We start from the raw sequence: 72,089 nt of genomic DNA, 5'->3' as shown, positions 1-72,089 counted from the left end.
GGAAATGCATGCAGTCCTGCCAGTCCTAGCCCTGGGAGACACAACGAGAAAGGGGATTGTAGACACAGGAGCTGGGATTAGTGTGCTTAACCACGCAGTGTTACAGAAGTGGGGAAACCCACCTGTCGAAGCTGCTCGGTTTAACGTCATGCTAGCAAATGGTATGCGAGTGAAACCATTCGGGGTCTTGAAGAATTGGCCAGTGAAGATTGCAGGAGTCCAGTTCTCCGTTGACTTTATCGTCATGAAGGGAGTGGACTATGATATCTTATTGGGTCGACCCTGGATGCGCAATGCTAGAGTTATCGAAGACTGGGGTAACAGCCTGATCTTCCTGGGCAACCGAACTAACGCTGTGAGAATAGAGATGGACACTTGGAAGACCTCGCCAGTCGACCTGGACGCCATCTCTACTCTACTCAAGGGAACCACCCAGAACAAGGAACCCTATGGGTCCTTAACGAAGTATATCCCTTGCCCGGAGGACGAGCGAGATTGGATGCACGTTCTCGCTACACTCGACCTGCTGTTCTCAGATCATGAGGTGTACGAGCAGGCTGTCAAAACAGTTGGCAAGCCAAGAGAAACACAGCCTACACCTGTCTACATGATGGCAGCAAGCCTCCATGACGGGCCTAAGCCTGTCGCTTCCCAAGTGCCAACCAACAGGAGAGAACTCCAGGGAATACTGGGGCACGTAACGGACCGGCTGGCACGCAATGCAGCCGCCAATCTCAAGCCGCTCCAAGACCTCTTGGAAGAACCGAAATGGAAGTGGACCAGAGTGCACGAACTGAATCTCAGATACAACTGGGCGTTGGTCCCCGACTGACAAGACGAGGCAGAATAGGCCTTGGGGGACGATGAGCAGTCTAGCGAGGCAGATTCCGGTGACGAATACGAAGATTGCCAACCCTTCGATGAAGGAAGTGAGGGTGAGATGGACACCGTAGAATATGACACCGAAGGGCGAGAGATTGAGCAAATCTGAGCAGATGCTAAACCGCAGCCTAGACTGGCCCTTGGAATGGACCAAGGAGTCATGTGTGCGAAATGCGATCGTGCTTGGTTGGAACAGATGGGAGCTATGGATTTTAAGCAAGCCGGCCCAACCAGAAACGGTAGCAATGCTTAGAATCGAGTCGCCATCCGAACTACGGCCGCCAGGGGAGACCACCTCCTCTAGTGAAAATGTGGAATTCGACTCTAAATCTGAAGTTACTTCAGAGGATGACCCAGAAATCCCTAGGCCACCCATGACCAGACGCACCAAGGGAGACTTACCCATCCACCTGAGGCGCAGTCGGTTACGGCAGAATGAAGCTAAGCATCCCAATGATGCACGATCAGAGGAACAAAGGAAGCCACAAGACCTCCCTAAGTGCTTTTTGAAGTTCAAAAGAGGGGACAGGGTGGTGGTTTTGCTAAGTGCCAAGCGCCAAGGGCAAACCCGCGAACCAATCGAAGGGCCAACCAAGGTCAAAGAGGTGAACCTAGCCCTGGAACGGGAAGCATCCCGACCAGTGTTCATTGCCGAGGACTTGACTACGGATGAAGAATCCAGCCTTGTCACTCTTTTGCGGGAGTACTGGGACGTATTTGCTTGGTCTTTAGATGAGCTACGAGGGGTAGATCCGAGTGTTGTGACTCACAACATACCCATGACAACGGATGCAACGCCGGTCAAGCAGCGACCATACCCCATGAATCCAAAGCACGCCCATGCTGTCAAGGAGGAAATTGACAAGTTGATGAGAGCCGGATTCATTTACGAGATTGAGCACACGGACTGGGTGTCACCCATAGTCATTGTGATGAAGAAAAACGGCAAGATTTGAGTGTGCGTCAATTACAAGAAAGTAAACGCCACGACAAAGAGAGACAACTACCCCTTACCGTACACCGAGCACATGCTTGAGAGGGTGGCAGGTAAGGAAGCCTACAGTTTTCTAGATGGCTTCTCGGGGTACAATCAGGTGCAGGTGCACCCTGCGGATAGGCACAAGACCGCCTTCGCCACTGAGTGGGGCGTCTTTGCATACGTAGTCATGCCATTCGGGCTAACCAATGCCCCCGCCACCTTTCAACGCCTCATGTGCACCATATTCAAGGACATGCTTCGCAAGGAGTTAGAGGTCTTCGTCGATGACCTGTGTGTCCATTCGACCTGGAACCAACATCTCGAAAAACTCCGCGCGGTCTTTGAATGGTGTCGTTTATACCGTCTCTCCCTCAACCCCCTGAAATGTCAGTTTTGGGTAAAGCATGGATGCATCTTGGGACACGTGGTGTCCAAGAACGGCATTGCCACGGACTTCTCAAAGGTCAAGGTTATCGTGGACCTTCCACCCCCAAGTAATTACAGGGGAGTTCAATGCTTCTTAGGTCACACAGGATACTATCGGCGGTTTGTACTGAACTACGCGCTGATCGCTAGGCCATTGTACAAATTGCTAATTGTCTTCGAGTGGACTGAAGCCTGCCAACGAGCCTATGAGGAACTGAAAAAAGCCCTAACAATGGCACCTATCCTACAACCCCCAGATTGGACTATGACATTTTACGTACACATCGACGCCTCTAAGTTTGCCGTGGGGGCAGTGTTGTGCCAACCTGGTGAGCATAACTTAGATTACCCAGTGAGTTTTGCGAGCAGGCAGCTCATTGAGACAGAGATGAATTATTCGACAACGGAAAGGGAGGGATTAGCCATGGTATTCGCCGTGAAGAAGTTCCGGCATTACCTACTAGCCACCCCCTTCACCTTCTTTGTAGACCATCAAGCCCTGCTCTATCTTGTCAACAAACCTTGCGCTACAGGACGTATAGCCCGATGGCTTCTCCTGCTCCTGGAATTCGACTTCTCAGTGGTGGTACCGAAGGGAAAACAACACTACATGGCTGACCATCTGTCCTGTATACGCACAGGAGAAGCTGCTGGACAAGGCATCGTGGACGAGTTACCAAACAGCCACTTATTCCACATATCCAGCGAAAAAGACCTATTCAGGGCCGACCTGACACCATACTAGGCAGACGACATAGTCCAAGTGCTCGAGCATGGGCTGCCCAAACGACCAATAGAACGGGCACGGCTTAGGCGCTTAATCCTGAAAATCCAGCCCTATCAGTTGATTGCAAGCCAGCTCTATAGGCTGGGGCAAGACGGTCTGCTACGTAGATGCATATGTGAGCATGAGATGCACGATGTGCTCTCAGAGGCGCACAATGGTATTGCAGGAGGACACTTTAGCCGGGACACTACAGCACGAAAGGTGTTGCAGTCCCAGCTATGGTGGCCCACACTCTTCCGCAATGCCTCGCAATTTGTCAAACATTGCGATGAGTGCCAACGGACAAGGGTCCCGGTCCGTAAAGATCAGATGGAGTTAACCCCGGTTATCGCTCGCCAACCTTTCGAAAAATGGAGAATTGACTTCATAGGACCCATCAGCCCCGCGGCACAATATTCACAGGCTAGATACATCGTAGTGGCCACGGATTACCTCACCAAATGGGCAGAGGCGAGGGCCACGCGGAGAAATGATGCTAGGACAACTGCCAAGTTTTTATGGGAGCAAGTAATCTCGCGTTTTGGTTGCCCCATCGAATTGGTTAGTGACCAGGGAACGCACTTCATCAACGAAGTGATAGCCCATCTCCTATCCACCTTCCTCATCATCCATCGCAAATACTCACATACTACCCTCAGGCTAATGGCCAGGCTGAATCAACCAACAAAATTCTCATCACTGTCCTAACCAAAGTAGTCTCAGCCTCACGAAGTGACTGGGATAACAAGTTGATGGCAGCCCTGTGGGCCTACCAAACAGCTTATAAGACGGCCGTCGGACAAACGCCTTTTAGGCTAACCTATAGGACTGAAGCTATTCTTCCATTAGAATTCTTCGTCCCTAGCCTGCGGATAGCACTCCAAGAACGATGGGAAGGGAGGGAGGCATGGACACAACGCTTGGTCGAGTTAGAGCGCCTGTCAGAGGTGCGTCTCCTAGCCACCCATGAGCTTATCTGTGAGAAAGCCAGACGCAAAAGCTGGTTTGACAAACACATCAAGCAACGAGAGTTTGAGCCGGGAGACCATGCTGTTTTATGTCCTACCCGATGCCAGGAATGCAAGCACAGAGTCATTGCTCGGGCGAACTTTTAAAAAGCAGACCCGTTGCAATGTTGATTATGAGTCGCAACGCATCCACCTAACAATCGGGAGTGTGCCTATTGTCACGACTTTCAGCAAGCGCCTCGTAACACCAGCACCGCTCACGGGGCCACCGATAGAAATAACCGCACCTAGGACTAAGGAAGAGGGCCGTGCATATCTACTACACCTAGATCCCTACGCACCGCGGCCCGCCAAACCCAAGGCAGAACCCCAACAGACTCGCTTGCAATGGGTGCCGAAGAAGCCTCGAGACCAGCCTAGAACTAGACGCACGGGTCCACGGAGCACCTGCAAACCTAACCCTAGGAGACCAAAACTCCATCATCACAAGCACCGCGTGATTAAACAAATATGGGTCCCTAAAATCCTCCTGCGTGCATAAGGTTACTATGAGGGGAATGCCTCGCTGTGGATCCCCAAAATCCCAATTGACACAGGCCCTGCTTCTATGTCAACCGCAAGGCCTTGTCCTCTGATACCTCAAGACCACGAATCGCAGGGTCCACCCCAGTCATCCAACTCCTTTGCGAGTCAACCCACGGGCGTCACACACGCCCAACGACCCAAGCAACGGCCACCATCACAGGAGGCATCACCCAACCAACCCAACCCGCAACTCAGCAACCCTACTAACTGCAGTAGCATAGCCCCTAAGATCAAACCCAACCCATCCGTCCAACCAACGCCCGGGTTGCTGACTCAAACAAGCCCCCAGCTGCAGCTCTGTACCGACAGAACCTCCAGCTCCAGCAAACCCCAACCACCCGCCGACCTTAAGCCTTCCTATGAACGGAAGTCATTCCTAACGCTGGCCGCTGACCTCGCCGAGGACACGGGGGATGATGTCATGGACTGCATCAAATAGCTCGATGCCACCTTTGTTGCACTGGCCCTCAGCTATGACCGCCTGGACTTGGGACTGTTAGCGGAACCCCTTGCAATTGACGTGCACACTATGCCTTGCTCTTGGGAGACTTTTGAATTCGCCTTTGCACAAGCTTCACGCTCTGCCGCTGAGCTGCTCGCTCGCGAGGTCTCCAAAGAGCAAGCCATTAAGCAACGCCTCATCCCATCATTTGACCCGCGCACGACGTCTGGCCTCACTAGCCAAGAAACAACAAGGTTGTCCCACCTGGCGGACACGGAATCACCCTTCTTGAAGCAGTGGTACGCTCTTCGATTGAAATGGGCAGTTGAGGGATGCCGCATAATGACCAACGTCGAACAATGCCGAGCCATCAAGATGGCCGAGTATGATCCCACATACGTCGCGCCCACCTCGTATCGAGTGTTAACCACTCTTCGAGGTCGAACCATGGGCGATCATATCTTAGGGCACCCCTATCTTGACCGCATCTTGACAGAAGAAGAGCTCCACATCGCAAGTCGGGTCAACTCCGGTGATTTCCTCACCGATGTCCTCACATACATCACCCACGTAGGCATCCGACCCTGTGACCTGGACTACTCTGCACACTTAGAATATAACCCCAACTTCTACGATTGGCTCCTCCACAAATCAACATGAATGCCTTGGACCCACAACCTCCAATCCTGGGACGGATTTTTCTTTTCCACAAGGGGGATGGGGCAGTAAACGGAGCTAAAACTAAAAAGAAAACCAAGCATGAGAGTTAAAACTAAAAAGTAAACCAAGCATGAAAAGGCTCCAAATTAAAATGCCATGTAGAAATAGGTGATAGAAGTTTGAAAGGAAAAAATCATAGTTATGAACGATAAAATCTGCTATGGTTGTCCAACGAATTGGTTGCCAAAAATACTAAAAAGTGAATTGACTGAATGTACAAGTGGCGACCATGGCAGGTCAAGACAAAGCTGGCAAACTCCCTTTCTCGGAGGAAGAACATGTGCGGTACGGCCTCACGGTGGAAACCAGAGCATTTAATCAGCTGAAGTTCTGCCACATATTCAACTTGGAAGACGTGGTTATTGAGGAACCAGCGGTACGACGGATCATAGAGCAATGCCACTTACAAAGGTATCTGGACGCAGTGGGCCAGAGGATAAACTACACCCTGTGCGCCGAGTTCCTGCGCACCTTCAACAAAAACAGGGGCACCGTCACGGTGCGGGACACGGAAGCCACCAGACAGGTGCAGGTTGAATTGACCCCTGAACTGATAGAAATGGCACTGGGGCTTCCGAACAAGGTGGAGAAGAAACCAAAAAGGGACGTCTACGCCATGTTGGGAATGGACAAAGTGAAAGTCCACACCAACGACGGAGTCAACCTGGCAGACATCCCTGATCCAGAGATTCAACTGCAGGCAAAAATGATGCATACCCTATTTTCGAGTCAACGGTACAATAGCATCATGTCCAGGATCAATGTGCCTTTACTCGAAAGCATCGCGGCTCAGGCACTGGATGAGGTGAACCTCAACGGGTTTGTGAGAAGGACGATTGAGGCCTCAGCAAAGGCCCTGGCAACAGGAGGAAGGGCTGTAGTAGCAGGAGAATCCCCTTCACCTCGATCAACCCGCAAGGCCTCATCCTCCAAGGCCTCCACCATAGGTTTTGGAGGTGCCCTCATTGCGATCCTCCACGAGGCAATAGGGCAGGGATGAGCGGGAGAGGACAAACATGGAGATGGCGGAAAAGGTGGCGAATCGCCGTCGCAGTCCCAGCCCCAGGCGGAAGAGCAGTCGGATGAAACAGAAACGGACACCGACGAGGAGGGAGAACGCCAGGCTGCACCAGAAAGGAAAGCGGAGCAATGGACCAAAGCCCTGCACGGAAAGAGAGAGGAGGAGCGAAGGAGAAAAGAGAAGGAAGAGCTCGAATGGGCCCGAAGAGAGTCGGTAAGAGAAGAGGAGGAAAGAAGAAAGAGCGCTGAGGAGGAGCTGAGGAGGAGGGAAGAAGAAGAATTGGAGCTGGCGACCCGTCGCTCCATCGAGGAACAGTGGAGGAAAGACGTGGAAGGAGCGGGCAGTCCATACCAACCTGAAGCACCCGGCCCCAGCACTGGTATGCCGGAACCTGTGTAGCTGCCTCCTGCAGAAGGGAAAGGAAAAGACCCAGTCAGACCCATCTCCCCTCTCCTCGTACCACCCATGCAAGCCACTCCCCTCAAGGTGACACCCCCTACCACAGCCGCCCTAGGGCACACCCCAAAGATCGATGAAAGCAACGTGGTCACCTGGTTGCAATTCTTGGTGGAAAGAGAGTTGGCAAGGGAAGCAGCCGGGGCCACCCCAGTTTCAGGTGCCAAAAGGGCAGCGACGGCCGAGCTGGAGCCAGGGCCAGAAGTGAAAAGACAAAAAGTGGAGGAGATTGCCACCACTACGATCATGTCCCACTCCCCACCTCCAACAGGCCACTACAATGACTATGTGAAGGAGCTGCTCGCACAATTGCAAACGGCCAGGTAAGAAAGGAGGTTGGCGGTGGAGGAGCTGGCAGCGAAACACGAATCACAAGCCGCCCTCCAACTGGACAGAGTGAGGCAAATAACAGAATATCAAAAGGAAATCGCTGTGCTTAGGGAGGAGGCCAGCACCAAGGAGGCGGAGGAGCTGAAAGCCCTGAAGGAGCGCGACGCTACCTGGGAGGGAAGAAGGAAAATCCTAATGGAGCGTCTCACCAGGGAGAGGGAGACAACTGCCCACCTTCAGCGCAAGAATGACCAGTTATCTGCAGCCAACTTGGAGGAGCAAAGTCAGCTTGAGAAAATTAGATAAGAGGTTGCAGAGCTTGATCAGTTAAGGGCAGAATAGGTGGGCAGGTTGCAGGCAACGCGGGACCAACTCAACGAGCAGATCGCAGAGGAGCACCGAGAGCAGTCCCGCTTGCGCCATGAGCTTGAAGCCCAGCAACAACAATTTATGGCGATGACTCTCCAACAGGGGAAAGCCTGGAAGACATGGAGAGGCGGGCAAAGGAATGGTCCAATCATAACGAGCAGAGAGTGCGAGACTTAGCACGCCGGCTGGCCAAGGCTGAGGGAGACAGAGTGATGGCTGAAAACTAGGCAGAGGTAGCCCAGCTCGCTATGATAGCTCAGCAGCGCACTTTTATCAACACGCTGCTCCACATCACCCACTCAGAAACAAATGAGGCCAATGATTAGCTGCAGAGAAAGCTAACCATTGCGCGCAGGGCCCTCATAGTAGGCCTGCACGTACCACTGCAGCTAGGAGGCCCGCCGTAGAGCCTAGAAGAACAAAGAAAATATCTGGCACAAGTAGGACTGATAACACAGGAGATGGACGACCTTGGGTTCACTGAGGAGAAAATACAGGAGGAGGAGCAAGCGGAAGGGGGTGAGCCAGAGCTTGACCTAGGGCCTCAAGGAGAGGAATATGTCCCGCCACCCCCTCAACCCCAACAAACCGAAGTGCCACCCCATGACACATCTGCCGAGTGAAGAGTGGCCCACACCACCCGAAGGAAGGAAATGGTGGAGAAGGCGAGAAGAAAACTGAAGGCTAGACCTGCCCCGAAACAGCCTGCCCCTTTCCCCCTGCACACCCAAGACTCCCCCACTGAATACCGCGCTGAAATGATTATCTGGGAGCACCAGGAGTATAGCCGAGACCCCTTCGACCTACGCTTCGAGTTTCCCACCGCCTTGAATAGGGTGCTACCCATTCAGTTGGTGGAGGATGTCATCGCCATGGGGGCCCGGCTCAAGGCTAAATGGTTAGAAGAGCGTGAGGCCCACCCAACTGCTTGGGGGGCCGAGGACCGCGAGTTTTGGCAAGACAAAGTCCTCCAGGTACCTCGCACAGTGGAAGGCTATAATTGCCAACCCACCTCAAAGCGGCGCATTTTTGACGTCAACCTGGAGGCGTGGATGGCGTTTTGCAACACCCTCCCTTCGGAAAGGAACGACCCCACCTTTATGCCATATCCTCGAAGGGTAGGAGTGGATTTTAACCCGTCCATCCACGGCAGGTTCGACTTCCCCATCATTTATAATGCCAATACCACTTCCCATAGGAACGCTCTTCTCTTCACCCTTCCCGACTTGTACAGCTCTATAGATAAATTCCTTAACGAATTCACCTCTTGCCCTGACCCAACATTCATCACCACCTGTAACTACCTTAGGTTAATTAGAATCCTAGTACACCAGGAACCCGCACCCCAAGAATGCCACCTTCCACCCCTCTATTTTGACCCCAATGCCATAGACATCACCACCATGACCCGTCTCATGATGCGTGCTGCTCTTTTGCCATCCTTCTGTGGTGCATTGCTGGAAGACATGAATGACAGCAAATTCACACAGTGCAACCACCCCTTTCTCTCCACCACCACCCTCAAAACCTGCCTCCATATTAAGGGCTACTTGCTAAGCCAAAAATTCCTTAACAAGGCCCCCCGCCCTCCGCCCACCCTTACCCACCATTCGGATGATGAGGAGTAGAACTCCCGTTATCCCTTGTACCGCTGCCTCCATGTACCCACCTCAAAAAAAAAAAAGAAAAGAAAAGAAAAGAAAGAATGAAGAAAGAAAGAAAGAAAGCTTTGACAATAATGGCACACCCCTAACGACGTCTCCAAGCAGGCGTCAAAGGTGTACTTCATCTCCTCATTACCACATTTCTGCTCTACACGGCCCCACGCCGCCCAGTCTTCTAGCTAAGTAATATCTAAGTATGCACAAGCACCGCACTCACATAATACCTACACCGAACTAATTCACAGTTTGGGTCCTCAAGTGCAGGACAATACTCTCAGCTTGCTTACAGTTCGACCTGCCTTCCAAACTACAAAAAAAAAAAAAAGTCTTGTGCACAATACAAAGACTAGCACTACCCCTAGGGAGAGACCACCTGACAGGTTTTCAATTGCAGGTGTTGACGACCACAGCACAAGTGGCATTCGTTCTTCATCAACGTCCAATGCTAATTGCCCACCCAGCATCCGACAAGTCGGAAAAATCGTCCTACGCAGCATCCCCAACCAACCCCCATGCGAACCGGTAACCAGTGCATGCCCCAGGAGCCCCTGTCCCCCGAAGTCTTCAGTGCATGCTACCACTTGCTCCCTACGCCAATGAGTGCCATGGTACTGGCACTCGTCTAGGAGGGGGGTAATGTTAACCCCAACACGAAGAGAGCGAAAGAAAGTGGAAAAGACGCAGGGCAAAGGCGGAAAAAAGGTAGCCCGACGGAAGGAAAAAAGGAGAAAAGGCCAAAAGTGCAAGGACAACCTTAAAAGGCCAAGGCAAACACGAAAAGGGAAAGGCGCATAAAAAGCTTGCCGGGCTCTCACCCGTGCGATTTGTAAATATAGAAGGGTAGTGAAAAGGAAACAAGGAAGATAAAAGGACAATGGAAAACATGGCCTAGTCTATGACCGGCCATGTAAAAAAGGGAAAAAGGGGATGACTGCCCAAAAGGGAAGTAGGGTTTTGTAGTGAGGAATCAAGAGGGTGAAGCTCTTCACCATCTCCTCTCCCCTACTTCTCTTCTCTTCTCTTCTCTTCTCTTCTCTTGCGCGCGCGGCTATGGAGGATGGAGCTTGGAGATGGAGGAGGCTTGAGGATGCTTGAGCTAGCATCGAGAATCGTGGAGCTACCGGAGTGTGAGAGAGAGGAGGGTACTCGATCGAACATCAAGGTAAGTTCACTACATTTGTAGGATCGACGGCGCGTCGACTAGGTGAGAGATAGCCATGAGAGCTCGCTTGGAACACTTGAAACAATAAGCGGTCCGTGGGTCTTGGCGGTTGAGTGAAAGCTCCCACAACCTACTACCAGTGCAGGTAAGTTTTCCAGCTTTCGATCCAATGAAGAACCATAACCAGGAGTAGTAGGAGGTAAACTTTGCATTTGCATCCCCTACCGACATTTTTTTAGTAGACTCTCCTCTCGCTTCTTTTTTCGAATCTCAACCAAATTATATTCTCTTTTCCTACAGGCTTCATCATTATCAATAGCCAGTTTGTACCCATTCTTCCGTTCTTCAACTTGAGAGCTAGGGTGAAGAGACATGGCTGTTCTCGCACATCATCACATGGTGAGCTGAGAAGTTGAACAAATATAGGCACTGCTCCATGCTCAATCACCACCCTTGTGTGATCAGAAGTACCAGCAGATGCAATGTTGGTCAAGGCCCATTTAGTGGCTAACTTCACACCCATTTTCAAGCTTTCTTTGGTACGCATCAGAATCTCCATTCTCTTGCTGCATTGAAGAATCGCTGGATATGGTCGAGCTTGAATCATGTCCTAAATCATGGTCCCAATTTTGTCTTTCAATCTCAGCACAGAGGAGTTAGGTGAGGATTTTCTTGGCTAACAACAAAATGATTCTCATTAAATAGCTCTGTAAGCTAGAACCATGGGCAAATCTCTTTCCAAACTGCCATCTCTCCAATGCCGAACACCAACACGCTGATCTTCTGATCCTACCTGTACTGGTGAGTGGTATGGTACCATCTGACCATGTTTGTCCTTTGTCATCAGCTCTTGGGCCTCATAAAGACCAGGAAAAGCACATGATGCAGTCACAACACTCCATATAACAACATGAGGTGACGTCAAGTAATTTAGACATCGAGGAGGCTCATGTTTTCTTGGGGAAGATACTGAAATGCCAAGAACCCTACCAGTTGTGTCAAAAGCTTCTTGAAATGTCATATTGTGGGTAAGATCCCTCAACATGTGCTGCATTGAAGAATCACTAGCAGTGCTCCATTAGTAAAAAGTCTACTAACAATGTTGAAGATGCCTCCGAGCTGATCAAACAAAGCCCCTCCTCCACTCAATAGAAGTGCAGTTCTTCCAAAGGCATGTCTTGTCTCCTTGATAAAAGCCAATTTGTCTTCTATTTGCAAATCTTCATAGTCAGAATCACAAATGGCTTTGAGGTGACAGCGAACTTCATCAATGTAATCTTGAATAACTTCAGTAACCTTCCTTGCATTTTACCCGAAGCTCTTGAAGCTTCGTCCTAACCAAAACTTCATCGTACAAAGCTGCATCCTTCTCAATGATAGGAGCGAAACCATTCTTGAAATTTTGTATTTTCATGCAATGTGCCCTAGGAGAAATATGATTTTGGAAAGGAACTTCGTGCACAACCATACATGATTTGATAAAGCATGCAACTAATCGAATCCATGACATGCTACCATTCAAACAATGCTCACACAAAAAATATGGATGCACTGAAGATATTTGTGCCTAGCCTATCTAGAGGTGATTGTACGTCATGTAAGATGTAAACAAAATTCCTTGTTCATTTAAAATTCCTTATCCTCACCTCTCAACTCTCATAAAAAAGATATGATATACTCTCACAATCTCTCAAGAAGATGGTGGTCCTCAAGATGTTGACCAAATATGAACAACCCTTCTCACAATTGATGGCGTCCTTCATGACCCTCTAACTCACCCAGCCACCTCACACTCTCAACCAGAGGTTCCTAACTTTGTGATGAACATCCCAAATGGTGCGTGCAAGAAATGTGTGTGTTCAATGATAGGTGCTCTCTCATGTGCGCGTGCATCTAAAATTTACTGCATATAGCTGCAGCAGACCTCATGCCGTGCTAGTGCTCAATGATGGTGCAAAATGTGCATAATCCCAACCCGTGGCATGGAAGTATTTGATAAGAACAGGAGACGGCCCCCGAGTGCAGTGCATCAACAAGTGCAATGTGAAGTGCTCCTGAACCCATTATCCCCTGTGATGTGCAAGAGTCTTGACAAGAAAACATACCTTGTTTCTCAATGTTCGGTAGCTATTGGCAAACACAAGCTTCATCTTGTCCAAAAAAATACCAAGCTCGACCAAGGCTATCAAATTTTAGACTCAACAAATAAAAAAAATGATAGAAGCAAGTCCTAGGCTAAACAAATACAAGAAATCCAACTACGAAATAACAAAACAAATAATCACACAAATAAGTAAGCTAGCAAAAATCAAACCTAACTACAATGTGACTAGGGCTTTTCAGTTTTTAGAAAAACGCTTGACAGCGCATCTTAGGCATGGCGCCAATATTTTGACGTGCTTATTTATTGAAGCGCTTGATATTTATTTATTGTTTTTGTGTGCGCATGGGCGCACGATTTAAATATTTGTATTGGACATTGTATTTGGGTATTGCCTGACTCCTTGGGGGCGCCCAATAGCTTTAATTCTTTAGTGGGACAAAAGCAAACACAAAAGATAAAGCATGCTAATTGTAAATTGGGCTATTTTTTGAGCTTGGAGATGAATAATATATCAAATACATGCTTTGTGGAGCACTCACACAAGGCATGGGGGGAAATTGTACCCAATTAGTCTCGTGCTTCATGTCGTGCAAACTTTCTTCCTTGTTCTTGGGGACCTTCCGGCGCTCACTATACATGCCAGCGTCCGATCTGTGCACCAAAAAAGGTTAAAAAAGTTTTAAGATGATCTACAATTTTCAAAAGGCTCCAAAACAAATACAAATGCCAAAAGGCAAGGCAAAAGTACATGTTGAGCTTCCACCTCTTGGGCACAAAGTTGTGAATTCTTAGTCATTTTAAGTCAATGAAGTGCACACTTCAATCCATTCAAATTATCCTCTACTTCATTTAGCTCTTCGGCTTCAAGCAGCCCTTGCTAGTGTAGGTCCTCTAGGGATTGCTCAAACATGGCAATGCCATCCTTCATTCTCATTTCAAGCTCTCAATCCTTGATAACCTTTTTTTTTTTGTTGTTGTGGACAGATGCCCTTAGCTCATCTAACTTGCTCAACTTTTGCGTCAACTTTTTAGAACCCTTTAGCAATGCCCCTAAAATCGAAGATGTAATCTAGTTTAGAAGGTCCTAACTTGAAAACGTTATCTTCTTCAATAAACATGTTGCTTGCGTTCTGTGTGTAGTCGGTCTTTCTGCTACATGCTGGCCACCCTAAAATATGTTGTTTGCTCTCTTGACTTGAAAACATTATCCTCTTCAGTACACCTGTTGCTTGCATCTTGCATGCAGTTGGTCTTTTAATTCAACCCATGCTAGGGACCCATGTTGGCCACCTTGAAAAATGCTATTTGCCCTTCTCCAATTGTCCAACTTCTTTTCTAGCCCTCTAGGATTTCTTTTGCACATTTCTAGCACGGATACCTCGAAAATTTCCCATGTAATCTTATGCGTAGAAGGGTCTTCTTTTGCAGCACTACACCCTGAGATACACTATTTCCCTCCTCCAATTGTCCAACTTCTTTTCTAGCACTCTAGGCTTGCTTTTGCACATTTCTAGCATGGACACCTCGAACTTTACCAGTGTATTCTATGCTTGGAAGGGTCTTCTTTTGTAGCACTACACCTCTCAAATGCATGGCACCTAGCAAACTTTGTCATGATCTTGGCATTCTTTCGATGATGTAGCTTGAACACTAAGAGACATTGTTTGTCGAGGAGATCAACATCAGTCAACTTGAGCAACCTTCCCCTCAAGGCTCAGGACATACTCCTTGTGTAGTAGTTCCCATACTATAAAGCAAAATTTGCTAAGTACTGGGTACTCATTCCTTTTTTTTTCCCTGCAATGTACAATTGTCTAATTAGTTGTTGCATGGCACCCGAAATTCATCCTATAACTAACTATATGTGATCACACAAGTGACAATGTGACTGCTTATCCCTCATCCTTATTGCCGACCTATTTCACTACTAAGATGATGTGTTTTCCATGGTCTCACCAAAGAGTTTGTATATCCTCTTTGGTGTTGGCTATGGGGCTCACCCTTGATGCACGATTGTGTGCAAGTGGCTGGGGACAATTGAACTCTAAAAGCACAAAGCTTCGCACCTTTAGCTGACACAAACAATGCTAGGAGGTAGAACCTTCTGTGCAACATACCTCACTGAGCAAGAAGAACAAACCACTAACTAGGAAGAAAAGACCCGAAAGAATAAGAACTGCAAGAAGCCCAATCATCACATGGACATTCAATAGTCTAATTGCATGGTTAGCCATGTTTGACTTGTGTGAGTCTTGAAGCCCTATCATCGCATGGACCTTCAAGAATCTAATTGCATGGGTAGTTGTGTCTTTGTGCGAGCTTCGATTCTTTCAATTTATTATATTCCATTTTAATTCCAACTCTATGTTACATGGGTTTCTTTGAAGGCATAAAAAGAGATATGAAACCCCCTCCAAGTTTATGGAAAAGAACCAAAAGGCAAAACTAAAAATAGGTACAATCCTTATGAAGTAAACTTAAATATTAGATCTGATAGAGTTTTGTGATGTCTTGAAAAGATCGAGCCTGAAGAGACCAAAGCATTTCTATCCAACCAAATATTCCAGAGGTATACTCCCCTATTGCACATCTTTTGTAGAGCTGGGAGGTTGTCTACGGAGAAGTACATGGAGTAGATCCTTTTGCATGCCCCTTGGGAGACCTTGAGTTTGCTTACACCATCACTATGCCATAGCTGAGAAAATGTCCTCCCCCGACTTTGTTTTTTTGGTGACCTTGCAACGGTGCCATGATTCCTTTCTCTACTTCTTTGCCCGCGGCCCTTTATAGCATGGCATTGGTGCTTGGACCAACATCCATGGGGTGCATTGGCTTGGAGTCATCACAAAGATTGGGACGCATTGTAGTCAGAATTCTCTATCACCAAAGAGAGAGAGAGAGAGAGAGAGAGAGAGAGAGAGAGAGAGAGAGAGAGAGAGAGAGAGAGAGAGAGAGAGAGAGAGAGAGAGAGAGAGAGAGAGAGAGAGAGAGAGAGAGAGAGATGCAAAGTCCTGAGCCATTAGTAGGGGGACCGTATTTTAATCCTTCCATTTATTTCCAAAAAAAAAAAACTTCAAGCCAATGGTGCCATAGCATAGTGGTTGGTGCGTGGGTTGAGTTTCATCAAAGGCACAATCATTGAGTGACTAAAAATTGATTTATTCTACACTCAATTCACCAAAGGCAAGTGGTTTTATGCCACCAAACTATTCTTTCAGCTTATTACTTTTCTTGTCTATCATTCATTGACGATGAAATTTTAAGATGTTGCATGCACCACTTTCAATGTCTCATTGTCGCATAGAAACTACCCTTTGATGACTCCCTCAAAATCTTCCCTCTCCATTTTCAAGACTTTGTTTATGGGGACTCTAAACCACATCAACATTGCAAGCATAGATCATTGCATGTAACTCAATTGCAAGCATGGTTGGCCATAAACGTCTATACCATCTCCATATTGATTTGGAAGAAGAATATGAACCCATTCGCAAGAGAAACCATGTGTCTATCAACACACCAAGTGTGTTGGAGGCAATGAGATCGGAGGGTGGAAAGAATATTGATCTATAGATTGATGGCAAGTTGTATCCTATGGATCCCACAATGAGAAGCATCCCTCCATTTTCATCGTGTTCCTCATTATTGAGGTTTTTTGGGGATGGCAGGCAAGGGCTTCTAGCTTATACATAGAATCTAGTAGGACATTCAACCATATTGTAGTTGCAAAACTAGTGGTTACTCCAGGAAAGAGCTACAATGATGAAACAATTGGAGGAGAGCCAACAAAAAATAGCCTAAGGCTCAAAACCCAACTACGTGTAGCAAGGTGGAATGAAACTAAGCTCATGAGGTGTGAGAGGCAAAGAAGTCTAAAGAATATCGAGACTCTCAAGCCCGGAAGTGCAGGTCGTAGGAGAAGAATAGTAGCAATGTGGTAATAGTTGGTCACTCACTCTGAACTACTTGTATTATTCCTCATCGTTGTGATGTTGTTGTTGTAACCAACAAGGCTATTCTCCATCCGGACAAAGCAATGAGGAACCTAGAAAAAGCATTCAAAGCTTATAGCAACATCATTCCTCCCAAAGCTGTAAGGAGCATGTCGACCAAGAAGAGGTTTAAAAAAACCAAGGAGTAGTGCATTGAAAAGTTCCTACAAGGATCTTGCCTACACAAAGAGGATATCCAAAGCACCCTAGATAGGGTGGGGATTAGTAGACAAAGCTACACCTAGCTCTTCAAAGTTATGCAAGAGACATTAAAGATGAAAAGGGTCAAGGGGTTTTTACTTCCAAAGCCATTTTTAGTTCAACAAACAAGATGAAAAATCAACTAGCGAGTCTTGGAAGTCCTTGACGAGCCCTTTCACATCATAGATAGCTATCCTAAAAAGAAGAGAGTGCTAAACTGTGACAACTATAATAACATATTCTTTGACTTGAGGATGTTGCAAAGAGAAATGATTAGGTTTACATGCTAGAGTATGCAAAAACAAATGGCATTGCCATTTTTGTTATCAAGCTGGATGAAACTAAGATTGTGAAGGGCAAGAAAATGGAGAGAGTTTCTATCACCTTGATGTGAACAGGGCTCTTTAGCCATGCACCGAGGGGGTGAAGGCTTGGAGGGCTCAATATACTTTCATGTACAATCAGAGCAAGACATCTGGTGGTTGGGATCATTTCAGATTGACAGGTGAGATTTTCACATGTCAGATTGGGTGTTTCAATGAACTTCTATACTCAAGGTGATAAGTGCTAAACAATTAGGGAGGAACTCAGCATTGAAGGGTTTGGACAATATAAAGTGGAGTGGCACATGGCTACAAATTTAAAGACACTAAAGTGCATCTATAATGTATCAAAAGGTGCTACTACTAAGAGTCCTTGCATTTACTGCACGGCCATGGACAAGGAGTGCAAATCTACTGGTTGGAACAAGGCACCTGATAGACACACCAAAAATCCAAACTTTTAGGCCATTCTAGATATCCCCTTAACAAAGATCCACATGTATCAAGGAAATTGCAACCCCAGAAGGTTAGGGATGGCACTATTAGTGCTATTGAGAGGGTTTTGTCAGACATTGGTCTCCATGGGGGGAATGTTGTGATCTAGGCAAATTGTAAGAGATCCAAAAGTGGAAATAATGTTTCCAAGAAACCCTCGATAGGTGGGTTTAAGGCCAAAATGTTTTTGTGTTTCCATGGCAAGCTCAAAAAAGGTTCTTTCCACATTCATCACAACCAATGGAAAGCGCTATACAATGTAGTCAAAGACCACGGGGATGATAAAAGAGCAAGAAATAGGAAGGACAAACTTTGGGAGGCATTAGACATATCATTTCTATATTGTGATAAAACAAATTGGTCCATTGAGGACAACTTGACCTTCAAGAAGGCCCTCAGTAAGATTAAAAACTCCATAAATGATGCCTAGGGAGAGAATAATTTCATGCACTACATGATAAGGAAGTTCCTTTGACTTAAAAAAGAAGAACCAAATATGAGGCCTCAGTGACACCTACAAAAGGGATCACTACCAAACAATATGGGGAAATTCCTCTTTGAGGGTGGTGTTTTTTGCACTTGGTAGTGACCTTCTCTAGAACTTACTACTTAGCACTTAACCTATGTTTACATGTATGTATCTTTGTATGATTCAATTTGCCAATGTATTGTGAGAGAGTGGCATATTTTTTGTGGGATGTTGTCTTGGAGCTATTGACAACCAATGTCCTTGAGAAGTTGGGTCGTGAACCCATCTAGGTGAACATATTCTCTATATCAATGGCCATTGTGCCATATGTTGTGTTTCTTTAGATTTTCTCCATTTTCTTAGCTAGCACATTTCCAAAGGATCCCAATACTTTCTCAATAGGAAGCGATGAGTTGAACATGTGTGACAACTTGGGAGCATGTGAGTGAGCACCAGCATTGTAGAGGAACATATATAGCTTTTTATCTGGGGTCTCCTCTACATCATTCTCAAGATCTTGATGTTTCCTATGCAATAGAAAATCTAAAAGTAGAACATGATTCTCCAAGCCAAACAAACTGCTTTAAATCAGGCATCCTTTGTTGCTTGGTTGTGACCCACAGTGTGTTCAAGTATACATGAGGGTAAATACCAAGTGACCTCTTTTGCTCGCTGCCCAATAAGGGGCCTCCCTTGCTCGATGGTGACCCATATGGAATTCGGGGTATGCAATGGTCAACACCAAGCAATACGAGGGCCCTTGTCCCCAAGAAGAAGCCTCCCTTGCTCACTAGTGGCCCACATTCTATGTCTTTGGGGTTGCCACCAAGCTGTTCCTAGCCACAATCCACAAGGGGAAGCCTCTGTGGCATGTTGGTGGCTCTCATCCCTTGTAACTATCCTTCAGGGTTACTACGAAGCAGTGCGTGGCTACCTACTACCAAGGAAAACCTCCATCACTCAGTGATGACCCTCATCTTGTGTAAGTGTCCTTGAGGGTCTCCACCACGTGGTGTGTGGCTATCCATTGTGAGGGGAAGCCTCCCTTGCATGGTGGTGATCCTTGTCCCATGTTATTGTACTCGAGAGTCAACTTCTCTTGGTGTATAATTTGTAAGTGTAAGTTAGTAGCCTCTATCTCTTTGTAGTGATCTCGTTGGCCTTTGGTTCAAGCTTGATGCTCCATCTTGCTCAAGATGCATAAGATAGCACACTCATTAGGTAGTAGTGCTTAGAGAGTTGTGTAGGATAGAAAATCACATGTAGCCTGCAACACCATGCCTGCAATTCCAAAGGTTGGTTTGCAAAATATGTGAGGAATGGGGCATTGGCATGAGATAGAGAGTCTATCAATTCTATATCTTTAGTAGATTGTTAAGGACTTCCTTGTGGAGTTTTTTGAGGACACATAGTTTCTTATAGCCGCCCATTCTCACAGGGTGACTGTCATGTTGAGAGATAATAATAGCTTGTGCCACCTGCAGCTATGGTATGATAGACTAATGAATCTTGTTAATATCTCAAACCGATACATGTGGGAAATTCTTGCCATCTTGCCTCTTCACCGTCGACGATTCAAGTCAAGATCTCCTACCCCACATGAGAGGGAATGCGCTTACAGAGAGCAAGAGTAGTGGCCTAGTAGGTGGTTGAGACCCCCAGATGCAACAAATCGAGCATCTCTAGGCTTTACTCCACCACCCCAATTCCCATCACATTGAGTCCCTCTAGGCCCTCCAAGATGAGCCCCACCACTATGAGTCCCTCCAAGTCCTAGTCCTTGGAGCCTCTCCAAGTCTCACCCTACCACTCCGAGCCCCTCTAGGTCCCAATCTTTGAGCCCCTCCAAGTCCTATACCACCACTTTGAGCCCCACCACTTCAAGTCCCACTACTCCGAGCCCCTCTCTAGGATGAGCCCCACCACCACTCCAAGCCCCTTTAGGTCCCACCCCTTGGGGACCTCTAGGATGAGCTCCTCCAAGAGGAGCCTCTCAAGGATTCCCCATCCAGATAGAGCCCCATGTCATTGAGCCCCTCCATGCCCATGAGCACCTTCCTCACCACCCCGACTCCCTCCACGTTGAGCTCCCCAAAGAGGAGCCCCTCTATGTCGATCCTCGTAGGGATGAGCCCCTCCAAATTGAGCCCCCCAAGGAGGAGCCCCTTCATGTAGACCCCCTAAGGACGAGCCCCCCAAGGATGAGTCTCTTTAAGCTGAGCCTCACTGGCCGCAATTGTCCTCGATGAGTACAATGCCCCAACTTGCTTCTTGCCGTCCCTCCTCACAAACACCTTCTTGCACCTTTGCCTTCACCTCAGCTCCTCGATATCCACCAATTCTAATGGAGAATGAGCTCACCCTCCAAAATGAGCTTGACCTTGTGGTCAACGAGTGGTTGACGATGATAGGGGAGGTAGTGGCCCATGTAGGGCAGCTCTGCCTTTGAGAGGGTAGTGGTAGGTTGTGGAGTTGGACATGGTGGACATTGGAGTGCTTGCTCACTCTTCCATCCTTCTTTTCCTCTAATAGTAAGTTTTAGTTGTTGTTTTTTTGAGCATCTCAATCATTGATATCATTAGTACGTTGGCTTAATAATCTATTTTCATGCCTCTTGCATTTGATAGCTATGTAATATCACTGCTTCCACCAGAGATCTAAAGATCCGTGTATTTTCTTAACCCTACTATTGCATTCCTTATAAGATTACAAAGTCTCATGGATGAACGCTTTGAAGTAGTGGGGTTACATCTTGATCGATAATGTGCGAATTGTCTTCATTTCCTACCATAATAAGTAAGTGCTTGGTTAAATAGCATTGCTTGTTTGTGTAGACCTAGTTCTTTTTATCTTTGTTTTGGTGATTTATCTACTTTGATGATTGAATAGCTCTCACCAGAGTATGATATTGCATGATGTCCAACAAAATGTTTATTATTTTACAAATACTGTTGGCAAGGGCTACCATGGAAGTGCCCAATAGTAAGTATCTACGTCTTTCCTTTGAGATTTGGCTCTTGCTCTTTGAAGGCATTGACCCTAAACTAATTTCACATGTGTCTCTAGGGTTGGGCACAAACTTGTGGCCTGCATGGAGGGTGTTTTTTTTATAACAACCCTTTTATGTAATTTGAGTACGAGGATTATGCAGGTCCTACAAAAGGGCCCTAGAGACATTAGCACGTGTGGATGGAGGATATGCCTCAACATGTTTCTTCTTCTAAAGGTTATATATACATGTAATCTTCTGAATATGAGTGGATTTTATGATGTAAGCTTGTTTTGTTATAGTCAAAGCTCGCCATTTGTAAATTCTTCTTCTAAAGATTATATACATGTAATCTTCCAAATATGAGTGGATTTTATGATGTAAGCTTGTTTTGCTATAGTTGAAGCTCACAGTTTGTAATTTCTTATTTGGTACAAGATGTTGATATAGGGAACTATACAAGAAATTTAAAGTCAGCACCATTCAATTTTTTGGCACAAGATGTTGATATAGGGAACTACTCGGAGTTTGTAATTTCTTATTTGGGGCAAGATGTTGATATAGGGAACTACTCAGAGTTTGAAGTCAAGAAATTCAAAGTCAGGACCGTTCAATTTTTTGCATCTACAATTGCCAAGCGATGTAGGGAGGAGGTGTTGTAGAGAGAGGAGTTTATGAGAGAGAGATTGCAGGGGAGGTGCGAGAGTGGGAATAAGAGCATGAAAGGGCTCTTGAAGAGGCAGTAGATACCATATGAGGTCATGAGGAGACCGTGGAAGAGGTTCATCAATGGGTTGAATTGAGACAAGGTGTAGAGAGCAGGAGGCTGCAAGTGGTGGAGAGGGGAAAATAGAGATTGGAAGCTCTTTGGTGTGATATGGTGAAAGCATGTCAACCTTCCCCCTATCCCAATGACAACCCCGAGGGTAACCTCACCACCCTTAAAAACAACCTAGCTGCACTCGTGGCCAAGCCCACTCTCAAAGATTTAGTCCCTACTCTCGAGGAGACCCTTGGAACCTAGCCTTCAAGGCCAAGCCCACTCTTGAAGATTCAACCCCTACCCTCCAGGAGACCCTTGGAACCTAGCCACAACCTCCCCCTCATCCCAACGACAACCTTGAGGGATAACCTCGCTACCCTCACAGACAACCTAGCTGCACTCGTAGCCAAGGCCTTTGTGTTGTAATTTTTTGGTGCTCGTTCACCACTTTATAAATGGAGATGGAAATGCAACGAGAAGAAAAAAGGAAAGGTTCTCATACATATTGGTACACATGTTGACATTTATTTAATGGTATGGTCTTTCTTGAGTACAAGAGCCTCGTGAAATGCTTGCCTTTCTTTTGAGAAAGATTTCTGTGTCATAATTGTAAAAAAACTAGTTCATTTTTATCATAATTGAAGTGTTTACCATGTGCAGTGAACCCCACGAGGGTCAACTCCAAGTGAAGGAGGCCCCTCCTTGGGTGAAAGGGCCCCACATCACTTGGTGTTGACCCTCATGTACACTAAATGTCGTATAACTGTGACTAAGATATGTACCTCCTTGGGGCAATGATCCCCGTATCGCATGGTTGTGCCCCTCTAAGTGTAGGCTAGTAAATTGTCACTCTTGTGGTACTTCCAACTATATCTTTCAGCCAACTCTATGGCCTCAAACAAGCTATGTTTTGAGCCATTGCATCAATTGAAAGGCTTGGTTCCAATCCATAAATATACATATGCAACTTTGCATAATCACTAACAACCTCTACATACATTGTTAAGTGCATGAACTAATTTGTATACTCCCCTCATACTCCCGTATGGAGAGATTACACTGATCAAGTTGGTACCATCTTGTCAACTGTTCCTTTTCTACTGGGGATACAAATACCTGCACCATATGCATTTGAAAGTCACTCCAATCACAGAATTGCTAATTTGTCCTATGTATGTAACGCCACCATGTATGGGAAAAATAAAGAGAGGAAAAAAGGATCTTTGTCTCATCTGTGCGTGGGTAGATGTGAAAATAAGCCTCTAGCTTAGAGATCCACTCTTCCAAGTTAGTTTGGGGTGGGGATTGATCATTAAACTTAGTAAAAATGATTTTTTCACACAACGCATTAGTGCCTTGCTGCCAACACATTCCATGTGGTCCATGTTGCCCATGCATGTGCTATCCATGCGGGCCGTCATGTTGGCCAAATTGTCCACAAGGGCCTTGCTGCCCATGATGACCATGTGGGGCATGCTGCCCATACATCCCATGTTGCCCAAACTGAACATTAGGGCCTTGCTGCCCAAAAGTACCAAGTGCATACTGTCCATGAGTGCCATGCATGCCATGCTATCCATAAATACACTATGGAGTGGGTTTCCATGATTTTGGGCATGCATATAGCTACCATTTCTAGTGATTAGCTATCTCCTGGAAGGGCTGGATGGATTGGCAATAGGGGATAGAAGGATAGGCTCATCATGCCTTGTTGAGGGCTCACTCATCTTATAGGTGCTGAAGGAAATAGTATGTGTCCCAATGATGCCTTGCCGGCCATGCATGGTCTCCAAGGGGAGGGGAACGGTTGGCCTCAAGATTGGATCAATGATCCTTTGCTTGCATCAAGGGGGTTGCCAATATCATATGAGAGTGGTAACTTGCTCCATCAACCTAGTCATTGTGGCCATCATCTCTCTATGTCTCTTAGCATGATGATTCTCATGTTGGCCCAATGTGTGATTAAGCATAGAGTAACAGTCCAATTCAAGGGGCATTTCTTCACACATCTCCTCATGGTCCTCTTGGGTAGAGCTAGGGTCATTCATTAATGCCTGAGAATCTTTGATTTCACGTTGAAACTCCTCCTGGGCCTTTGTTTTGCCTCTTTGTCCTACCATCGTGAGTGCTATCCAAGCAAACCCTCTGGCATAAAATCTGAGATATCTTTAGCTAGCAAGCTCTGGTCAAGAAACTTTTTAATTCAAAATAGAGGGGAAAGTGCCCTCTACAAGGTTATGCAAAAAGGTTTATAAAATTTTTTAAAGAGTTGGCTGTGAGTAACTTTCTGTGGCTATACAGAAGCAGTGTCGCAATGCGTAGGGTTGAAGGTCACCACAGAGGTTTGACAAGAAAACTAGACAAGATAGACGGAGATGTGACTTCAAGGGATAGGCAGTTACAAGTGAGTGCTTGAGGGTTCAAGAGGATCATTCACAACCTTCAGTTCTCCATATACTTTGGCTTATCTTGGAAATACAAATTTATTCATAACACGGTTGAATAAATGGGTTAAGAGCTTGAAACGTATGTTCACAAAGATGGATGAATTGCAAACATGAGCTATACTTCAATTGATACAAGATGAGACTTGCTCTTCCTTGCCTATGAATATATCTGCCTATTTCAACCTAGGCATGAAGAAGAATTACAAGATACATTCTCTTTTCAACTGTTTAGTACAATGAAGATAGAAGATCAAGAAGAAGATTTCCTATATCAGACTTTGAATGATTCAAGGTTATAGGACTAGTAACACTGTTGTTGGGTTTTCATGAAAAGATAATGAGTTTCATGACTTGAATCAATGTAACTTGAATTAAGCAGCTGCATAAAAGCTTTAGCTTATGGATTGACTGTTATGGATAGCCAAGTTTAATTCCAAAGTATGGCAAGAAATCACTGAAAGACTTCTTTAAACCCTCCCTTGAACGAAGAGGAAGCAATATACTATGAAGAGAGAATTACAAGTCTAGTTTGTACTTGCAATGTTTGGAGATGAAGTAGAATTTGTGTTTAGAGATTTCAGCCCATGCATACCCTATTTTATGCCAAGATGAAGAGTCCAAAAGTATCACTTATCAGTGTCAAAAGATGCCCTTGAAATTTACTCACAAAGAGTAAGGCTCATAGTCACTCATATGAACTAAGAGCAGTTCATGTTCTACTACCAAGATTAAGGAAGTGGATCACAAATAAAGATTCAGCCCATTAATTCCCTATTTTGCACAGCCAATAATAATCCAAGATGACACAAATAATCTACCAAAGAGTGTCTTCAATGCCCTTTCAAGGAAAGAGTGTTTAGATACAACAATTTCAAGTGAAAGTAGAGCATGTGCTCTTTATAAACCATAAGAGTAGAAAATGGAACATCAACAAGAATCAGCCCAAAGAATGTGATGGGCTGAATATGACAGTCCAAAATTAGAGTTTAATGTCTCCCAAAGATATCTTCTTGGTAGAGAAGAGAGTCTACATCAAGTAGTAGGTACATAAGGAATTGTCCTTCTTTCCATCTACACAAATACATGTATCTCATGAACCGTACAAGAGGTGCTTTTCAAAATAAAAATCCAGTCCATTAAAGAGCATTCCTGGGCCTTTCAATTCAGCCCACAAATCTTGATAAGAAAGATCAAGAAGTGGAACAAGAGCTCCCTTCAAAGGAGTGAATTGCTACTCTAAGATGTAGACACAAGCACTGACCAAAGCTTTCTCCTTTCTCCTTCCATGAGCATGAATCCCCTTCTCTAAATGGATTGCTACCCTCCTTTTTATACATATTAACCTTGTTTTACTAAGCCAAGAGTGGCCTTCCATTTTCGTCAATGCATGGGAAGGGAGGTACTTTTACCATTGAAGTAGAGATTTCTGAAGTTGCTTGTGGTTGCATGGCTTGAGCTTCCCCTTTGTGTGGTGGCTTGGACACCTCTCATCCTCCTTCATCCATGGCGCCCTAGTCTCAGCCTGAAGATGCTCGCAAAATGCGGTGAAAAAAACGGACAGCTCCTCCTTTCCACAGGCTTAATGCACAAAAGGTTCAAAGTGTCATAAGTCATGGTAATTTATTTAAACAATGTCTTGTGTGTACTAGGTTAATCAAATCAAATTTGGAGACTTTAGAAGAAGCTTAAGAGAGTGGTCTTTCCATCCGGGTTTAGTGGCAAAGAAGCTTACAAGGCAGAGTCAAAGGGCTAGAGATCCCACAACCCAATTTTCCATCGTGTATTAGGCTTGGTGATTTACATGGCTTATTACAACTTGTGGTCAAAGAAGAAAATTTGAATGGGTGGTAACTTCAACATTGCCATGACACTGTCTTTATTCAAGGTGGGAATTACTTTTTGGCTCATGGCAAAAAAAGCCCAAAGTATGGCACATAATGTTGAAATGGAAATAGATGTGAAGGATAAGCATAATTGAAGTAGGAAGAACAACTTATTTTGTGGATTCTCTAGAAAGTTCTAGAGTGATTAAGAAACAACAAAAAGTGTTATTCTTCCTACTTGGTCATACATTCCCATGACAGTGGAATATAACCTATCGCATAGGACTAGTGCACACAAAAGTGATTGTAACCTTCCAGGGGGAGCTTTGATCAGGGATCTTTCTAAATCTATTCAAAGAGGACAAGGCCCTCTTTGAAATGAGCTATGGGATTTTAGCTCACTCCTCTAAATCCCTTTTGCTGTAATAGGTCTTCTAGAGTAGTCTTGGAACGCTTGCACCTTATCTCACAGTTTGTCTTGATCCAAATCAACACTCTTGGACATTTTAATGATACAAAAGCCTTAGACAACTAACTGTAACATATACATAAGACATGGAGTATACTAGAGTATCCATACATGGCCTGTGATTGCTTGCAGTGACTTGGAAAACTCAAGAGGAGTCCGGAGTAGCATACATTCAACTCATTGCCAATATGTGTGTGACATATATCCCATATACATTTCCAATGTTCTTGCAATGGTCTTTGGGGTGGGGATGGTTTATACTTGCACTTGCAAACAAGTTGTCGGGCTCTAAGGCTTGAGGGGTGTGCAAAGTTCCACGTCAAGCCGGGTTGTGCACCCCTTTAGGGTCGTTAATGGCAAGGGGGGTCACCCCACTATTGTCTTGCCATCTTGGCTGGCATTAGCCTTGATTATATCATCCGGAAGAAGAGACATGGCAAGAGCATTCTAAACTAATCAACTAGCATGAAAGACATATTTTGGAAATAGACATTTAGCTTTAATGAGATGTATAGGTATAAGAAAGAAATTTGATGGGGAAGGGTGTTACCTCAGGAATTTAGTGACTCACTGATTGCTTAACTTAGCCCTTTTACAAAATTTTTTGGGTTTACTTTCAAAATCATAGCCAACAAGATGGTTATGGTTAGGAGTATGCTTGAAGTATGATATTCAAGTGAAGAGAGGGATTAATTGAATCACAAACATGAATGTATTCATAAATGATTGAGTAGATGAGGGAGTAGGCCAATACATTCCCTTAACTCAATCAGTGGAAAGAGAGGGCTGATTCTCTAATCTCTCTCAAACAAGAGGATGGAGCTCAACAAATGGGTGAAGGGAGAGGCCAATAACTATGAGACATACCTTAGACATGCTTGGAGAGGTCAAGAACTATGAGACATACCTTAGACATGCTTAAAGAAGTGGTGGTAGGTTACCGAAATCAAGAACCCATGCTTCTCCTCCAATTTAGCTCGTGGATGGAAGAAGCTTCAATCCCATGAAATATTCAAGGGGAAGAGACTTGAGATGCTGCCAATGGCTCTCATGGCAAAAAATTGAAGATTTTTCAAGAGAGCTTGAGCTATAGGGAAGGTGGAATGGCTATGATTGATGATGTTCACTCTAGGGTTTTAATAGAGCCCCAACATTAGAGATCTCAGTTAAGAGGGCTGAATCTTGCTCAAATGAGTGCCAAGAATTGGGGAATGAAGCTAGAGGTCAATGTCAAGTGCTAGAGTAGGAGGAGAAGGACCTAATGACTTAGCACAAAATGTGCCAAAATTTGCAGAGTTATCCCAAGAGGCTCTAGTTGTTGCTGGGAGAGATGAGGCATGTGGGTGCTCTATAGGTTGCTCAAGGTGTCAAGGAAGTAATGGGAGATGGTACTCAAGCAACATGAAGAGAGAGGAAGAAGATCTTGAGAGTTCTTGGATTGGAGGTTCCATGGATGCCTCAAGAAACTATGAGGAAGAAGAGGAAAACTCATTTTTTGGAAAATTAGTCACATTTAAACCATTCTCCAAGTCTTGAAAGTCCTCCTTGGGTAAAACACCTCTAAAATTGAGCTATAGAGTAAAAACGAGTTGCCATCTTTGTTTGCTTGCCTTCAAATTTAGCCAAAGATAAAACTCCAAGAAAGGCTACCATGGTCTTCAAGAAAGCTGCCAACTTGCTTGGGGTACTCCCTGTGTACATGTGTACCTGAGTTACTAGGGTTCCTAAGATTGAAAAGAAACTAAATCTAAAGGAAGGAGAGAGGGAAGAAGGATCAAAGGCCAGTGCTCTCATACCAATTGTAATGAAGTGAACCTAATAGGACCTAAGAGAGAGAAGAAAGAGTGCAGAATAAGAGGAACGAAGCCATGGAAGTTGTGAAGGTAAAGAGAGAGTTTCCTTATTAATGCATGATGATTGACTTAACCCTCTTACACCTTCAATACTATCGATGTGATTGGTATTTTCCCGTAATTACTATGTGTCTCACTCGTTGCAACTTTCTTTAAAAATATGTCACCTTCTAACAATTAATACTATCAGGCTTGATACAAATTAGGTCAAATCCACAAATGTCCAATTAGCAAAATAACTACAACTTCATTTTATAATGGAAATAACCTCTCCTTGAGCATTATAGTGCCAACGTGTTGTACCATCAATCCTGGACCACAACATCTTTGTCTCTTCAAATTCTTCCTTTGCATAATTGAGAAGCTTGATTGCCTTTAAAAATTTAAATGTCCACCTATACTGTATAGCCAATTATATCACCAAATAAATAAATTAGATACCAAGTTAGCATGTAGTGTCCAACTTGTTCATGCCCATGAAAGTGAAATCTTTGGTGATGTTTAACTAATCCATCAAAATAAGGACATCCATATCTACATCTTGAGATTCCAAGCATGATGATTCTTCTTTAAGATAAGCTCAAGCTTCCCATATGTCTTCCAAAGAAAAATGACTTTTCTTGTTACCTATCTTTGTTTCAATGCAAAGTGACCTATAAAAAAATATGCTTTTGAAGATGAATTCAGTGCTTACTCACATATGATTTGAGAAAAAGTGCAAAGGTGGAACTTGCCATGCAATCATATAAATAATGCCACACATAAAGATATGGATGCATTGAAAAGTTTTGTGCCTAGTGTGGTCTATGAGTAGCTGTGGATCATGCAATATGCAAATACATTTCTTTGATTAATTTGCAATCCCTAACCTCACCTCTCAACACTCAGTGAAAAGAATAATTGCTGCACTCCACTCCACCCACCAAATCTCATAAATTCTTAGGAAAGTATGGTCCTCATCATGTTGACTAGGTAAAACAACTCATCTGACAACTGGAGGAGTCCTTCACGACCCTTAGACTCACCTAACCGCCTTTCCCACTCATCCAGAGGTTCCTAATTTAGTGATAAAAATCACACATGTGCAAACATAAATATCTACACATAAATATATACATGTAGAGATACATGCAATGCATACATATATACAAACATGCATACATATGCACACATATGAGGTAAAGAAAGGTGAGAGACAAGAGTGAAAAGAAAGGAGAGAGAGAGAGAGAGAGAGAGAGATGTACACACACACACACACACACACACACACGTATATACATACATGCATACACACACATGGTGCATAGGAAAAGTAAGAAGAGGTGAAAAGGAAAAAATATGTGTGTGAATGTATCATACATACATACATATGGGGGGGAGAGAGAGAGAAGAAGAAGAAGAAGAAGAAGAGAGAAAAAGAAAGGAGTGACAAGAGAGAGAGAGAGACAGAGAGAGAGAGAGAGAGAGAGAGAGAGAGAGAGAGAGAGAGAGAGAGAGAGGTGAAATATGCGGGATCTAGAGCATGGCAGATGCGGAAGCTATGCAGGTTGAAAGAGGAAAAAGAAACTCATGAAGACATTGACCTTGACTACGACAAATTGTTGCACAAGTGAATTAGGTTCCAAGATTGAGACTTGGACTCATAAACACAATCTTGTGTATTGATAGTGACATGACACTTTAGTGGAAAGAAAAGAGTACTATCATTGCATTAGAAAAAGAGTGCAAGTACAATGATTTATAGGATTGAGTGGTGGTACTTTCTCCTACTATGCATATGGGATTCTGGTCGTGAGCCCTCACTGCTTCTCACAAAGGGACTAAAGTAGGTCTGATTGCAAATATCTAAACACCCCTCCTCAATCACAACCAAAAGTACAAAGTGTGTAGAGGCTTTAGTGAAAGCAACACCTGCAAAGTGTGGGCACACCATAAACATGGCAAAAACACTAGAGGCTGTCACAAAAAAGGCTAAGTGTAGGTACCACAAACATGATGGACATCCAGAGGCTGTAGCAGGGACCTCACAAAGTGTACAAAGGCTATAGTACAAGGATAACTGAGGAGTTTACAAGTTTATGTTTGAGGCATTAGGGCTAGGAAATACAAAACTAAAAAAGTCTATCTGAATAGAAGGACTGATGAGTTTGTCCTTCTCCTGGTGGTCTTCTTCTTCTTCTTCTTCTTCTTCCTTTGCTCCATTTTCTTCTTTTTCTTTGACTGCAACTAGATAGGCCTTTTGGGACCTCTTTCTGGCATGGAAGAACTTCTCGATGTTTCCGGTCCTTTTGCAGAAGTCACAGAAGAGCTGATCCTTCTTGCCTTTATACCTGTTGCCAACATATAATGCATGCTCATCTCTAGAGGTACTTGGTTCTTCCTTAGTTTTTAGCTTCTTTTCCTCCTCTAACAGTGATGCTTGGATATCAACAAGTTCAAGATTTGGCATGTTGATTAAAGTTGTTGATACATTATTATATTCAGGAGGCAAACCCTTAAGTAGAACACCGATGCAAACATCTTCTTCCATTTTAATGGTTAGAAGTCCTTCCATGTAATTTAGATGTGTGGCAAGTGATGCACTGGACTTCATTTCAAGCCTGGAAAACTCAATCAGGAGACCATACTTTGATGATTTAGACTGTGCACTGAACAAAGTGTCAAGTCTCTTCCATGTATCCTGTGAGGTCTCATAGTTATCCACATGGTGGATATAGCTATCTTCTAGCTCCAGTTTGATAATGGCCTGAGCCTTATCATCATTCCTTTGCCAAGTGACAACAAGATCCGCATCACGAGGCTTCTTTTCTTTTCCAGTGGTAATGGCCCAGAGGCCCTTCTTCATCAGGATCAGTGACAGCAAGATCCGCATCACGAGGCTTCTTTTCTTTTCCAATGGTAATGGCCCAGAGGCCCTTCTTCATTAGGATCAGTTTGATGTAGGTCAGCCAGGTATGAAACCCGACTCCTTTGAAATGGGCAGTTGGAGAATCTTTGCCCGTGTTCGACTTGAGAGACTAGTAGCAAATCAGCTTCAGAATTATCAAATTTAAGCAGCAGAAGAGTTGGTTGATATGTGTCAAGAGACACAAGTGTTTAGATCACTAAAAATGAGTGTCAATAGACACTATGTTTCTTCCCTAAGTCTTTCAAACTTGCAAAAATCCTTCAAGTTCTTTCAGATCCAGATCTTCCCCTTATTGATTTGATGCTGGGGCCTTCAAGTCTGAGTGGTAGTGGGTTGTTCCAGTGGCAGAAGAGAGAAAATGATGAGATTTTTAAACTTGGTGAAGTTTGGCTATGGCTGTCCTATCAAAACAAGAACTAGCAACTAACACCATACTGGGGAATATGGGAATTTCCCATAAGTTTGGGACACGTGGTCAAATCTTTGTATTTGTCATAACTTGAATACTATAACTCCAAATCAAGCACTCTATAGCTCAATAGATTCCATTTTTCAAGTGCTTTCCAATGATAGGTCAGATCATATGGTTTTGAGAAACTTATGGGCATGTTATCCGGGTGCCACCTTTTTAGTATTCAAAAAATGGGAATTGGGAGATTCCCAAACTCACTAATATTGTGTTAACTGGTAAATGAGCTCCCACGAGCTCCACAAGTCGAATCTGCTCAAATCCTTTGAGATGGAGGACCCTCACTAATGGGTCTAACTCTCCCTAAGAGGGTTTGCACTCATTTTGCCTGAGTTGAGATATTTAAGCCTTCAAAGTGGTTGCTGTCAAAACTGCACCCAGATTTGGGAAAATGCAAATGGCGGGCATGGTGTGCATCAATCTCCTTGATTTTTTTGCCAAGAAGTTGTGCCTTGATCTGGAGAACAACTCTCGAGAAGAAATCTCAAAGAGATATGACCTGATTGATGAGATATGGTTGCTCCAACAGAGGTAGGTAGGTGTTGTCCACAGACACAGTTATGGCAACAACTCTAAAAAGAGGCAATGCTGAAGCTATAGTTGCCCAATCTCAATGATTGAGGTGCCAAAGAGGAGCTTCGAAGTAGAATAATAATTCTCCAAAAGGAAGTTCAAAGAGATTTGGCATGTGGAGAGATATATGAAAGCTTCAAGCTGACAGGGCGTTGTTGGCTATGGTTGCCATGGAAGCTTCATTGATGGTAGGAATGCAAGTGAAGTTGGAGATAGGGTCCAGTACTCAAACTGAGAAGACCAGAGATGGAAAGGAGCTGAGAGGAGTGAAAGGAGAGTTGGGTCATGCTCAACTGAGCTCTGATACCATGTGAAATACGTGGGATCTAGAGCATGGCAGATGCGAAAGCTATGGAGGTTGAAAGAGGAAAAAGAAACTCATGAAGACATTGACCTTGACTAGGACAAATTGTTACATAAGTGAATTAGGTTCCAAGATTGAGACTTGGACTCATAAACACAATTTTGTGTATTGACAGTGACGTGACACTTTATCAGAAAGAAAAGAGTACTATCATTGCATTAGAAAAAGAGTGCAAGTACAATGCTTTATAGGAATTGAGTGGTGGTACTTTCTCCTACTGTGCATATGGGATTCTGGTCTTGAGCCCTTACTGCTTCTCACAATGGGACTAAAGTAGATGTGATTGCAAATATCTCAACAAGAGAGAATAATGAGAGGAGAGTACATGTATTTATGAGACTACACAAATGGTCACACATATAAAACATGCACACACTCACATGCCTCTAAACATATATATGGAAGAGAAAAAGAGTATGGAGAGAGAATGGACACACACTTATAAAATCACAGTTGCAAACATAGATATACACATCCACACACAAATATATACATGTATATATACATACATTGCATACACATATACATACATGCATACAGAACATGCATACATATGAGATGAAGAAAGATGAGAGACAAGAGGAAGAAAAAAAGGAGAGAGAAAAAAATGAGAGTGAGAAAGGGGACACACATTTATGAGACCACACAAATAGATGTACATGTATCAAACACATATATACATATCTACACACATACATACATGTATACACATATATACACAAAAAAAAGAAAATTTAGATTTAAAAAAGAAAGAAAAAATATATGTGTGTGCTGTTATTAGATTGTATTATTATAAATATATAATAGTAATATATATATAATTATAAGTATCTATATTATCATATTTAATATGTATAAATAATAATGATATATATTATTTAATTATATGTTAATTAAGTAATATACATATTATTTTTAGTTATTAATACATCAATATAATTGATTATGCATTGATTATTACTATTAATATATTAATTAATTGTTAGACGTTAATATATATCTATAATCTATCATTTTTATTAAAATATTATTATTTAAATAAATAAATAAATATTTATTTATTTTTATGTAGTATTTATATTAATAATAATTACAATATACATGTTATAAATATTAATGCTTAATGTATTTGATTAGGTATATATTATATAATATGTATATTGATAAAATAATGTAATCAATCAATTATTAATAATTAATAATTAGTATATTAATTAATAATTAATAAAATACATATACTTTTATTTCAATTAACATATTCTACATATGTAATTATGCATATATGATTAATTTTTAATTGTACAAGAGAAGAAGAAGAAGAAGAAGAAGAAGAAGAAGAAGAAGAAGAAGTGATTCTCAATGTAGCTCATGGATTGTTAAATTTATGTAATATTATTGGCTTATTGTGTGAGGATATTATGCATGCATGAAAGAATCGATTTGAATAGAAATAACCATTAAATGTGTTTGTTTTTTAGAACCTTTGAGAAATGGTCTTTAGGGTTGTTTCGAGATATAGTTTAGGCTTGATCCTATTAATGTTGGTTGTGCACCCTATACATCAGTGAGTGCCATATCCTGCATTCAATATTATATTAGTCTAAGTTGTCAAAGCTTTCAAAGTTCGGATTATGCTCCTTATATCAACCTTCCATGAACTCTCTTGCCACATGAAACATGCTTTTGAACCCCGGTGTGGTGCGAAAGGAAGCACTGGGGGAACATTGATGTTAAGCGTCGAGAGAATCTATGCATGGAGTCCCTAGTCTCTCTTTTAAAAAATTCATCTAATTTTATAGTGTATGTGCATTTTTGAATGTTTTTAGAGTATGTACACAATGATGCATATGTTCAACCATTAAAATATATCATGTCATCTAATCTCATATATTTAATTAAATTCATATGAGAGAGAGAGAGAGAGATCCACATACAACTTTTCAAAGACTCACCTTTCTAGAACCCTTTCAGTTTTATATCACTCGTCACCCTTCTAAAAATCCTTTTTATTTCTTGAATACTAAACCTCTCCTCAGTGTGTTACATAGGCTTGGGAACCTTGTGGTTGGCTTGGGATTCCCAAGGCAAAGCTTTAAATAATATATAAAAAGATTAAAAAGAACATGTCAAAATAAGTAATTAAATGTATCCTTTATGGCCACCCTTCAATTTTCATAAAAAGTTATAGGAAAAAATTTATGATCCTAAGAAAAATAATCTCAAAGATCTTTTTATCAAGTTAAAACATTTTTGAAAAGTGCCTTGATATACATACCATGCATTGTAACAAGATTAATATCGTTGACAAAAATTTTCAACATTTTCAATAGTTCCAAATAACACTGATTAGTTATGCTTTCATGGATTTTTAGGCACATTTGAAATTCAATTTTACAGATTGTGAAATTTGGCAACTTAAAACTTGTTCAAAACCTTTGATTCTTGCATCATATCATTGCAAAAGTTCCATCAACTTTTGGTAGTATATGCACATATTGTTCAAAATATAGTGAAATAGAGCCTAGGACACTAAAGTGGCTTGTAACCACATTCACCTTAATTTACATGACTAGCATTCATTAAGATGAATGTTTAGAATTGCACATTTAGAAGTAATGGAGTGAGAAAAGTCCTTATTAGAAGTAATCTCATGAGAAAAACCTCACAAATAAATAGCACCCCTGATTTGACATGTGTTAGCATGCTAACAATTGTTTGGTATATAAGCTTGTAATATGCCAAATGCAATAATATATTTATGACCATGTGTAGTCCTTAACCTAATAGATTCTAGGCACACAGTAAATTTTTCTACTAAGTGCTTAATTACGCACATGGTATCTACTATAGACAAAACAAGTTGATACCCCAAGTTGCAACAATTTCCAAATCCCTTATATTAGTTCTAATAGTCCTTCCATCATTCTTGATAACTATGACTTCTAATGTAATCAACTCAATGTGACACGTTAGAAATTGGTGTTACTTGTCAATGTAATTTTGAACCATTTTATTTCCAATTTGCACCTCCTCTATATGCATGCTAGAAGAGCAATTCTAGGCAACAATAGATCAAGTCCTAAAAAGTAAGGACCAAAACATTCATGTAGCAAACAAGTGTTTCTTTTATATCATGACACATATTACAAGGTACTTGTGAAGTACTATTGTGGGGAGTTTTAGACATGTGGTGTAATGATTAACACAAGCTTAATATTTAGTTTTGTACACTATGAAGAGGTAATTGCTAACTTGAACTAGAAGCAAAATGCTAATCGTATCTTTTGTGTTTCTAGATTATAAATAGACCATATTTTTCCTTAGTCATGGAAGGATATATGTATCTTCAAGGAAGAAACATGAGTAATTTCTACGATGGAAAGCTTACAAGAGACCATATTTTTCCTTAGTAGTAGTAGAAGGGTATAAGCACCTTCAAGGAAGAAATATGAGTAGTTTCTAGAATAGTTCACATGTCCTCTCCTTCATGTAGAGAGTTTTTCTCTTCGTATCAAATCCAAATTCAAAATTTTGTTGTTGTATGCTACCCAATATTGAAGAATCTCCACCGCTTCCCATTGCAAGGCATACGTTCTTGTCAATTTTGATGAAGTAATTTTCTGATGGCAAGTGGAGATCAACTTTCTCAAAGTGGAATGTCAAGGTAGGCACAATGAAACTACCATTTTCTGGGATCAAATAGCAGAGGTCCAAGTCACCTTGTGTAACATTCTTATCAAGTTTTATAAGGGAGGTGAAAGTTTCTAGAATGACTTGGTATGCTGAATCTTTTAAGTATGTGATAGGAGTACCGGAATCAACAATGAGACCACCACTACCATTAGGAAGGATATCAAAAGTGTGCTTAGAGATGTTGAGAGGCTTCCCACCTATGCTTATACCTTGGAGTGACACATAATAAAAGGTCTCATACACATGATTAGCTCCCATGTTTGTGATGATAGGAGTTGAAGGAGTAGTTTCATATGAATATTGTTTGCAATTATCACCAAATAGAAGGGTACCTAGTACTGTCGGTGGGGAATCCCAGGGTACCAAGCAGTAGGAGAACTTAGAATTAATGGAGGGACCAAGTTGAGTGATGAGGGAAAGCGGGCCTTGACCCAGACCAATAATCCCACTAGAGTTAGCAAAACTATCATTCGGACCATTCTTTTGACCACAGCCAAATACCAAATTAGGGAAAGTAGTATGAGAGCCTAGGGTGAGAGTCTCAGTGGCCATAACTCCATTTGTCTCGGAAGAGTCCCCATACGAGTAGGTGTAGGAGCACTCTCTATGAACATTGCAAGAGGTGGTTGCTCCTGGACCAGTATTATTAAGAAAGGTGCAGAAGGTGTTATTAAGGCATGAGAGTGGGGTGAATGTGGCTGATTTGGAAGGGGTAAAGAGAGGTTGGGGCTGAGTGAAGCAATCCTTACAAGGCTGGCATTGGGTCCATACAAGGTCACTACCGGTGTCAACAATGGCCGTGACGTTCTGGGGAGGGCTTCCAATTTGGAAAGTGGTGAGAAATTCGAAACTAGTGGCGTATAAGAGATCAGTATATCCGTCAACGGATTCCAGATTCAGTGATGGGCTGTGATGATTTGCAGGCGCAGCGCCAAACGAATGTGTAATGTGAGATGATTCGACGCGGCGAGCTGACAAGGCATCCAAGCGATGGCGGCCTTTCTTTATTGCGCGCCTTATCAGGTTCTCATTCGTGTCAGTTGTTGGATGTTGACGACGTCTCAGCTTCATTCTTATTGAGCTGGATGCTGCACGGCCAGTCGATGCGATGTCCTTGTTTCCATCTGTTAATATATGTTGAGATGTTATATTCGCCTGAAAATCAGGAATCATCCGGTCGTCTTCGGCTATGGTGATAACATAGCGATCTCCAGCTACCATGTACTGCTCATTATCATGATGACGTAGCTGACCGGAGACGGCGTTAATATTAGAGGCGCGGCAGAAATTAGCACTGCAGATAAGATTGGCAGCTACGATCATGACGAGGGCAACATATCTTGTGTGGAGGAGTGCTCTATTGCATTTATAATGGAGGTCACGCAGCCATCCGATAGAACTGGCGCTATAACGAGCTGCCATGTTGACTCAAGCCGCAGCACAGACGAGAGAAGAAGGCAACGTGCGCAGACGAGAGAAGAAGCCTACGTGATGTGTGTGTGTGTGTGTGTATTTATAGCGCTTCTGATCAATAATCAATCTTATTGGACTAGATTGTCTGTCCACGTGTGCGTTCCGAGAGCTGACGTTGCTGCTTGGGCCAGAACATTGGGTCTGGCCGCTTTTCACGTCGAAGCTTTTTGAACGCTGCGTTCAAGAAAACATCTGAGAGAGAGGTAGTAGAAAGCCAAAGCGGTGCAGGCGCTGGCCGCAAGCCCACTCGGGGAAGTATATTTTATATTGGGAAGTAATAACAAATACGCTTCATTACAAAAAAGGGAGAAAACAAGCCAATTGATTTTAAGATCCGCCCGGAGTTCCCACACATCGAATGCTGCCCTCTTGAAAGAGATTGAGCATAGTCACCAAGGCTCTCTCCCCCTCATCAAGGGGGGGGCAAAGCCTTGCAGTCTACATGAATGGACTCACACTCAAGCATGCCCTTGGTCTCTTCTCCTCTAGGAAGTCTGGGCCTAGAATCTTCCTCCTATCTTTTCCAGTTTGGAACCATATTTGCCCCCATCATGCACGCCATCCCCCTCCCCCGATGCCCCTTTACAACTTCTCATCATGATCAAGGGATGGCTAGTTCTCTAAATAGAGCTTATGGAAACATTATCGGCAACCTGTTGTTTAACACTTTTTCTTTTCAATACATTAGCCATGAACCCCATGGCCTCTTGGGAAGATAGGAAGGTGTCCATCGACTAGGAGGAGGAGAATGATGGCCACTAGGATCTGGAAGAAATTATGGGGGCTCACAACAAGTCAATTCCTGGTCGAGCGCTCCTCAATGAAGCTAACATCAGAGTGGAGAAGGACAATAAGCATGCATGCATGACTAGGATGCCCTTTCCTAATGTGCAACAAGAAAGGGGCATGCCATCAAGCTCTAAGTCCAATCTTCTAGGTAAGAAGTTCCCTTTGTCTATGCCTATGTCTAATTTAAAGAACTATAACTTCTACATGTTTTTTAATTTTCTAAAGCTTAAGCTTTTCCACTACATTTTTAGATTTTAAAGGTCTAAAAGCTTTCTTTCCTTTTTATCATTTTTATGGAATGCATGCGGCCACCTTTTGCTTCCTAAACGACCATAATAAAGCATACCGACCCCTTGCAATTTAGAACTCCAAATTTCCTACTCATTCACTAATTATGTAGGCCATCATAAGCCATACTCTATGAGATGGAAAGCTCATGCCATAACTAAGACAAAAGCATCTCTTTTTGGCTACTATAGCCCTTTCTCCTACTCATTGATCGTGACAGCAATGGCATCATTAGTGTTAGAATTCTTCGTTAGGTTCTCATTCATCTATTCATAGAATGCCACCATCTTCTATCCCAAACACATCCCACCAAACTATCATATCCTTAATAGCAATATAATAGTCAATTCTAAATGTTTCTATTGCTTATATTGCAACTACAAACATGCTTGGCTCGAGTTCCCCTTCTACTGGTACACAGAGATCCAATACACAAGTCAAAGACATTTGTGCATCGTTTGAAGAGAATTCGGTCCATATGCTCACTAAAAAGAAGGTACCTCAATCCAATAAACTTATAGGACTCCTAGATGATCATGATGCTCAATCACTGTGTTCTTAGAATGCCCCCCACATCATGCCACGTGATTGGCCTCAGGACGTCAACAACATGATCCTTCTCGTCTCACTGTAAACTTCCTTCTCTTCACTCATTAATAGCCAACCCTGTCCAAATCATGATCGATGATGTTATAGTTCTAATAGCTTGTACATATATGCATTAGCCCCCCATGACAATGATGGCACGTAATTAGCTTCTTCTCACTATAATAGTGGCCCTTTCTAACACTCTGATAGGCAACCACCCCAAACAATAATCATGTACAACAGCCTTAATCATGACTGTCAATCTCCTTCATCAAGCCTTGCTCTTGAGGTTATGGTTTCTCCCCATATTGACCCAACTCTCATGATGCTTTGCCCTTTGACCTTCACAACACCATTTGCTTATAGGTTGCACCACATTGATTGGTGATATATGAATACTAGTTTCATGCTTTTGCAAGCTCTTTTCTTAATGTTTTTGTTGCACTTTTGTAATGAAGTTAACCTAACAAGACCTAAGAAAGAGAAGAAAGAGTGCAGAAGAGAGAGATAAAGAGTGACAAGGAGAGGGAAAGACTAAAAGAAGAGAGAGAAAGAGAGAAAGAGAGAAAGAGAGAAAGAGAGAAAGAAGAGGAAGGAAGCCATGGAAGCTCTGAAGGTGAAGAGAGAGTTTCTTGATTAATGCTTGATGATTGATCTAACCCTCTTACACCTTAAATAATGTCGGCTTAAGGTTGCTATCCTTATTATACTGACAAGGCACACATCAAGAGACACAAATTATTCCTTAACATATTTCCATAGGCCTCCCCAATAAAGGATCTTTGAGATGTGATCATAGGTTTTAAACACCCCTAGGTGACCAGAAATCGGTGAAGAATGAATCTCTTCTAGGATTTGTTGTGTGAAAGAGGAGGTGTAGGGAATTACAATCTAGCCATATGCCCAAATGAGACCATTTTTGAGCTGATATGGGGAGTGCTCATCCATAGTGCCTTGTTGTAAATTCTGAAAGACGGGGCTGAATTCAACATCGAGCAAGTAGGCCTCTTGAAGTTCCTCTATCTAGCACTATGAAGTTCTCTGATGATTGATGAGACTTTTCATGCCCATAGGGAGAGTGAATCAGTTACCACATTATCCTTCCCACGAGTATGAGTGATCTCAAAATGATAGTTTTGCAAAGTTGCCATCCACTGCCTTTGCTTAGGAGTCAAATTAGGCTACGTCAAGAAGTATTTGAGCACCTAATGGTCACTTTTCATCTCAAATCTGCTGCCATATAGATAATGGTGCCACTTTTTAATAGCATGAATGACTACCAACATCTCCTGATCATAAACATGCAATGGCCTCTCTCTTTCATCCAATTTGCCACTCTCAAAGGCTGTAGCACCATGTTTTTGCAATAAAACGGCCCCAATACCCCTTCCACTAGAATCACACTATATAGTGAATTCTTTTGTGAAGTCAGGACACACAAGAATGGGGGCTAAAATAAGAAATTCTTTCAACTATTGGAAGTTGCAATCAGCCAAGAGCATCCCAAAAGAATCCTCTTTTTTCAGCCTATCCATTAATGGTGTTGCAATCATTGCATAATGGCAAATAAATCCTCGATACAAGGGGAGAGACCAAGAAAGCCATGTAAAGAGGTAGTATTAGATAATGTGGGCCATTCGCGAACCTGCTCTACCCTCTTGGGATCAACTTGCATCCTCTTTTCACTAACAATATGACCTAAATACTCAACCTCAGTCTACATGAATATACATTTTCTTCCCTTGGCAAACAATCTGTGTTCCCATAATACATCAAATACATGTCATACATTTTGTAAGTGCTCTCTCAATGTCCTACTAAGGATGAGTGTATCATGAAAAAAGACAAGCACAAACCAAAAAAGGAGGGGATGCAATATCTTGTTCATAAGAATTTGAAAAGTGGCAAGGGCATTTGTTAGCCCAAATGACATGACAAAAAAGTGATACAACCCTTGATCAGTCTTGAATGATGTTTTGATTTCATCACCTGCCCTCATGTGTATATGATGATAGCTAGACCTCAAGTCTATCTCAGTGAAGTAGCGGGCTCCCTTGAGCTCATCTAGCACGTTGTCAATTCTAGGTTTGGGGTATCTATTCATGACTATAATCTTGTTAAGGTCATGGTAATCAATACACATCTTGAAGGAGCCATCATTCTTCTTGACCAACAAGATAGGAGATGCATAGGGGGAAGAGCTATGCTCAATAAAACCCATCTCAATAAGCTCTTTAACTTGCTTGGCAACTTACTTGTGCTCACACTTAAAGAGCCTATAAGGTAGTTTATTGACTAGTTTTGATTGGGGTTCCAAGTCAATAGAATGATCTAGTTTCCTTTTTGGTGGGATAGCTATAGGTGGGTAAAAGAGGTCATTAAATTCATCCAAAAGATCTCTCAAGGATGTATCCTTGGTTAAATTAGTGGAGTGATCTGAAACATCCTTGTTTGAATGTAAGACAAAGATTTGTAAGCATCTCTAAAACTCTCATTTCAATTGGTTTGTTATAATCACATGAAAATTTACATTATCCCTGATCCCCTCTTAAGTGTATAAGTTTTCCGTGCATCACAAATTCCATGTACAAGTAAGAGAAATCCATGACAATTTTGCCCAACTATTTCAGCCATTTGTAACCCAAGACAACACCAATGGGTCCCATATCAAGTGTAATCAAATCCACAATTGATAATTTGAAGGCAAGCTGAGTGATACCTTAGAGTATATGTGAGTGTTGATTTCCTCATTGTCGTTAGCCATTTGCATCTTAAGGGGCTGTTGTAATTCTATGTGAAAGCATCAAGGGCTAATTTATTTACAAAGCTATATGTGCCGCCACTATCAACAAGAATAAATACATGCTTCCCATTTATGTTTCCTTGTATGCGTAGTATACTTGGGCTTCTAGAGCCCATCCATGCATCCATAGATATGGAGAAAATGGAGATAATGGCATGTGGGGGTGTCATATGATCAATTCCATCCATCTCATGAGGAAGACAACCATCGGGGTCAAAGGGAAATCCTTCCAGGGAGTCAAAGAACTATTCATGGTCAAGGTCCTCCTCATGATCAGTATTTTTAGTATGGGGCATAGGAGACATAGGATTCAGGTCCTCATCCTCATGTTCATAACCTTCCAAGACATGCATGCTATGAAACTTGACAATGGTTGTCCTCCTATAAGGGCATTGAGAAGCATGCTTGGCTATACATTTGTCCCTACATCTAAAACATAAACCCCTAGATTGTCTTTCCTCAACCACTTTTGGTGGGATAAATTTCTAAACACTTGGGTCTAATTCATTGTATGGTCTATTTTCAACATACTTAGTGTCTCCCTTTGGGGTGGATGTTGTCCCAAAACTGCCCTATTTCCTATCAGCATTAAAATTCTATAATTGAAGTATTTATCATGTGTGGTGAACCCCACGAGGGTCATCACCACAAGGATCCTATAATTATGAACCTATTTATCGTGTACAAAAAGTACTCGGATGCCATAGAAATGTACTCTGGGACTACCAAAAATGGTACTCGGGAGTACCAAGACTACCAATAATAATACAATGAGACAAACAATAATGGTAATAAGGAAGCACAAAAAACTACAAATTTTGGTATCTTCCTTGGGACACAGAAAACCATTTGTAAAAGATAGTCTTGGAAAAAGTATGGCATGATTCTAGATACACAATAAGTGTTAAGAGCTAGGGAATGTGCTATCCAAATGTGGATTGTGATGCTTAAACTTCAGCCTATTCTACTTTATGTTTGTACAACTTATGACCTTATAAGATAAGGTATGTAATTAGAATCACCTCTTTCAAAAGGTAAAGCGCATTATAGAATTCAATTCAAGCTTCCATGTTATCATCCAATATATTCATTCACCACTCTTGTTTAGATTCATAGCCCCTTATTGTCCTTGGCACTTCAAACCCCTTGTCCTACCAATAGAATACTGGTTCTTGCTTCCACAAAATCTAGGAACTTAAGTTTTATGCTTGAGCCATCTCTTTCCTAGTCATGAGGACACTTACGTTACCTTTTTCATCACGTTAAGTGATAGGACCTTCCTAAGCCCTTCTAGAAAATTGAAGGTAAAATGCATCAATGTTTCTTGGGCTTCCTATTATTCCCATGTGGTGATCTCCCTATCCCAACTGATTGAAATGTATTTCCCTTTTTGTAGGAAGGGTACATTTGGCACTTGCTGAGGAGTGGCTATGAACTTTCTCCTATTTCTTTCCGCCTTCTCTCTTCTTCTTTGCATAGATTTGTCATCCCTCCTAAGGGAGTGAGTTCCTCCTTTGACTTTGCAATGAATTTTGATTCTTGTGGTATCGGCTCTTTAGGTTCCATTGGATCCTACTCTATTTCAAGTGTAGGAGGTGATGGTGATGGTTCTTCTATGGATAGAGTAGGCTCTTGATTGGTCCAACTTCTCTTAACTATAACACCTATTCTTCCCTTGTCATTTTTTTGGATGGGGTATTTCTACCTCTAAGCTATATTTAAGCACCTTTCTAGTGAAGTACAACTTCCTTCTAAGGTTTTTAATAGTATCCTCTATTAAAAGTCCAACTTCTCTTAACTACAACACCTAATCTTCCCTTGTCATTTTGTATTTTGGCTGGGGTATTTCTACCTCTAAGCTATATTTAAGCACCTTTCTAGTTAAGTAAAACTTCCTTCTAAGGTTTTCAATAGTATCCTCCTCACATGGCTCTAACATTCAAGTAATGTGTCGGTAGGACTCTCGTAAGACTTTGCTACTGCATTCGCATCACCTCCTTTATTGCCTTGGCCCTTTCATTTGCCAAACTTTCTCACAGTACCTTTTCTTGTTCTTACTGTACTTAATGCTATACCATTAAAAAGATCATCTTCACCTGCAAGATTCAGCTTTGGGTTTGTATATGCAGCAACTGAAAAGGTACTTTCAGCAACCATGGAATGAAATTTAGCAAGTATAGATTCTTCAGCTTCATCTTCTTCCATAAGCTCTTCTTCATTGTCATATCTTGCACGTGATAGCATGTAACTGGATTTGTCTTTCCTGCAATATGCTTTGATTTGGGGTTGAGAGATTTAATATATGCAATCCATCTTAGCAGTACTTGTGCATACCTTCTTTGACGTTCATCGAGAACCTTTGCTCCAAAACGAATTGCATACATGTTACCTTCAAGGTCTTCTTGGCCAACATCCCCCATCCTATCCCAATGGGACTTGTATCCGTAAGGATGATGGGTTGACCGTTTGAATAATTAGCCCTTTTGAGAGTGGGGGCTGAAATTAAAAACTTCTTTAGTTTGTGTATAGTGAGAGTATGCTCTTTTCCCCAAGAGAATCTTTGGCCTTTTCTTAATAATTGATAAAGATTTTTGGCTACATGAGCAAAATGTGGTATCCATACAAGATAGAATACACATGCGCCAAGAGATCTTCTCACCTTTGAAATATTTATGCATTTTTCTTACATTCTGCTGATGGCATCAATCTTGATTGGTGAAGGTTTATGTCCATAGGGGCCACACAGATGTCTTACCACTAGGACTTCTTCTAGTCCAAAAATCGACTTAGCTCTAGAAAGGGTAAGATATATCTCTTTTAGCCTTGTCAAAATCTTGTCACAATCATGAATATGGTTAACGACAAATGTCCTGCATCCATCTTCGTCAAGCTCCTCATTCTTTTCATTGACTTTATATCCCTTGATAGGTACATAATCAAGAAATGGAAGAGTAAGTTGTGGAATAAAGCCCCTTAAGACTTTGTGCATGGCATTCATTATATGAGCTAGAAGTTTGTTGCACCTTGTGGTAGAGTGCACATGCGGACCAATCCAAGAGGTGGCTTCATTTTGGTAATGTCTCGGCTTTCTAATGAAAGTTGAAAGTCGTCATATCATGAATACCTGAATATAGGTCGCCCATAGAATAAATTGCTCTACCTGCAAAAGCTTCAGCAAACTCATCAACAATTGGATCCGAACCAACATTTCTGATTGTGACACGATTAACATGCTGTAGATCTTGGATGAATCGTAAAGATCCATTTTTCTTGGGTACAGTAAACCATCGATTTGAGTAAGGTGCTAAAGAAGGTTCTAAAATCTTCATTCTGATCTTCTCATTTAGAAGTTCCAATAATTTGGGCAAATGCGCCCTTGGAATGGGAATGGGCTTGAGGTTCCAAGGCACATGTGGGACCATAAAAATGACCATAGGAGCCACACAGCCTATTTCACTTGGTTGAAATGCAAAAGCTTTTCCATATTTCATTAGCATTTGCATAAAAGAGTGTTTTTCAGCCGACGAAATGAAAGAATTTTCACATATTTTGAGCTCTTTTATACTTTCAAATGTGAACTTGTGACTAATGTTGGATGGATCACAAAGACTTCGCTAATTTGCTGCCTTATTAGCCAGCCCTTCACTTTCAAGAGGCAGTGGGACTGCCACAAGCTTGACTTTCTTATCCACCGTCTTGTATTTTTTCTCCACTTGCGCTTCAGTCTTGTTGAGTAAACCAATGTCTTCCTACTCAAAAAATTCTTGAATTGTTTGATAAAAATCCAATGTACATACTTCTATGGACTGATTTTAGCCTGATTTTCTGTATGAGTAGTTGCATATATTTTAGCCAATGTGTCAGTAGTAATCAGTAAAAAAAAAGCCCGAAATATCTTCATTTTCAACCATCATGTCATAGGTTTTGAGCTCCCTTTTTACATGACATAAATATTTTCTTTCAGCTTTAGTCATGGCTGGAAGAGACTTATTACATCCCATTCTATTGGCTATACATACATACATATTTCCTAGAGACATTGTTTCTGTAGCATAAGGAGGTTCAACCTTTTTACATGACGCACTGCCATAGCCTCCATTTATAGCAGTGTAGCTCGAAAACCCTTGGATTCTCGGGCATTAGGAGGCATAGGATAATCATGTAGTCGATCTTTGTTTCGATGATGGTTAACACAAACAGTAAGAAATTGGACATCTCGTTCATTATCCTTGCTTCCGATTTGAGCATAGGAAGAACCATCATCAAGAGCTTTTGTTTCCAAGCGGGCTTTAGAAATGTAAGATTGCCCAAGAATGATAGGGTAACTACAAGAATCTTGAACAAAAAAGTGAAAATTGTCTTTTATGTCTCCAATAGTTACCTGCACATTAGGACATGCAGCATATAACTCTCCAGAAGAGTTGTTTGCAACTGTCATTTGCCAACTTGGATTAACATCTATGGGCCATTCGCCACTTTCATAGAGACTCCTTGCCATGATGTTTATCTCCGAGCCATGGTCTAAGAGTGCAATACATGATGTTTATTTTTCTCCAATTTTGACGATTGTCTCCATTGTTACTCTTGCCCAATGCATATGGGAGTAGTGACCAGCCAACCATTACATTTTCAACTTTTACTTCTTTTTTGCATTCATGCTTTCTTTATCTTCGGCTTCAATTGCTACAATTAATTCTTTAGCTGCTTCAAGATGAATTCCTTGCGAAGTCAGCTTCTCTTCATTCTGCACAAAAACTCGAAGAACTTGCAAAAAAGCATGCATTGTTTCTTCAGCTTCATCACCGACATATTATCTTTTCCATTTGATTACATTAATAATAACATCATGGAATTCATGTTTGGCAATTCCAAGAATTTTTCTTAAGGTGAATTTGATTTTGCTTCCTAGAATTTGTTCTTCTAGGACTCGTTTGAGATCGGTTGCAAATTCTATGCTAGATTGCAATTTGTAGCCTAGCTACTTTCCTTTCTTCTTTCATTCAGTCTTCTTTGTTTGTGATGCATCTTCCATCTCTTGATCTAGTTACCCGTTTTGGAGGGCCAAAAGAGAAAGGCCCTAGTTAATCTTCTCTTCTTCTCTTTTCTTCAATCAAGAATTCTTTATGATTGATGTTAGCCAAATGTGCAAAGGCAGAAAAAGAATCTACCAATTCTTTCCAACCAGTTATTCCTCGAATGCACTGACTGGCATCAGCCAAATCTTCTTTGGATACTTTACCATGTTCCATTTGACCTAATGCCTGCATCCATACTTTAGATTGCACATTAGCTTTACATGCTTTCAAATTTGATTTAGTTGATTCAATTTGCAGCCCATAGGTAGCTGCATCAATTGCTGCGTAAGCATTCTTTATAGCTAAATCTTCTAACCTTTTCTTCATTCCACCAATATTGCCAAAATTTGGCTCTAGTGGAAGACCTGTTTCAGTTGCATGAATTTTTCTATCTTTCCAAAAGACGAGCTTCTTTGCTTTAGCCTCATGGAAGGCAGAACACTCCCTCTTATCATGTTGTTGGGTGTCACACCAAATAGAGTGCCTCTTAAAGCATTCTCTCATGGGTCTTTGAGTTGATGATCGTTCTCCTTCTTCAACTTTGGCATCTAGCTTCTCCACCTTGGAACTAAGTTCTGTAAGATTCAGATGAAGGTCACACATGCTTTTAATGAGTTCATCCATGACATCATTTTTAGAAGGAACAAAAGAAAAGAGAGTTGGTTGATTAGTCAAAGGAATAGGGGATTTTGAAGGTGGAACAAGCTCCATAAATGGAGTTGTTGAAGTTGAAGTAGAGCCCAATTCTAGTTGCATCTGCTCTCTTTGAGCAATCATGTTAACTGCATTAGTAACATCTGTCCATGTAGTCTTGATTCATGATTCGGAGGTAACATCTTCTAGGCGATCAGTAAGCTTCTCTTGTAGAATGGGATCTGCAGCCTTAAGCAATAATTTAATCTTTTAACCGTCCATACTTTGTTGGTCTTTAGCATCAAGTTGTCCAAATTTACTTTCAAAATCATGGTATAAAGCTATTGCAGCTAAACTTTTGTTGGATCCAATCAGTGAAACTTTTCTTCATCATTAGGCTAGAGCCTTCTAAGAAGAATTCTTCGTGTAGGGATTTTTTGAATGCAACCCAATCCACATCTCACTGAAAAAGACCATGGATTCTTTCTTGAAGACCATGCTTGGCTAGTCTAGCAAAATAACGACTCCATGCATGTTGCGGTACACCAAAGAAGAGCATTTTCTCAACATACAAGCAAATGAAAACAAAGAAAATTTGATCATTAAACTGTTTTAATTCTCGCCCAACTTCCTCTAGGGCCTTGATAGCTGTGGAATCAATCTTCTCTTCGTCTTGCCTTTGTTGTTGCTGAGTCTGCTGTAGTATGCACACCACTTGTTGTAGAGTATCTCCTGAAGAATCCCCCATCTTGGAGTTCTCTTACACGACCTTCACTTCAGGCTCACCAATGTCGCAGCGCGTAGGGTTGAAGGTCACCACGGGGGTTTGGCAAGAAAACTGGATAAGATAGATGTAGATGTGTCTTCAAGAGATAAGTAGATTATAGTAAATGTTTGAAGATTCAAGAGGTACTTCATAGTCAATCACAGGAGTTTGAGAGAGAAGAATGTATGGGGGTTCAAGAGCTTAGATTCTAGAGATGGTAGAGATAAGAGAAGGGTTGAAGGTTTCAAGCCAAGTTCTTGAAGATGTTGATAGAGCTTCCAACTATATGTTCTTAGCAAAGATCACAAGAGTATTATCTCATAAGTTCTAACTCAAATTAAGCTTGTTTTCTTGATTGTAAGAGCAATCACAAATTACAAAATCAAGTACAATATGCTATCATGTATCATAAACAACATTGCATCTCATCATTCATACATGATGCCATAGCATGAATCAAATTTGCATGATTACATTCAATGTAGATTGTTAGGGACAAAAGGTTGTGAGTCAATTACAAGGCTTGTAGAGCAAAGAGACTTGCTTCAAGAGAGCTTCAAACAGAGTTTCTAATAAGGATAAGTTACCACAGCCAAGAAATAAGAGAAAAAGCTCCTCTTAATTCAACTCAAAGCATCTATGAATGATCTACAAACATTGCCCTACCATATGGGCACGTAATACTTGCATATTTTGACAAGATGTCTTCTGTAGAGTAAGAAATGAATTAAAATAACAATGTTGTAGCTGATTCTCTAAATGTGACTGAAGATATCAGCCCCAAATCAGCCCAAATATCTTCCGGAATTCACCTTTGATGATCGCATAAACTTCCCCTAACACGATGTTGGAGCGTTTGGTGTCGAAAGTTCACCACAGGGGTAAGAGTTAGCAGGGTGAAGATAGATTCAGGGAGAGGAGTAGACGAAAGGGAAGGGGTTCGAAGAAATTGAAGACGTAGAAGAATACTAACAAAGATGAAGCCTGTTATTTTCTTTCAACATTATGAGGATATACAACTCTAATAGACAAAAACGTGTCTAAAATAATACCTTCCTCTATGCTGCTCAGATCGCAAATCTAATGTCTCCATTGGCTCCAAAAGGGAGTAATATACCAGAGCACCTAACCAGAATTCTGCCAGATTACTCCTTCTTCATCTTCCACTTCGGAGTGCTATTTACTGCTTGAAAATAACAATCGCGTGTCACGTGATTTTGCCACTCTCTCTTTTTACATAAAATCCTCTCAAATTGTCAGAAAGCTACATGCTTTCTTTTACATGTCATCCTATCTAGAAGTTATTTATAGTTTTATGAATTTTTACAAGAGATAATATCTAAAATATAAAAAATGGGCTACAATCTAATAATTTTGAACCATGGACACTAACACTAATGTCTAAAATGGCATTAGATCTCTAAATCAAGAAGAAAGCCACACTCTAGATTTTTTTTTTACACGGTGTGCGTGTAGCAGCACGACACCGTCTAGCTTATCTTCAGAATAACCTCAAAAGGGTGAAATGGATGGAAGATTTTAAAGTTGTCAAGATCTATCTATTTTGTGAAGCCAGTGTAAACTCAACCCTGTATACTAGGGGAAAGAAGATCAAACTAAATATGTATATCTATGAGGAAGCTACAAAGATTCTTCCAGCTAACAAAACAAAAGTCGTAGGTTGCTCTAGTAGCCTCCGTAACAACGAAAAGGATAGATTTTCTAACCTCCCTAAAAAATATCTACTCCTAGGTATCTACTCTTAGAATCCAAGTTACTTCATAAAGGATGTATCAGAGTGTCATGCTTAGATTGTAGTAGGGAATCCTTTTCTGAAAGAAAAAAAAAGAGGAACATGTGAGCTATCTAAATAATGTATTTCTTCCCATTTGATTATCTTGTACGTCCGTTCTAATAAAGATTGATTAATACTTTATCAATCAAAGAAATAATGGAACCCTCCTTTTCCCTTGGAACCTTTGAAATTGCAATTTAACTTTAGCAATGGAAAAAGAGTTTTATTTGAAATTGTTTCAATAAAATAAGCAAGAAATAACTTGAGTATCAAACTCTAATATTAATGCTATATAAATTTTGTAAATTTTAACCTAGAAATTGTTAAAATTTTCCCAGAGTCTCGCATGCCCACAATAATTACCAACGAAGCCCAAGAAAAAAGGAATCTTTTGAAGCAAGTCAAACCTCTGAAATTTGATGGGGGAGGTGAGAATGTGGAAGCCGATGCATGAATTTGGATTGAATCCATGAAAGATTATTTTATTACTGCTGGAACTATCCTAGCCAACCAAGCTATGATAGCTAAGCTAAAATTAATGGGCGAAGCTCGACTCTGGTGGAAGCAGTGGTGTCGAGATCAAGGTGTCTCTCAAAATACCATTACTTGGAATTTGCTAAAAGAAGCTATAAGAGGAAGGTATTTACCTCTAGCTTATCGCACCCAAAAGATGAATGAGTTCTATAATTTGAAGCAAATAGAACTGACCTTGGAGGCATATTACTCCAAGTTTGTTTCACTTCTTAAATATGTACCCTCCATGGATACTGCTCAACAAGTGTCTAAGTTTTGCAATATGCTAAATTCTCCTTTGAACACTCATTTGGAATCGATGCGTCGAACAGCCCTCCAAGACGCTTTGATTTGAGTTGCTCCTATTGTGCGGAAAGTATAATCAAAACCTAAAAATAATAAGTTCTGGAGCTACAATAACTAGAACAAAGGAGGATTCAAAGGCCAATAGAAAAGAACCCAAGGTCAATTTCACCAAGGTTAGAAGAAAAATTCAAAATCCAATGTAGTTGGAAATTTTGTTCCTACCCAGGGGAACAAGGATGGAGTCTTAGGTGCTTTCACTGTAATGAGCCAGGACATTTCAAGAAAGATTGTCCAAAGCTTGGTTGAAATCATCACCAAGGCCAATTTCGAGGTCAAGGCAGAGCTGCCTACCCAAGGACGTGATCAAACCCTACAAGATATAGGCCTTATACCAACGTTAAAAGCGATGAAAAAGTAACTAAAGAAATTTACCCTCGTCGTTACAAAAAGCGTCATTATTGGTGATGCCACAGAATGGTCGATATTAGCGTCATTATAAACGTCGCTATTTGCATCGGTATATGAGAAAATACAACGTTGATACTGACGCAAATAATGACGATGATAACGACGCTTTGCGACACTAATAATGACACATGTAGTAAATTTGTGACACTAATAGCGACGGTAATAGGGATTTTTTTTTTGTGGCAGGGTATCAAGCTACCCTACCACATATAGCACTATGTGCTTTATTTGGGCCATACAAAATAGTTTACGCACTGTGTACAATGCTCGTGTAAATAAAGACAAAGTATACTTAAATCATAACACTGATACATGAAATAAATACATGATCGCATAATGAAAGTGACTGGTACAATCATGGCAAGATATCACTACTACATAGAAAATTTCTACACAGATCACATGACCAAAACAGAAGGGTGTGTGAGCTCCGGGGATCCAAGGGTGAGCTATAGATCATCTCCATCTAAAAGCTCGTCCTACTGCAAAGCAGCATCGAACAGATTCTGCAAAAAAAAGAAACAACTACACATCAGTCCAGCATACAATAATGCATTCTAATTAAACATGGTAACTACGGACAAGAAAGATGAGTGACTTACAGGGCCACCGCATCCATACAATGGGTCGATCAATGCAGTGAAACTGTGCCTCTCTGCATAATCAAGTCTCAAGGCCGGCTGGATCGCGATTTGTAATGGAGTGCTGCAAAGGAAACAAAATACTAATTGTTAGAAACACGATTGTTAGTACAAAGGATATTGCAAAAAAATAAGCAAGCAAAACAAAAGAAAAACTTACGAAGTCCTCCAGATATGTCCTGTGGCTGCCACTCCTAAGTTGATGGACCACTCCGGCCTCTAGTCGTGCCCTCGTCGCCTTGCACTACTGTCTCCAATGTCCTGGGGAATCTATAGCCTCCTCCCTCAACCAGTGCCAGTTGTCCACATCTAGCCACTCGGGCTTTGCAGCCCCACTCTTGAGTGCCTTGTGTGCGTTCGATCATCTGTATGAGATATATGCACGCATGCACTCCATCATCCAGCCCATAGAAAACCTATCTGCTGCGGCTGGTACTGGAGACTCCTCATGCAAGGATGCTATTATGTAGTCCTTGCTCCCTTTCCGTATGTTTTTCTAATGATTCAAGACGTTGTGCCAAAAAAATTGTTGACACAACTCTCTCATGCGAGCCATCACCCTCCTCCCCTCATCATTCATGATGATGGCTCATGACCTATCATCTACAAGATAGGCATACCCCTCTGGGGTATGCCTAAGATGGGTCCTCTCCCACCTGCAACCACGCTCTTGGGCATATCCAAGAGACCCTTTTATATCTGGTGTACCGACCTGGATAGTATCTATCAGAGTAGCACCCATCGGGGTACCACCTGCGGATGACCGAGCAAAAGCTAGAGTGACTGGAGTAGACATCCCCATAGGTGTGACAAATCCTGGAGGTGATGCAACTCCAATAGAATGATGAGATGGAGACTCTGCGTCCATACCTCCACAACAACCACTTGAGCCGCACTTTCTGGAACCGCCATGAGAGCGAGGAGTAGCACCTATATCTTGAGCCAACCGCGGGCTCACTGCATCCAGATCTCAGCAGCATCCCCCTGGCCTTGAAGCACTCCCTCCGTCTGGCCCAAGTCTGGAGCGTCGAACTCATATCCTCGAAACTGAAGCATCTGATCGCGCCGAAGTAGATCTAATAGAGCGGCCTGACGATGTCCGAGACAGCTCCTGGTTCGCCATATCTCTGAATCTCACCATCTGATCTGGAGACATGTATATGAAGATATTCTGCAATTCCTCATCGCTCATTTCTCGACTCATCCTGATGATCTAAGTATCCACAAAGGTCACTTGCACAAACAAAAAATGATGTTAGCATAATCAAATTAAATCATACAAAGCACGGTAATATAAATATTAAAAAAATGATCTTACTTAAAATGCATATCTTATGTACCCTTATAAGCGATTAGTCAATGAATTGAGTAAGTGGATGCTACAAGTATGAAGTATCCTATGGTCCCATGTCAATCTCTTGACACAACTCGGCATAAACTTGAAGGTCAATAGACATGTCACCATAAAATGATGAGTCCACCTCATTCTCAAAGAATTCTTGGACTCCTATATTTTCATCATTGTTACTTGATGCTAGATCCTCTACATGCTCCAAGCTTTCGGTGGCCTCCACTCCTTGCAATATCGACCCATCTATTTGCATATTGTCCTTATCTATGCTTGGAACATCGCTTTGATCGTATGCTCTCGCATTTCGGGGAGCTGAAGGTATAACATACCACCGTCGAGGTTGTCGGGGGTTTGGATAGAAGATTACATGTTCACAAGCACGTACAAGAGAGATTTAACTATTGTGACATGTACCATGTCGTAATACAATTAACAAACAAATGAGTTCATGCACCTGTTCACAATGGAATGGCAACACAAAGGTGTCGCACAAATCTGTCCATTTTTTTTCGAAATCTATTTTGAGAAATCCAGATGGACCTCCTCGAACTATTGCTCTAGCTCCTTCAAGTACCACTTTGAACCACTGCATATCGAATAGTATCATGGAGAAGCTACGGTAATCCATCGAAACAATACTTTGCAAGTTTCCAAAATACTCCATCTTATCTATAACCATGTTTGGATCAGTTGCTCGTCATCAGCTCTCTTGCTCGAACCTTGCCATGATACCATAGTCTGTGGTGGCGCGCATTTTGTCAATACGCTCCATGCGGAAATGCCGTCCGCGCGACCACGTTGCACTATATATTTTGTATTGTACATTGAAACACTCAATTAGTTGTTGCATATAAAATATAGATATGACAAACCCTAAACACGTCATCACCTTTGGACTACATCCCCTCGAGAATTCCAACTCCTCGGTTGAGACCTCCGTCCCTTCGCGAGACGCTGCGATCAAAGCTCCATGCAACCATCACATTGACATAAACGGTAGCACCTCCTCCATGCCTTTGGGATATCGAATTGGTCAATGGCGCGTACTACGTTGAAATTTAGATTGCGCTTTCTCTCCATCTTGCCTAGCTTGCTAGTACCTCGCAAGCCAGGTCTCTATAGAGGCATGGTGCAACATACAAAAGCAATTCACTTTCTCCTCCATTGCAGCATCCATTATTTTTTCTAACCCATTTCCAACCACCACATCTCCGGTCACTCTATCATCGTCCTTTAGCGACCATAGCATACTGTTGTCTGGATCCACCATTGGTAGCCATTGTGAAATATGCACTAGTCCCTCAGACACCAACCAACCTTCAGCCATGCCACCTTCTAGCCGAGCTCATTGTCGCACAAAGCCTTTCAGGGTTTTCATGAAGTGCTCTAAGAGAACACCCATTGCATATGGACAGGTCCAGTAATCTTCACTTCATCTACAAGATGCAGAAAAAGGTGGATTTGTATCATGACCATGTTGATAGGCAGATATTTCTCAAAGAGATAGACCGTCTCCACTACTCCCCGCCTCGTGAATTCAATAGAGGACATCTTAATCTCCTTCTGTGAGATCCATTGCACTAAAGTCGACAACCGCCCCGCGTATTTTTGGAGTAAGGCATCCTGCGATCACGATCGGTAGTACAAACTGCCACAAATGAGAAAGCATTATGAACAATTACTACACTCCAAATAGCAAAATGTGCAGGCCACTTACAATCCATTCGTAGTAGAAACCTGACATATCTTATGCCAATCCTGGGATTTTAGCCCTGATAATTGGTCGTCTTTAGAAAATGTAGACATGAGAGAACGCATCATACCCGTTGGAGTGTGGATATACTTGACTATTTGCTTCATAATGCGCTCTTCTTTAGTGGACAAAACCCAAGGAGCGTGAGGTAGTTGCACGACGCGACCATCAGCACTTGACTGTGGCCAAAAGCACCTCCATCTTGCCTACTTCCTTCAAATCCATTCGTGCCCCTATAGTGTCTCTCTTTCGTGTGATGTGGTCCCATAGCAAATTGCCCACGTTCTTGAAAATATGCATGGGATCCAACAAGTGGTTGATCTGTAAGTGGGTCCAATATGGTAACTCGTAGAAAACTGAGAATCGTCGCATTCCGATGTGACTCCATGTGGACCATTTTTAGCTCGTACCAGCTTTGGGCATTCATATGTGTTGGAGGTCATCCAAGAAAGCCTTCCCTGAGTTCATGACCCTCTGGCAAGAAAGTGACGTGTCCATGATATACCATCTTCTTCATGGTTCGTGACCTTCGAGAGTCTAATTGTGGCACGCACAATGGATATGCATGATAACCTGAGGTAACCAGACCTGTCCCAACACCTCTATCCAGTGAATACAAACTTGAATGAGCTATGATATATATTATCAATGAGAACGGAAGCCTATTTACCTGTCAAATCCCGGAAAGTCATGCATCGTCCACATGAGAATGGCTGGAATATTGACAGACCGTCAACCATTACGCTTGCTCATATCTTGCACGGTGACCCCCTCCTCCCACAAAATCTTAAGCTCATCGAATAATGGACGAAGATATACGTCCATATTTTTGACTTTGTAGCAGGCCGGGGATGAGTAAGCTAAGGATGAGATGTCCTTTCTTCGTAGAAAGCCATGGAGGGATATTGTAGTTGACAAGGACTATAGGGCACACACTGTAAGAAGTTGAGCACAAACCGAATGGGTTCACACCATCCATTGCAAGACCGAGCCAAAGATTCCTGGGAAGGTAGAGTCAAGGTGGTTGCATGCGCGTGAATCCGCTGATATTCGTTGAACTCCATCTGTGGACCTATTCTGCACATGCCACGTTGTCAAGCTTTCCATGCCGGATGTACGAAACATGTGGTTTCAAGATTGTAGGTAAGTCTCAAAGGCTATCTGTCTCCTCTGGTATTGACGGTATAGATTGGGTAGTACCTTCCAAGTGGTGGATTGGCTCAGGCACTCCATCCATTGCACGCCCAGGAACTCTTCTAATTGGCCGCAAAGAGTGCACTCCTCCTTGGGACGAGACGTCACCTCCCTAGATAGAAAATTTTCCAGGCACACCCAATCTTTTTGTATATGGTATTCAATTAGCTTGTGAGTACAATGCATAATTGATATTAACTTTTCTTACCGTTTGCTGAAAATCCAAGATCGCGTGATCAATGATCTCAGATTGAAACTCGCCGAAGCATCGTACGTGTTCTATAGACAATCGACGTTTTCATCTAATTGCTAGCTTACATTGAGAGCAAGGACATGGGACACACTGATTAAGATATGCCTCGTGGTCTTGAACATCAAGACCTTCATCGTTTTCCATTGTCTACGTTACGACAAACAATTTGTTTTTGTTATCATTCACCCACCCACCACAAATTAACGTATGTTGGAGTATTTTCCGTCTCGTGGTGTTGCACCGGACCTCACCGAACCTCGCCACCACTCTCTCTTTGTTTTTTATCCATTCATTATCTCCTCTCCTTCCATCTCTCTCTCTCTTTCTCTTTCTTTATTATGATGTATGTTTATTCCCTCTCTCTTGTTCCTTCTTCCTTTTTCTCTTCCTCCCTCTCTCTCATTTTCTTCAACAAAACATATATCTCTCTCTACTACAACAACAACAACAACAACAACAATAACAACAATGACAAAAAACAAGAAAATCACTACTACTACAACCACGACTACAATGACTACGACTACGACCACGACCACGACTATGACTATGACCACGATCGCGACCATGACTACAACTACGACTATGACTACCACTATCACTACCACTACCACTACCACTACCATTATAATAAACAAGAAAATAAGAAAAAATTACTACTACTACCACTACTACAACAACAACAACAACAAATAAAAAAACTAGACAATAATAAACAAGAAAACAAAAAAAACCATTACAACAACAACAACAATAACAACAACAACAACAAACAAGAAAACCACTACTACTACTACAACCATGACTATGACTACGACCACAACCACGACTATGACTACGACTACGACTACAACCATGACCACGACTATGACTACGACAATGACTACGACTACGACTATAATAAACAAGAAAAGAAGAAGAAGAAAAAAAAAACAACAACAACAACAATAACTACTACTACTACAATAACAATAAATGAGAAAAGAAAAAAAAACTACTACTACTACTACTACTACTACTACTACTACAAAAAACAAGAAAACTAAACAACAATAAACAAGAAAAGAGAAAAAAATATTACTACTACAACAACAACAAACAAGAAAACAACAACCTGTCCCTCCTTCTCTCCCTCCCTCCCTCTCCCTCTCCCTCTCTTTCTCTCTTTCCCTATTATGTTTAATGTTTTCTCCCTCTCTCTCTCTCTCATTCTTTCTTTCCTTTTCTCTCTTCCTCTCCCTCCCTCACCCTCTCCCTCTCTTTCTCTCTTTCCCTATTATGTTTAATGTTTTTTCTCTCTTCCTCTCTCTCCCTCACCCTCACCCTCTCTTTCTCTCTTTCTCTATTATGTTTAATATTTTTTCTCTCTTCCTCTCCCTCTCTCTTTCCCTATTATGTTTAATTTTTTCCTCTCTTTCCTCTCCCTCCTTCTCCCTCTTCCTCTCCCTCTCTCATTTCCTCTCCCTCCCTCTTTTTCTCTCTTTCCCTATTATGTTTAATGTTTTTTCTCTCTCTTCTCCCTCTCTCATTTCCTTTTCTCTCTTCCTCTCCCTCTCTCATTTCCTCTCCCTCCCTCTCCCTCTCCCTCTCCCTCTCTTTCTCTGTTTCCCTATTATGTTTAATGTTTTTTGCCTCTTCCTCTCCCTCTCTCTTTCCCTATTATGTTTAATGTTTTTTCTCTCTCCTCTCCCTATCTCATTTCCTTTTCTTTCTTCCTCTCCCTCTCTCATTTCCTCTCCCTCCCTCTCCCTCTCTCTCTCTTTCTCTATTTCCCTATTATGTTTAATGTTTTTTCCCTCTTTCTCTCGTTCCTTTTTTCCTTTTCTCTCTTCCTCTCCCTCCCTCATCCTCACCCTCTCTTTCTCTATTTTTCTATTATGTTTAATGTTTTTTCTCTCTTCCTCTCCCACTCTCATTTTCTTTTCTCTTTTCCTCTCCCTCTGTCATTTCCTCTCCCTCTCTTTCTCTCTTTCCCTAGTATGTTTAATGTTTCCCTCTCTTTCCTCTCCCTCCCTCTCTCTCTTCCTCTCCCTCTCTTTTCTCTTTCCCTATTATGTTTAATGTTTCCCTCTCTTCCTCTCCCTCTCTTTCCTCTCGCTCCCCCTCTCCCTCTCCCTCTCTTTCTCTCTCATTTCCTCTCCCTCTCTTAATACACATGAATTTTAACAAAAACAAGTAAAAGAGAAAGAGAAAACATAAAAACAAAGCAAAAAGGAACAATGCACTCACCGTAAAGGCTCGAAGATGGATTCGGCGGCTCCTCTTCGCCGTCCGTACACTTCCTCATCTTCTTCGTGAAACGGCGGCGGTGGCGGCAGAAGCTTTCTTTGTCCCTCTTTCTCTCTTTCTCTCCCTCTCCCTCTCAAATGCAAGATTTTGCTCTCCCTTTCGCTCTCTCTTTCGTGTATGCGCGCAAAATAATGTGCTTGGGTTTCGGCCTGCGTTTTTTTTGTCTGAGCACCGTCGTTATTTGCATCACTATTTGCATTGCTATTACCGTCGCAAATGACACTGGTATTTTGCGTCGAAAAGCGCCATCGCTATACCTCCATATCCTTGTAGTAAAATAGCTATGGCAAGATGAAGAATGTCAAATATTACCCTTAAAGATATTAATGAGGAGTAAGACCCTACTATGAAAGAAGATATTGAAAAAGTAACTGTTGATGCTGCATTCTACAAGAAGGGTCCAAATTGTCAATATTCGATAATATAGATACTAGCAAGTTGCTGAGGTAAATCATTTAAATTTTTGATTAACTGTGATAATACACACTCATTTATTTCATCTAAGTGTGGTAAGAAGTTAGGAATAGATATAGTAAATGCATCAAAGCTACTTGTGGAATTAGCAAATGGAAAGGAAGTACTTTCTACATAGCAAACTACAAAGGTAGAGTTTAACCTAAGAAGAAACCCTTTCAAGTATGAGGTTTAGGGTAATGAACTTAGGAGATTATGAGTGTTTACTGGGAATGGATTTTGTTTGATTCCCAATTATGCTCATATTCATTGTGGAAAAGATCAAGTCACTATTCAGGATTTGAACGGGGCTACACAAGGTGAAACAGAAAAGCCTAAGGTTCAATTAGCAAAATCTTCTCGAATTGTGAAAGGCCTGAAGAAAGGATTACCTATTTACTTGGTTAAGCTTAACAAGGTAAATCAAGATGGTTAGACAACAGAAGAAGAACCATCCTGGTTAAAAGAATCTGCCGACATATTTCTTGAAGAGAGCTAACTGAGTTACCTCCGGAAAGAGAAGTCGATCATGAGATCAAACTTGTTTTAGGAGCCACTTTAATTGCAAAAAGACCTTACAAAATGTCTATTTCTGAAGCCATCAAACTAAAAGAGCAACTTAAATAATTGCTAGAACAAGGGTATATTCGGCCAAGTAGTTCATCATGGGGAGCCCCAGTATTATTTCAAAAGAAGAAATATGGAACTTTTCATCTCTTTGTATCAACTATCAAGGGCTAAACTAGGTAACAATGAAGAATAAGTACCTGATCCCCAGGATAGTCAAGCTTCTTGATCGCCTACAAGGAGCAAGGATATTTTCTAAGATTGATCTTTGGTCAAGATATTATCAGATTTGGGTTGACAAATGCCCTAGCCACCTTCATCATGTTAATGTAGGACATTTTCAGACCTCATCTTGATCATTTTGTTCTTGTATTCTTTGATGATGTCCTAACTTATTCTAAGGAGAAAGAAGATCATGAACCATATCTTTGCAATTTCCTTGAGACAATGAGAACACACAAGTTGTATGCCAAGAAGACGAAGTGCGCCTTCTTCAAAAGGAAGATTGAATACTTGGGATTCATAGTGTCTGTTGAAGGTATATCAGTAGATCCTGCCAAGGTCAAAGATGTTCAAGATTGGTCACCCCCAACCACTATCAAGAAAGTGAAAAGTTTTCTAGGTCTAACAGAATGGTATAAGATATTCATCAGAAACTATGCTCAAATTGGAGCACCTCTTACAAACCTACTCAAAAAGCAAGTTGCTATTATCTAGATGCCAATTGAACAATCTAGCTTTGAGCGACTAAAGCATATTTTGATAACTGCTCCTATCTTAAGGCTACCTGACTTAAGCAAGGAATTTGAAGTTATCACAGATTCTAGCTCTCTTGCATTGGGATGCATACTAATGCAGGACGGTCATCTTGTAGCTTACTATTCGAGAAAGTTGAAAGCCCATGAAAAGAGTTATGCTACTCATGACCTAGAGTTGTTAGCTATGATTCAGGCTCTCAAATTATGGAGACATTACTTGCTTGAAAATAAGTTTTCCTTAGTCACAGATCATAAAAGTCTTAAGTGGATTTTTACTAAACTCGATCTTAATATGAGGCAACAACCTTGGATCGAAATTTTGCAAGAGTATGACTTTGAAATTAAGTTTAGACCTGATAAAGAAAATGTAGTAGCAGATGCCCTTAGTCTTAAAGCCTTTCTTAATGCTCTTATCGATAAAGAACCATCTAGGGAAGAAACTCTCGCTACAATGGTATCAATGTTGACTAATCCTATCATCGAGTTGACTAAGGATGAAGCAAATAAGGACCCAAACTATCAACAATTGTTTTGGGAAGTTGAGAATAAGGAACAAGATCCCAAATTCAAGACTAAGTATCAAGAATTCTCTACAGATGAAGACGAAGGACTTGTTTATTTTAGAATGAGACTATGTATTCCTTCAAGTCACACTTTCAAGAGAAGAATACTTTGGGAAGCAAATGACTCTCCTTTTTCAGGAAACCCGAGGTATGCAAAAACTCTTAATACTATCAGGAAAAGCTATTACTAGTAAGGACTCAAGGGTGATGTCTCAAGTATGTCACTAAATGTCTAAATTTCCAAAGGGTAAAATCTGAGTGTGTCAAGTTACCATGAAAACTCTAGCCACTTGATATTCCCTAGAGGAAATGGGAGTTTATTAGCATGGACTTTGTAGTTGGGTTACCTTCTGTCCAAGGAGGATATAACTCAATGATGGTGATATTAGACATGTTAACAAATGTCTGTCATCTTATTTCAACAAAAACCAATTACACATCTTCAGATATTGCAAGAATTTTCGTAAAAGAGATTTTTAGGCTACATGCATGACCTAAAAGGATCATCAGTGATTGTGATTCTCTTTATATATCACATTTTTGAAAAATTTATTTGAATCCATTGGAACCCAACTTTGTACTGCTTATGATCCACAAACTCATGGGTAAACAGAACTCGTTAACCAGGTGATTGAGGATATTGTGCATGCATATTGTAGCAAGGAACCAAAAAGGTGGATTCAGTATCTACCCTTAGTGAAATTTTTTTATAATGCCTCCTATCATCGAAGTATTTAGATCACTCCATTTCAGGAAGCACTATATGGTCAAGATTGCCATATGCCACTTAATTTTTTTGATCCTACTCTAAGGGTAGAAGCTTTGAGAAAAATGTTAGAAGAAATGGATGATCAAATCAAGATTATCAAACAATATATTTAAGCTGCCAAGGATCGACAAAAGGTGTATGCTGATCTGGAAAGGCAAGAATGAATCTTCAAAGAAGGAGATATGGTCTTTATCTGTGTCCATCCAAAGAAGAGTTCATTGTCTTTAGGAGAATTTAAAAAGCTAAGTCCAAGATATTGTGGATTCTACAAGGTTCTCAAGCGCTTAGGGCCAAGCGCTTACAAGATACAACTCCCTGAGAATTTAAAAATCCACAATGTATTTCATGTTAGCTTATTGAAAGCATGAGTGGCTAACCTCAACCATATCCTGGATGATAAACAAGTCATAATACCTAACCAAGGAGTCCTTGAGCTACAACCTCACAAAGTAATTGATGTAAGAGAGAGAAAACCAAGTAGAACCCTTAAAGAATACATTGTCCAGTGGAAAGATTATCATGTGAAGAAGATTCTACATGGATAGATGAGAATATTCTTTATCAACAATACCTACGGTTTCTCTCGAGATGAGAACATTGCGATTCCTCTAAGGGGAGGAGGATATAATATTCCCATGCAAATATAAGTTAGAAAGTTAATAAGTTAGTAGTAAAGTTAGTTAGTCTATTAGTTAGTAAAGTTAGTTAATTTATGAGTTAGTAAGTTAGTTAGTTAGCATATACATTAGGTAACATTAATAATTAGTAAGTTATATAGCTTATATATATTATAGTAAGTTACTAACGTTAAAAATATTAACGTTAAAAAAAGAAAAGGGGCGTTGAATTGACGGCCACCATAAAGAGAGCCCCCTAATCATTGTCATCGTAATCATCATCATGATCATCATCATCAGTGTTGTCATCTTCATCATCATCATCTTTATCATTTTTATCATCATCTTTGTCACCATCACCAAAATCGGCATTGATAGCGTCACAACCCCCCCCCCCCCCCCTTTTCAGAAAATTAAAGAGAAAATAAAATAGTAAAAAAGAGGGAAGCTCCCACTTTGAGTAAAGGAGCTTCTTTTAACATAAAAAAGAGGAGAAAGAGAGAGCAAGGGAGAGGCAACATGCACTCCCTTCTGCCTATATAAAGGCATGCCCTCTACTCAGTTGCGAAGGCAAAAAGAGACCCCAAGAGGCTACAAGAGAGAGTTAGAGAGAGAGAGAGAGAAGGAGTTACCTTGAGAGGCTGCAAGAGAGAGCTAGGGAGAGAGAGAGAGAGAGAGAGAGAGAGAGAGAGAGAGAGAGAGAGAGAGAGAGAGAGAGAGAGAGAGAGAGAGGGGAGTTACCTTGAGAGGCTACAAGAGAGGGAATAAGAGAGACTCAGGGTTAGAAAGGGAAAGAATTAACTCAATCAACCCCTGTCTCGGTCTTCAACTAGGAAATCTTTTCTCACGCTCTCCCATTCTGAATTCATTCTTCCTTCTCTATCTTTCGAACTTGCTCGCGAACGATGGATCCAAAGCAACGAGGTGCAAAGACCATGAGATCCATCGCAACCAGTCAAAGAACGAGTATTGCGAGAGATACGGGAGTACCCAAGGTTACCAGAGTTACCACTACCAATGGAACTTCGGGTGTGACGAACGCAAGTGCAAGCAAAGATGAAGTTCCCAATGTCATCGTACCTAACCATGTTACTCACAACTCAGAAATAGGCTATTATTTTCATATCGCCACATAAAATAATAAGATTTTTGTCGAAATTTTTCATAAAATGTTAGCTTCTACATTAATGGTACAAGAACTACATGTTAAATTGCATGGACAGCATCCATATAAAAATTAAGTACATAAAATATTAGTTTTCATATTTACACTTACACGAAATGATAGCTTTCATCTAGAGAGCGTAATTAATACATGCATAAATTGTTGATTACTATCTATGATTTGTAGCTAGATTAATCAGGATTATAATCCATAGAATTATGATGGAAATAATTGTAGGTGGATGTTGCACGAAATAAGTAAACGATTATATGCGCATGCAAGATTAGTTAAATAAAATAACTCAATATATCTACTATCAAACACGGTAAGGTTAAATATTGATTAATGCTTGCGAAGGTCTATTTAAAAGCCCTGTAAATCATCTCGTCGCCATATTTTTACTAGGAAATGTGCTATATTTCGGACAAATCAATGTTAAGAAGATATTGGACAGAATCTAAAAATGTGAAGAACAACTTAGACCCTCCCAATCTATCGTATTACTTACAAGCTCCAGAAAATTGAAATAGAATGATATCACATATTCTTCATAAATTGTTTGTGCAATGGTATCACTTATGTTGGGTAAGTTAGCCTAAATGGAAAATTCATGTCTTGCTTAACAAAGTTGTAAGAATTGTACTCGTCACTTTTTTTATGGGGAGGAGGATACTCATTAGATTGTAAGGCTACCTTAGGTTAAGGATCTACCTTGTCCATGTGAAGTTGTGAGCTGCACAACGGTTATCGCATCATTATATGTTTGAAAGGAGTGTTTGTTTTGCTAGAATCTAGATCTTTGATTAAACACATTGACAAATAGGATAAAAGGAAAGATCGCACTAAGCTACCCCCAAGCTAGCTGGGAGACCCTACTCCAAGGGGATCATGGTTATTGCTTCAAGAGGCTTAGACTAGCTCTGTATAGCGGAAAGGTCTGTTCGTAGGGATAGTCCCGAGTAGTAGGAAATGTGGGTGCTAGGGGGTCTCTGGTCGCAAATTTTGCATTACTCCTATAATCTGACGAGCCCCTTCGTGACCCAAGATGGGATCCTGGAACCCTAATACTAGTTTCAAGGGAGGAATCTTAGTGGGTAGAATATCCTTGTGCAATTTTGTATATCTTCCGTAGGATTATAAAGATGGAAATTGTAATAAACTTTCAATATAATAAATGAGTTTTTTAAACCCAATGTTTTTTTGAATTATATGCATGTTCCTGAGATAAATTACGTGAAGGAACCTATGATTTAATGAACTAATTAAAGAATCTGGCTATGTATATTTCAATAAATGTGTTGTCGATAATTAAAAAACTAAATATGATACCTTCATCAAAGAAAAGTGGGTGGGCGTGACCCTCCATGGGTCCGTCCAAGATGGTAGGGTAGTCTGGGTTAGCTCGGAGATTTTCTAAATTGGTGATAGAAATAGAAAGACGATAAATTGACCAACTAGTTGCTAGGTGTAGAACTAACTTGCATTGTTTTAGGGGACACTGGAATGGGATTTTGCCTTATGGGTAGGAGGGTTGACGTACTGCACTCTTCTTCGTCTCCCATTCTCTTTGAACCAAGTGCATTAGTAAGTCCGCTTCATTTTGAGTAATCTTGTAGGAAGTGGGAACTCGAAATTACTGATGCTAGCTAGCTGTTAGGAGACCCATCTGATTTTAGAAACCCAAAAATTCAGTTCGATCCTAGTGGATTTGGCAGGAACTCTTCCGTTGCGATGTAGACTTAGTAGGGTCTAAGTGACAAACCCCCTGATACTCCAAGGGAGCGTCGGGTAGCATCGTTTGGAAAACCTTGATGGACTACAAAAAGGTGCACATTGGAATGAGCTTGGTGGACACCTCACAAATTTTTCCTATTTAGTTTGGTTTAGACACAATCATCAAAAGCATCCCTTATTTATGTACACATTTTTAGGCTATGGTTCCATACTAGTCTAATATTAAAAAAGCCAATTGCTCGTAAAACTCAAGATTATTCTCAAATGCACCACATGCATTAGGAGTTGTGGTAGCTTTACTAGTTAGTAAGGATAAACATTGTGCAACATCAAGTAGTATCATTCTTTATCATTGCTTTCTAAGAATTTTTGTCAAGTAGGAGATATTCTAGGATGGATCCAACTGAATCATACCTCCAACAGTTGCAAATAAGTGAAAAGAATTCAAGGCTATGTATGTCATATCTCTTTGAGACCATTAGATGGCCCATTGCTCTCTAGGATTGAGCTCCAAATTTGACCATTGAAGCATGATTATGAAACCAGTATTTCTTGAATTGTCTTCATCCGTCAACTTTTTGTTTCAACTCTTCAACATGGGCAAGTTGCATTGATAGATACTTCACTAAATGTGAAAGTTAAGTTCCATTATTTGACTTCCTCATTTGACATATGTTGCATGAGATCATCTAAAATCTTGCCGTAGTATTCATTGAGAATTTTTTTCTCCTCCCAAATTAGTGACCATGCTAAGTATTCCTTATACTCTTATGGCAATGTGCCCATATCGATACGGAGGTAAAAACATGTGAAAAACTTTAGCCTAGCATCCAATTCACTAAGACACTCACAACATTTCTATTTTCCATGTAAGCTTGCTCCATTGCCATCCCCTTTGGGGTTTTGATCAATGCTTTCGGCTTTAAGATGGCTAGTAGTTTAAATTGAAATGATAAAGATGGGTCAAGTGCAAGTTTTCTTGTGCTTTCAAGATTCTCGTACTTTTATTGAGGCTTTTTGGCTATTGTATCATGTTTCTTGTTGGGTATCAAAAGTTTTGTCACAACTAAAAGTTGTGATTGTCTCAAAGCCACTCTTAATTGAGCATCATGAGCTTCATAATTGTGGGCTAAATTTTGTTAGTAATAATAGTTGAGGACAATTGTTGCTTAAAATCCTTAGAACCCTTGGCCTACTTCTCTCAACTAGGTTAATAGTTGAGGTGTTTGGTTGTTAATAGTTGAGGTGCTTGGTTGTTTGTCATTTCTCTCTCTTTCATTTGTCTCCTTTTGCGGAATTTTTCTTAGTCATGTTGAGCCACATAATAAGGTTGTTGTGATAATATAAGTACACCTTGTTTTGGAGAATCCAACTTTCTAGCCACTTCCCTTCTATTTAGCAAGTAGGCCATTGGTGTTGATAGGCTTCTCTTGCTTAGGTGTGCACTCAAGGATTTTAACTTGGTCCATTGTGGGTTGCTTGTCCTTAGTGATTTTAGTCAACATTACCTCCCTCATGTGAAAATTATACACCACAACAAATGGAATTTGAGTAAGGAGTAGATAATACATAGCTAATATGAGAATAATATAAGCTTCTTTAATTATAAACAAACTAATACAAAGATGGCTCTATCCACCTATGTGCTTCCACTTTGAAGATTAGATAGTGATTTAGAAAGATGATAGGTGAAAAGCTTAAGGCAAGCTCAAAGAACTCTAATTGGGGGTGAAAGATAGATTGATATAACTTTGGAGAGGTCTTTATTTTACAGCCTAGAAAGGTAGTCCGATCAGCCTATTTGACCATATTATGAACCTTTACAATCCGTCCAAGGGTGTGTTGCTCCCAAATCCCTATCAAGGGGATCGCTCCCCTAAGACCCCCCAACTAGAGGCCGCATCTATGGCCCTTGAATCCCAAAATAGGGATCTTTGATAAATCCATACCCTAAAATTCAATGCAATGTGCCTCGAGTTACTACCAACTTCACTATATCCAATCCAAAGGCTAGACCCAAAAGGCTATCTTTTTTCCATCAGCCACATAGATTGCATCTAGCATACGAGTCAAGATCCAACCAATGTCTATGATCACACATGGCTTATCCTTATAGTGGGGGCCTTACAACTTAGAGCACCATGGGTCTTTGGTGGCATCCTACAAAGGTGGGGCATTAAGCATATCTAACATCCCCACCTTCATGCCCACCACCCACAGGTCAACTACATGCTTGGCCAATGCTAAGTCTCTAACGATGAGCTTGAAGCAGATCCTTCGTAAGAGCTTTGGTAAATATGTTTGCTCTATTCTCTTCCATTGGATAGTAGACAATTCTTACTACCCTGTCTTTGGATCAAATCGTATACATAGTGAAACTAGATTTTAGTGTGTTTAGTGTGTGCATATGAAAGGACATGATGATGCAACTTTGATTGTCATATCTTAGCACTATTGGATCTTTATCTTGGACTTTCATATGCCATAGAATCCTGCTTAACCATACTACTTTATATGCAAAAAAACAAGATTCCTTGTACTCTACTTTATTAGAAGACAATGGCACTGTTGCTTGATTCTTATTAATCTAAGAGAAGATTCCTAAATCCAAAGAGAAATGTTACTTAGAAATTGATTACTTGGGATCACTGTCACATACCTAGTTTGAGTCATAGATTCCCACAATAGAATTTCCAAAACTGTATGTGGTATGATAGTCAAGAGTTTCCTTCAAGTATTTAAGCACCTGTATCCTATTACTTTCTTGTGGTTTGTTTAAACCGACTCAAAACGTGAATAGCAAAATTGATATCTAGTCTAGTATTGCATAAATATATAAGATTAGTGACCAACCTCCTATATCTCCCAATATATACTAGTGCTAATGTATCCTCAATGGATAACTGGTGACCAACCTCCTATATCTCCCAATGTATACTAGTGCTAATGTACTCTCAATGGATAACTTCTCATTAACCTCCATAAGTGTAGCTATCTCCTTATACTCAAGCGTGCCAAATGATTTTAAGATCTCCCATGTATACTTTTTGAGATATGAATATTTTACTACTGGAAATTATTGCAAAAGTGGTTGACTTGGATTTTATGCTTCAATGCACTTATGCATCGAATCTGCTACAAATGTTACAAATGATCTAGTCACTTTTGACATTGAATCTAGCATTGATTGGGACTGCCAATAGATGATGCTAATTCTACTACATGAATTGGTATCTGATCTACCTGTGATTCCCCGTGTAGTGGAGCTATCTCTTACCCTGTTTAGCAAACGGCTAACTAGTGTGCAAACATCGTATTATTGCTTGTGGAGCCATATTTGATTGATGCCAAATGTGGAGTAGGAGCCAAGAGATTCTGGCTATGTTGATGTGTTAGTAGTAGTAGCTAATTGATGATTACCCATGTGACAACAAGTACTCTTTTTTATTAGTGCCACATTTGTCTTTGATGAGCTCACATGCTGTTGCATGTGGATTGATGGCCTGCAAAAACTAGATGATTTTAACATGCTAATTTATTGTACATAGACAACATTTGTTGTTGCCATTTTGATTGCCGAATAGTAATAATGATGTTGCTAAGTATAGATAAATGCTAGAGAACTTGTAATAATGCCCTAAAAAATTTGTGTTGGATGTTGTTTTGATTCTGAGATTGCTATTGAGTCTATGATGAGCATTGAGTTACTATGGATGCTTCTGGGAATTCACTCATGCTAATGACATGGATTGATGCCACACGCTAGAGCTAAAGCTTGAAGTAAAAGCTTGAGATTTTTGCTGAGTTGGCCTACTGATGATGTTAGAGAGGAGCTTGCTCTACTATTGATGCAGATGTTGCACTAGATCAAGTTGATCCAAACATTCACAAAATGTCAAAAATGGTGCAAATTTAATAGTTGTTTATGGTAGGATTTGTGAGCTTGTTGAGTTAACTACTTGCATCTTATGTTTATGTGGGAAGGAATGTAGGAGAGGAGAAGATAATGATAGAGATAATTATGGTTTCCTCTTCTTTAAGAAGGTAGGTAAGATGGAGTGGAAGTAAGCCAAAATTAGAAAAGATATCCATTAGGAAAAAAATGAACTCACAAATGGACCCTTAAAAATAATATAGTTTAAGATGTGGGCCTTTTGGATTGTCCAATAGGAAGGCTAGATGTTGACATCCATGGAGGGTGAATCTTCTCTCTCCAAATCTTGGGTTTTCTATTAAAAAAAGGGGTAGTGGGGGATTAAAAAAGGAGAGAATGAATAGTACACAAAATTTGAGTTTCTCTCACCTCATATTTCTCCCCTTTTTTTGGAGAATTTTCAATTTCGATTTTTTTCCCTCTCACGAAATCTGTTTGACCCAAAAGTTGAGCAACAGACCACTTTCCCTCTCTTCTCTATACTCGTGAATTTTCATCTCCATTGAAGCTCCCTGTTGAGAGTAATTAGGGTTTTGAGTGTTCTGCTTACCTCTACACTTTCTTCTCCATGCAGCTCCACATTTTGAGCAAAACACAGGTGCCCATCTCTCTTTGCATCTTGTCAGACCATGCTCTAGGTGCTTGCTTCAAGCCATACAAGGCTTTCTTCAACCTGCAAACAAACTCAGGATGAACAGCATGCACATAACCTGGTGGCTGCTCCATATAGACCTCTTCTTGCAAATCACCATGCAAGAAGGCATTCTTTACATCCATCTGATGTAAAGACCATCCCTTTGATGCAGCCATAGCAATGACTGCTCTTACGGTTGCCATCCTTGCAACCGGACTGAATGTTTCTTCATAGTCAATGCCATATGTTTGTGCATACCCCTTGACTACTAATCTTGCCTTGTATCTATTCACAGAACCATCTGCATTGTGCTTCACCTTATAAACCCACTTACAGCCAATTGCATTTTTACCTTTAGGCAAAGGTACCAATTCCCATGTAGCATTTGCTTCCAAGGCATCCATTTCTTCATCCATGGCTTTCTCCCATTTTTCTTTTCCCATGGCTTGCTCAAAAGAAGTGGGTTCTGGTTCCTGTATCACCTTGACCATATATGCATAGTGAATGGCTGTAAATCCATCATATTTCAGCCTATCCACAGGATACCTAGCTCTCGTAGACCTGCGCAAAGTAGGTTCACTCCCAGGTGCTCTCAAAACATCCCTGGTCTTCCTTACTCCAGGTGTAACAATAGAAGGAATACCCAACTCATCATCAATGCTCTGTTCTGAGCCACTGGATTCACCATCCACATAAGAGTGACCTGCATTCACATCAAACATGGGCTGATCAACCTTCTCTTTTCCTTTTCGTGATACCTGCATACCACTATCTGCATTGCTTTGAGAAGATTCTCCTGATCTCAATCTGCCTGTCCATGGCGAAGAATGTGAACCACTACTAGAGGACGCTCCAGGTCCACTAATATTTTGTGACTGCTGCTATGAATTTTGTGCAGCATTACCATTTTGTGCATCTACATCATCAATCACATTTACTGGTTTATACTAGCTACTCATCTCATCAAAAACAACATCTCTGCTCACTGTAAACTTACGAGTAGAAGGGTTATAGCATCTATACCCTTTTTGCTGCAGAGAGTAACCAATAAAGATGCACTTCTCAGCTTTTGGATCCAACTTGGATCTCAACTCATCTGGCACATGTACATAGGCAATGCAACAAAAAATTTTCAAATGAGAAATATCTGGTTTCCTACCAGTATACCTCTCCTCTGGAGTCATTCCATGTATTGCTGCAGTGGGAGTCCTG

General features: G+C 41.4%; 1 protein-coding gene across 1 annotated transcript; it reads right to left on the bottom strand.

The window, feature by feature from the left end:
• Nucleotides 1-36,471: 36,471 nt before the first annotated feature.
• Nucleotides 36,472-38,127, bottom strand: LOC148038976 (aspartic proteinase nepenthesin-1-like). The gene has a single exon (XM_087675299.1). The coding sequence runs from the start codon at nucleotides 38,125-38,127 to the stop codon at nucleotides 36,472-36,474; it is 1,656 nt and encodes a 551-aa protein (XP_087531425.1).
• Nucleotides 38,128-72,089: the final 33,962 nt, after the last annotated feature.

The sequence above is a fragment of the Lygodium microphyllum genome, chromosome 3, assembly GCF_053477565.2.
Source record: "Lygodium microphyllum isolate KBCC chromosome 3, Lygodium_microphyllum_v1.1.10, whole genome shotgun sequence".
Taxonomy (NCBI): Eukaryota; Viridiplantae; Streptophyta; class Polypodiopsida; order Schizaeales; family Lygodiaceae; genus Lygodium; species Lygodium microphyllum.
This window is presented reverse-complemented; position numbering and strand designations above follow the sequence as displayed.

Excerpts from the sequence above, each read along its gene's own strand:
- LOC148038976 (XM_087675299.1), bottom strand. The coding sequence starts at position 38,127 with ATGGCAGCTCGTTATAGCGCCAGTTCTATCGGATGGCTGCGTGACCTC.